The 72089-nt window shown below is 41.3% G+C and overlaps 1 protein-coding gene and 1 pseudogene across 1 annotated transcript; both read left to right on the top strand.

Annotated features, from left to right (window-relative positions):
• Positions 1-15023: 15023 nt before the first annotated feature.
• On the top strand, positions 15024-17807 carry LOC147890952 (pentatricopeptide repeat-containing protein At2g13600-like). Its single transcript, XM_087389887.1, has one exon. It carries the CDS (start codon positions 15488-15490, stop codon positions 17336-17338), a length of 1851 nt encoding a protein of 616 aa, XP_087246013.1. The 5' UTR covers positions 15024-15487; the 3' UTR covers positions 17339-17807.
• A 25110-nt stretch (positions 17808-42917) lies between these two features.
• Positions 42918-44624, top strand: LOC147890951 (uncharacterized; annotated as a pseudogene).
• Positions 44625-72089: the final 27465 nt, after the last annotated feature.

The raw sequence follows: 72089 nt of genomic DNA, 5'->3' as shown, positions 1-72089 counted from the left end.
GATAGCTCAATTGAAGCTAAAGATAAAAGCTTTGAGAGGGATTTCAAAGGCAAATGGAAGCTCTTACTAAGGGCTACTTACACTAAAGAGGAATGGTGAAATTTTGCATTGTGTCACTGTGGAGAGATGCGTATATTCCGACTAGTTTTTTCTCCTTATCCTAGAAAGCATTTGAGCTCAAATTTCATGACCAGCAAGCCCATAGTGTCACCCACCCGTGGCTAAGAGGAATTGGTGAAATATTGCGTCTGCAGGAAAAATTGCTTGAAAGTTTGGCGAGAAAAGAACGAAGTGGCACAGTTGCTCACAATACAATTCCATCAATCCCAACGATGAAGAGGTGTGCCCTAGCATGGAAGCATTTTGAAAGTTAACGGTTGGATATAGAGAAATTGATGCTGCAAGATTCAGGAAGAATTGGGAAAAATGGAAGAGATATGGAAGAAGGTTGAAGAAGATGATGAGGTGGCAACCTAGGAGTCTAAAAGCTCAAGGAGGATCATGGCAATGTTGGAACATGGGGGACAATAGATGCATTGTGGCAAGAGAGTGAGAACACAAAAGATGTAGCAATGGGTGTTCTATTCATTGTGAGAGGGAAGTCCCTCTTTTATAGAAATGGAGAGAGGGTGTCCTAAATCAATGGCACCTCTCCTACATCAAAGGAGGCAACTCCTAAATTGTAGGAACTCCACAATCATAGGCACCACCTCATGTGGGGGGCCTTTGCATTACATCATCACATATGTCATGGTCTATGGCACTAAGTGTGGGGGTTAAAGGTCACTGTGCCTTTACCCCGGTTATGTACAATACTCAAACACATATATAAATGAATGAAAAAGAAGATTAGGGTGGTTCTGCACCCACCAAAACTTGTGTGGCTCTCTGTTTCTCTCTCTCCCTCTTCTATTCTTGCTTCCATTGAGAGCACTCTCAACTGGTATCAGAGCCCGGGTGATCTAGCTGAGCGTGCGTGAATGCTTGAAGCTCAACAGCTCTGTGGGAGAAAGGAGAAGCTTTGTGGGTGACTTTACTTGCATCCAAGTATGCAAAGACCTTGGAGGAACCTTTGGAAAAGTCACTTTGGCTTTGTGAAGTCGTTTTGAGAGCCTGTTAAGTGGTTTCAAAAAAAAAGTCGTTTTTTGAGCTTTTTCCTGTTCCGTTCGATGACAGAGACTCCGTATTGACTTGTAGAGGAAACTATTGCTTGCTTTTGGTGTCCACATTACTTCACGAGCTTGGAAACACCTTCATTCTTGAATCTGGGATCATTTCATTGGATTTATGACTCACTATCTCAGCTTTTGCGTTTTTTGCTCGGGTGTTAAAACTCAAGTATGGAGCAACCATTTGCAGATCTGTCAATTCCGGTGGACTCAAGAGGTCCTAAAACCTCTATGTTGCTCATCATTCGCACTCCGGTGGAGTTTACAAACAGCTCTATTTTCAAAAACGTTTTTCAGTCCATGTGTTGGACCCAGTGATTGAGACCACGGCTTCCAAAACCGTTTGTCCCATTGCATTTCGAATGCCCAAAAACCCCTACTTGTCAGTTCTTGTGCGATTCGGTGAGGATTTTCAGAGTTATAGATCTTTGTGTATTCGATTTCGTCTCTCTGTTATGCATTTTTCATTCTAAGGCTTTGAAACCTTAGATTTATGCCACATGGCAGTGGATAAGTATTGACTCCCATTTCTCACTCATCGGTTGGGATTTTGGAGTTCTAGTAGAAGAGAGATATTTGCAAATTTTCTTGCTGAGTCCGATTATGCAATGGCGCCCATGTTTTGAGGCATCTCAGTTTCTATTTTCAGTAGCGGTCATTACCGTGGGACTATGATTTCTTGAGCATACCTTATGCAGATCACTCTGGTTGCAGTAGTTTGAGCAGTGTGCGCTCATTCATGGTGTGCATTGGGTTGTAGTGGATGATTTATAGGCCATTTGGATGCATTACGGTCCTTATTGGATGCGCTGATAGACCTAAATTTCCTTGTGGGATGCTATTTTTTATGGACGCTGTGACGCCAAAAATTGATATTTTTAATTTGGCATTGATATTGTTTTTCTCTATGTTTGATAAGAGTTTGAGTATCAAGTGATAGCCTAGCGGCTCTCACGTATTTCTATTTTCTATGATATTGTATGGGATTGAGAGGATGAGTGGAATGGATCATTGTAAATACCATAGGTATGAATTATAAATACCTTGGTATGGGGTGAGAGTTATTTGTGTATGGGATATTATGAGTTTTTTAGAAAATAGGAAGAGTGAGTCATATAAAGAGGTGGGCTCATGTCCATGTGTTCCAATAATATAAGAGAGGCCACATGCCAAGCGTGTAGAAGGCATGTGGAGGAGTGTGAAGTCAAGAGGAATCCTTCTAGAACTCCTATGTGGAATAAGGAGGATGTGGACATGTGGAAAAGAGAGGGTCCCTATGGGCTCCATGTGAGGAGACTCTTGACTTTCTCAATATTTTAAGAGTCTTGAGCATCTTTTGATGGGACACATGGCAAGAGTAGCCAAAAAGGACATACGTGCTTATGTGATTGATGGGGAAAGGAATCTACAGGCAGCAATTGTAAATGGGTGAAGGAGGGTAACAAAATCTCTATAAAAGGAGCCCTCCTCTCCCTTGTTCATCAGAGTCTCTTCCACCATTAGGCCTTATGTTGCTGTAGTTCTAGTCTCCCCAAGCCTCTTCCATGAGCCTTCTCTTCCTCTTGTAGATATTCTCTTATGTAGACTCTTGAGTCCTTCTCTCTCTAGTTTATTCTCTCTCTATGAGTAGTCTTGGAGCTTCCGCTCCCTCTTGTATGTATGAAACCTCTTCTTCTCCCTGGTGTTTGTAGTGTTGAGGTGGATTCTCACTCTATTTGTAATGAAGGTCACTTCAGGTTCTCTCTCTCTCGTGAGTGTCTCTTCCCTTTTCTTTCTTTCAAAGCCTTAAAAGTTCTTTCTATTCGGTTGCTCACTGTGCACACATGGTCCATTTGTTTCCCGAGCCACTATGCAAACTTCTTCCCCTCTTCTAGGCAAAATCTATGAGGGGTGGATCGTTGATGAAGGTGGAGTCTTGAGGGAGCATCCTGCTCAGGCGAAATTAGCCTGGGTGGAGGGTAGTTTTTATGACAGTTTGACCCCCTGTTAGTGTTTTGCTCATAACTTTCTGCTCGGTAGTCCGATTGTAATGAAATTTATATCAGTGCGAAGCTCTCTTCAAGGCGCATGTTTTGTGTGATCAGATCTTGAATCAGATACTGCTGCAAAAGTATAAGTCTCTATGTTTGACAGTCTGTTTTCATGATAGTTTTTACCCCCTTCCAGTAAACTGTCCATATCTCTTCAACCGTCTGTCTGTTTTCAATGAAACTTATATCAGCGCGAAGCCCATCTCAAGGCGCATCTCTTTGTGTACTTGAATCTTTGATATCATGTCTCTACTGAAAGTTATAGGCCTCTGTGTCTAATGATAGTTTGTAGAGTGTTTTGAGCTAAGTATAAAGGTGTCTATGAAGGAGGTGCAATGTTTCCTCGGAATCTACCCATCCAACCTAATCAGCCCCTTCAAACTCCTTGATATATATCGGTTCATGTCATGTTGAGCCGCAAGATCTTCTTTCAACAACGTATCGCTCTTCTCTTTGGTGCAGACCGGCTCGCTGAGATTATGGCCTCTACTGATCCTTTCCTTCTCCCTATGCTTAACTACAACATCACTTGGGATGTTACCATCTTCATTCTCATCTAAGGGAGGAAAGTATGGTGTGGTATCTTGGCATAAAAGCTTCTTTCTAATGTCTCATTCTCAATGATAAGTATCTTTGGCAGTCAGTTCGAATGCTACAGGAAGTGAAGAGGTGCGTGAAGTTTATTACCCCCAACTTCATGTCACATCTTTTGGTGGAGACGCCGGGTACGTTTGGTATTGGATTCATCCCACCTTGCTAAACGGTCTCGGGTGTACTTGATTGCATGTTATGCCTAGAAGAGGCATGTGTTTGTATGAGATAAAGAAGATGCCTGGAAGAACTCCGTTAGAAGAGATTGCAACCCGTTTAAGAGAACTTGAAGATTGTGAAGGTGATGCTCAAGCTATTCACACAGTCACCATGATCATATCTTTTATGTTTGCATTGTTGAATATGTTGGTGAATCGACAACGCCGGCAGTAGGCACAATGATAAATTGGGGATTGATCCATGCACTGGCAGCTTGGTGTGAAGAAGAGTTGAGTCTTTGGGTAGTTTTCGACTATAACAGTGGAGTGGTGATTCTTAATGCTTTCGACTTCTTTTGCTATGCAAATGATGAAGATTACAATATCTTGAAGCTTTTATGTGCACTTCCTATTGTGAGAAGGGTGATTCTAGAATGCATGTATACACAATGTTTTCGTGGTGCTGGTTGGTCACTTATTTTTGAAGATTTTGTTGAGGATCACATTGTGGAGGGTTTTCAACAACTGGTTATGCATAATCAGTTGGTCTTGGTATACTAAGGCTCTGTGGGATCTTGTTCGGATCTTGTTTGGGATATTATTTGGATCTTGGTGTTTCCTTTTTGTGTTTCATCATGGTGAAGATTCCAGTGTTTCGAGGGACCCAAGGGGAGGACCCGGAGTCTTATCTTCGGGATTTTGTTCGAGGATGCCGGCTTTCTGGATGGTCCATGAAGGATCAGGCAGAGATTTTGCCTGATTTTCTTGAAGGTGTAGCCTTGAGTTGGCATGAGACCTTGCCGGACTCTACCAAGGAGGACTGGGACCAAGTGGTGGCAGCAATGAAGCAGAGATTTGGGGCAATGGAGTCGCCAAATGCTTTGATGTTGCAGTTGGACCGGTTCTATCAAGGAGAGGGTGAGTTGGTCTCTGCATTGGCAATCCGATATGAAACTTTATGGACAAAGTATGAAAGGGCAGCTTTGCGAGCTGTGGCATCTGCATCATCGGCCCCTCAAAGTCTCTCAGGGATGGAGCACTTAAAGATGAGCAAATTTGTTATGGCTTTGGATCCTCGTCTTCGCTCAAAGGTAATGAGTAAAGATCCAACAACATACGTGGAGGCACTTCGCATTGCAACCAAGAAAGAAGCTTCTCTAAAGATCGAATCCTCTTTTGTGTCTTCAACAGCTTCAACTTCTAAGGTGGAGGTAATGGGCACTCCTCAGGTACCAAAATCCTCTGAGTTAGATCATAATATCTCCCAATTGATGGCAGAGTTTGCTGATTTGAAATTGCATTTGGTTAATGCATGACAACCTAGAGCACCAAAGAGTGAAGATAGGCCTCGAGATAGGAGTGGGGTCACTTGCTATGAATGTAATGAAAAAGGTCACTATCGCCCCGAGTGTCCTAGATTGAGAAAGAAAGAAGAAAAACAAGTATCCTTGTTAGAAGCTTCTTCAGGGGATGAGGAAAGAGAGGTAATGATGGCTAAACGGGGGCGTGGTAAACCAAAAGAAGAAGAAGAAAGCAAGGAAGAAGTAGATGAGGAACATCAGGAAGAGGAACACCGTAGTAAGAAAAAGAAGGCATCTAGAAGGAGAATTAGCCAATCAGACTTTCCTTTAGGACAAGGAATTCAAAGCTATGACTTGTTGTCCGACCTTAAAGAAAAGGAAGCTCATATTACCTTTGGTCAATTACTTGCTTTGTCTCCAAAACTACGGAAGGAATGGGGAAAACTAGCAAGCACAAGAGTGTCAAAGAAGAAAAAGAAGAAAAGTGCCATTCCTGTTGTTCAAAAGGTAGATATAGATGTTGGTAATGATGTACCTGTGGTTGATGTGATTATTGATGGTCAAGTGATTTCTAATGTGTACATTGATGGAGGTGCATCAATTAACATCATGAGTGAGAAGACCATGATAGATGCTGATTTAAAATACTCTAGTACTACCTCTCCTTATCTGCACATCATGCAACTCCTGCTTGAGCTACATTTTCTGGGCTTGCATATTTGTGCTATAAATTTTTGTCAAAGTTCATACCTTGAGCTACCTTGTGCTAAAATCTGAGCAGCAATGGCTGCATATTGAAGGAGAAAACAGAGAAAAACCAGTCGACTTTGTTGAAGAAGGAGAAGGCAACCTGACGCGTTTTTTCGCCTCTTCTTCCCAGAGGATCTACTATGGTATACCAGCTTTCTTTTATCTCAGAAAGCCCCCTTTCTTTTGCTTTGAAGAGTGAGCCATAAGCCCTCCAAGTTCAGCTCTCTAGTTTTGACAGTTTTGACAAGCTTTTGAAAATGATGCTACATAAAATGCTACTCTAGCATTTCTGGTCTTTTGAAGTTTTCAATAACTTCAGTACAAGTGTTGCTTCAGTTTTGTTTTGAATTGCTAGGCCTGGTTTTGATTGGAAAGTATTCATTTCAGCCACTTCTATGAAGCATGTAAGTGAAAGCATCATTGTTTGAAATTTGGTCACAAGACTTTGCTACATTAAATACTTATATTTTGAAGCATTTCAGTTGTTATTCTAAGCCCTGTAAGAGAGAAGACACTACCCAATACTTGGGTTAGAGCCTCTCATGGCTTGCTTATCCAAAATATGTGAAAAGCCAAAACATAAAGCAATGTCTTGTTATGCTACAAAGGATGAAAATGCCAACTTGACTTCCTTGTTGAAGATTGCCAAAACAATGGTTGCCAAAAAGGAAGCAACTACAGAGATCTACCCTCTCATGGCACTTTTATTTGACTCCAAGTACAAGAAAAAGATGAAGGTCAGATACCTAAGATATGCTTCTCTACACAACTATGGAGATGACAAGATAATTTTTCTCTTGAAGGATATGATTTTCAGATCCACTTGTTCTATCATAGTACCATTTTATAAGGCACTAGACACTGCCCATGTGGTAAGACCTTGCCTTGACCTGGATATTTTGCCTCCACAAGATGAGGCATCCTTTGAAGATTATGCATTTTAAACACATCTCTATGTATGCTCCAGATCTCTCTTTTTATGTCAAGGTACTCAGCTTGGATAGTCCTCCAAAATGAATGAAATAAACTATTGTGTTTTCTGTGTTTTGTAAACACCTCTGGTCACCTCATGATGTAGGCCATGTGTATGTTTTGCTCCATGGTACCTCCTGCAGACATTGTGTGCATGTACATGCAGGGGAGATAACCATTGGAAGGTCTTTTTGTATCCCTTTTGTTTACCTTACACCCATGGGAGCCCTTGCTAGCATGAGAACCTAGCCATAGATTTATCCTTGACCACCATGAGATGGCATGAGAAACTATGAGACTAGATGTATCCTTGACATAGCCTGAGGCATTTCCTTGAGGGGGGGTTTGTTGGGATATCTCAAGGTGTATGCCTCAGGCACACCTTATGTTTCTATGTGTGAGTGCTAGAGGCACAGTTAGGTGCCCACAAGCACAATTAGGTGGTGGAGAGCGACATAGGATGATTGAGAGAATCTAGGAGCAGATTGAGGAGATGATTGTGGAGCTATGAAGTCATCAGTGATGTCAGTGAGCATGTATGAGGTGCCTACTTAAGGACCTCACTCTTCTTCATTCTATAAGCAAGTATTCTGAGTTTGTGTCCACTCTACTCTTTCCTTTCAGTGTTCCAACAGCAAGCACCAACAATTGACAAAGAACTCTACACATGCAAAAGAAAAAAGAATCATTGTTCACATGAAGAGCAATTTGTTGAACTATTTTGGACACTCCAAGTTTTCCATGCATTTGATGTAATTCATTAAAATTCTTGTCGAAGGTTAAAAAAATGAATACAATGATGGGTATATTTCTCCAAGAAAATGGAATAAATATAGCAATCAACCACTCATCAACTAAGTTTTTATGTGCACGTTGCTATAAAGATGTCAAAAATCATAAAGTGCTATTATTTTCTTCAAAGAACATGCAAATGATTGGGAGAAAACCATTTACAAGTAATCTTAATGACATTGAAGCACACTTAATCTCCATTAGAATACCATTTGCTCAGATTCAAGAATTAACATACATGAGTGATGTGGTTCGACCAAGTTTCACAATGCTGGTGTTAACTGAGTTATTGGCAACTCCCTTATACAAAGAAAATGACGTCACTGTAAATCCTGTATGGGGAGAACATATAAAACTAATTCAAGTACAAGAGAAAACACATGACGACAATGAAGATGCTTTCCAAGAAACACTCGAAGAAGATCTTGTGAGAGACACTTTAGTTCATGGAATATACATAAGCCAGCAAGTTGTTGACTTCAAAGATCAAACTATTATTGTTGCTCCTTCGGAAGGATTTTCCCCATTGAGTACCTATAAAGACAAATATTGTAAGGAACTGGCATTCCTAAAGCTGTTCTATGGAAACAAGCGCAACTACAACATTCCAGAACATACTTCGTACCAAGACATTCCAGCTTGGGATTTAACCAACATGGATCATCGATTTGCACTTTCTATAGACAATATATTTTTCAAAACAATGAAAATTTTGGTGCGACAAGTCTTGTCTTCATCTTTGGTGGATATGCGCATAACCCAAACAAAAGGATGAACACTACAAGTGAAGGATGCACTATTGGATACAAACATTGAAATTTTTCTTCAATCCAACATAGGCTATCGAGACTTCTCACATCTCCGAACCCCTGATGACTACAAGTACTATCTCAAGAAAAACCTTTTCGGAATGGTCCCCAAACTTTCTTTGTGACACTGTCAGCAGCAGCTGAACGACTTTGGAAACCACTAGTACAATTCTTGGAAAAACAATGCTTGGAAAAACTTAACACATCCACACAAATAGGACACCATTCAAACCCAAATGTGTTGACTCGACAACTAATTCGGTCTGACCCTATTACCACAGCACAATATTACATACATAGATTTCAAGCCCTTAAGAAATTGTTTGAAAAAGAGCACAACATTATAGGAAAGGTTAAGGACTTCTTCTTTGTCACTAAATTCCAAAATAGGGGAAGCCAACACGATCATGGAATCCTATGGATTGAAAATGCCCCTACTGCTGGTGTTTCCACGAATGCAGAGATCGAAGCCTTCATCGATAAATATATTTCAACATACATTTCAATGTTTCCCTTTCAACAAATTGAGATCCAAACACACAAACATCATAAAACTTGTTTCAAAAGAAAAAGGAAATGCAGGTTTGGATTCCCTCGTCCATCTATGCAAAAGACACAAGTGCTATTGCCACTACAACTTGATTCTAGCAAAAAATCCACAAAAAGAACATGAACCTCATTAACACCATATTGTTGGAAGACACGACAATGTTGCTAGACTATACTTCCTTTCTAACTACTCTTAAATTGACAGAATATGAGTACCTTTTAACCCTGTGAGCTTCTATTTCACAACCAACACTATTCTTGAGAAGGCAACCCAAGGATATATACACAAACAACTTCAATCCATCTTTGTCGAGGTTATGGGGTGCCAACACAAACGTTCAATTTATTCTGAATCCCCACAAAGCTGCCACTTATTGCACATGTTACATCACAAAAATCGACAAGGAAACCTTTTTAGCAGTAAAAGAAGCTCTGTCGCAAAGTGTAGCCTCCAATGCACCTCCAAATGAACAGATTTGACGTGTTGGGAATGCAATCTTGAATACTCAACACATAAGCTTGCAACAAGCAGTGTACTTAGCTCCATCTTTGCCATTTTCCACATCCACAGGACAATTTTAATATATTAACACAAGCCCTCCAGAGAAACGCATGCTACTCTTGAAATGGCGAGACCTACTATAGCAACTAGATCCAGAGATCCACTATCTTGTTAATCAATTAGCCCTAAGAGGTTGAATAGCTCTCTTCATGGAATAAGGTGTTGTAATGTCTATTTTTGGGCATGGGAGGAGTTTTTCAACTTGTCAGTAGTAGAAACACTTGCCGTAACAATTGTTGTGTAAGTAAAATATACCGGTCACCGATCAAGAAGTAGTAATTGATAGAAGTATACACCACCCCAGAGGAAACGGAAGAAAGTCGAAGTAAAGCCATCATCCCCAGGGAACTTCTGAGGGGGAAGGGCATCCCAGTACAAACATATTCAACGATGTAATTGTCAAATACTTGAAACGTTCAAACATTCTACACGAAATTTGCTTAGCAGCCTTTGCAAGTGAGTACACGATTACTGCAACAACATTTCAAAAAAGGAGAAACGAAAAAAGTAATCCATTTCAACAACTACAGCCAAATCAATAATCCCAAGAACTACTACAGAGAACTATGTACTTTGTTCCTACCATACCACAATGCTAACTGTTGATCACAATACTTCTACATGGCATGATATGTGCCATAATAACAAACACATCATAGACCCAAACAAAGACAAATATAACAAGCTTATTCCCAAAGTTACAAGAAATTCAAGTACTACGTCTAATTCTTCCACATTCTCAACCAATGAGTCTGCATTCAAAAACAATGATGCTTATGACATTGGAATAGACATGCCGAAACCAACATAAACATACCAACAAACATGCCTTCCTTACTAACATACAAACTTGTACCTAATAATGAGTATTATATTACCTTGAGGAAACTAAACACATATCAATGACTCATACTCGATGACATCATGCTAAAAAAAAGAATTGATTCAAAAAAAGCATTCCACCTTTTCTTCACAGGCAATGCTGGAACACGAAAAACATTCACCCTAATGGCCATAGTTCACCCCTTTTGAGGCATTACTCACATAAGCAAACTAAAAACATTGAATCCCCAAAAGTTCTCTTGCTAGCGTACACTGAAAAAGCGGCATTCAACATTGATGGAACAACAAATCAGCCTTGCATTTGCCGCGCTAATGGCATCCCACTACACGAGCCTTTCAAACGAGAAGCTGCAAGAACTATCACAACTCTACAAAGACCTTCAACTAGTTGTGTTCGACGAGGTCGCGTTGATCGGGCACATCACATTAGTTGCAGCATATATGCGCTTAAGAGAAATCAAACACAACCACCTACAACCATTTGGAGGACTTAATGTTCTCTTATGTGGAGATCTTTGCCAAGCTAGTCCCAACCAAAGATTCATGGCTTTTCATGGGGCGATCAACAAACACATCAATGATGACAAATTTTTGGAGAGACAATGTATTGCTCTATGAACTCAACAAAGCAATGCGTCAATCAAATTACAAATTCATAGAAGTTCTAAATAGAATAAGAATTGGAAAACACACAGTAAGTGACATCTCCTACATAAACAACTACTTCCTAAGAAAACTAGCACAAAAAGAAAAAGCTCCCCACTTGTTCTACACGAACGTCTCCCAAGGACATTCACAACAAGGATGTATTTGACTTGCTCGAAGATGCTCCTCATATTCTTAAAGCAATTGACAAAAGACACAAGACATGCAGCAAATCCATAACAATTCCACCACATCTAAGAAACATAGCAGGCTTGCATAAAACACTATATTTAAAACCTGAAATGATAGTAGCAATTTGTTTCGGTAATTTGGACATTTTAGATGGATTGGTAAATGGCATTGATGGAATATTCAAACACTCCAACACATCCACAGAACCTCATGTTGTTTATGTTGAGTTCAATTGCAAGAACACAGAAAGACAAGCTCGCTTCAATAACTCATCTCTTTACAACAAAGAAATTCCATCCACTTGGACTTCGATATATCCAATCAATAGAGAATTTCAAGTAGACAAGAACAACTTGAACACAATCTCGCGATGTCAGTTTCCCATACAACCCATAACTGCTAGAACAATCCATCGGTCATAAGGATTATCCATGGATTGCCTAGCATTTGACCCCTCTCTCATCAAAGCACACAGCCTAACATACCAGCCCTATCACGTATACGCGACCCAAAAAACCTTTTTCTCATCAATCCACTACAGCCAAAACACATCAATGTAGACCACAATGTTCTAAAAGAAATTGAACACCTTCAATGGGAGCATCAATGGATCTCAACAAAAAATAAGACTTCTCAAAACATCACAACCAACACAACACACTACAATCCCTCAACACAAGAACTATAAATTCACATTTTGTAGACATCCTCAACGACAAAAGTCTCCTAAGTGCTATACTCTGTATTCAAGAATTGCATAAGTGCTATCATTCTTCAAGAATTGCATAACAACACATTAATAAAGCTTTCCTTACCTAAATTTACATGATTGCAAAAGACAAAAGGTATAGGAATTGCAACATGCTACAAAGAATGCAAGAACACGATTACATTCATGTGATAATGGAACATAATGCTGGCTAACCATCTTCTCAACTAAAAGACAAAAGGTGTAGAAATTGCAACATGCTACAAAGAATGCAAGAGCACGATTACATTCACGATAACAGAACATAATGCTTGCAAACCATCTTCTCGACTAATAACTCAAAATAAAATTGCCATCATAAATGTGTACAAATCACCTTTGGCGTCAACTACAACTCTTATCTACTCCCTACAAAACCTGCTCCGTAAAATAAATTCTTCCATGCCAACAACAATAATAGGAGATTTAAACATTAAGTAAATCAATTCAAACAACAACAAAACACAACTTTGTACATTTATGGTACATAATAACTTCACACAACTAACAAGGGTGCATGTATGCACAAAAGCACTTAGCTCTAACTTGTGGGTTTTACGGGTATTTAGACACTGTTGATTGTTTAGTAAGAAATAATAAAAAAGAAAAGCTTTAAGGAATCCAAGATCCATTAGGATTTGCCAAGGTTCTAAACTTATTTGCATGCTCTGACACTAACTGCAAAGCCACTCCTTTTTTTAAAATAATTATAAATTAAAACTAGAAGGTAAATCGGCATTTTTTTTCCTTGAAAGTATTACAAATGATATCTGCAAAGTTTTGATGTCAACTTTCTAGGGTTTTATTGGCTTTAATTTTATAAACATATCCAATAGACGACAATCTCTTCACCGCCAGGCATAAAGCCCGTTAGGTAGGCTTGGCTGGCATGAATCCCTTTCAAACAGAAAAACATATTTTTTTTTACAGGCAAACTTGCTTTTTAGGCAAACGGCTTTCTGGATAGCAAAGGCAATGGTTAACATGCGAACTGGCTTTAGCACCTTGCTCACAAACGAACACGCGATACGTGGATGAGCAATCAAAAAGCTTGAAGTGGCTTGAAGACTTGTAGCTGGAGGAAAGCCAAGGAAATTGTTCTAGGGAGAGCTTAAGCATGGAGGGAGAGTGGAGCCCCCGAATTGATTTATAGCCATGTTGGAGGGGGGTAAAAAGAGGGTAAAAAGCACACACAAGCTAATGAAAAGGAACAGCCACAAACAAGCTAAAAGTTAAAAATCCATCAGTTATCTAAAAGTGGAGGTTAAGAATTAAAACTAAGAATAATCATAAAACTCCCACTCAACTCAATCCTAAAGCGCTGTCTCTAGGAGAGCCAGCGCTAGAAAATCAACCAACAACTATACATGGTTCCACCATTGACCACATATGGACTAACAAAACAAACAGAGATATAATATTGGAACAAACTTAGTTTACTAGTCTGACCACTCTATTATTTACACAACCGTAAATCTCCCCATTGGGTAAGCCTTCTGAAAATTCACCTTGTTACGGCAGGCAGCCTAGGGAGATGTTTAGGTTTTCTCACACCCCCTTGAGCCACTTGTCATGAATCTAAGCCCTTGATATCATTTCATCTTATGCCCTTGATTTTGTTTGATGTAAAAGCTAAGCTTTTGACTGAATCACTAGAAGCATATAGGTGCTTTTCACAATAAAAAGACTATATAAACATTTCAAACCTATTGGCATGTGAAGCTTTGGAGAGCCTCGCAAATGACCTTATGCTCTCCTGTCACAAGTCTAAAAGCTCGACTTACTATAGTGATCAAACTCCCATTTTCTCGAGGTTGGAGAGGCACGTAACACTGGCTAAGTGGAGAGTGAGAATGTTACGTGCTCTACTTCAGACTTCCTCTAGTGATATTTTTTTTTGGTGCTATCTAGAGTCTATTGAACAATCTGAGAATGTTGGAATCATCCCGCTCAAGGAGACACGCAAATCCTCTTAAGGTCACATTGGCAAGTTTTCCGGATATTGCCTCTTGAGGTTCTACTACAATTATGACTATTGACATTCAGGTAATATGCCAGTTTCTTATCCATTTGTAAGACTTATCCTCGGTGCTAATATTCTCGACATTATCTCGACATCCAAGGAAGGGGCCATTCCCTCGGATTATAACTCTTTGGGAAAGGAAGCACGCCGCCTCCCCGCCCATACTACATGATTATATATTATATATTATAATATAAATATTTTCAATTACTGATCCATTAAAAAATTCTTGTTTTTAATCTGAATTCTTACAACATTCCTCTTGTTTAATACATATTATCGATGCGAGGGAGCAAGGAAATCCAAGATGGATGCAAGATTGAAGGATTACTACACCTTTATTCATGTGTGACAATATTATAAAAACTACAACGAGGATAAGTTATTGTATCGCCTTATTCATGTATGTGTTGGACTTCAGCTTCCAAAATTTGAACATCGCAAAATCAATAATAAATCACCACCCCTGACATTTGTAGGATGATCGGGTCCTAATGGACCCTATGTCGCGGCTCATGTCCACTATTTTACTCATTCTCTTTTTTTTCCTTAAACAATTGATAAAATAGAAGGATTCAGCTTCAATTTCAAGTTAGTAGTTACTGCTCCACGATGGAAAGACTGCCTGTCCCAAATCTAGTTTCTTCCTTGGGCAAGCTCATGAAGACTTAAAGAGAAGAATTTGAAAACCTCGATTTGGAATTGGAGTCAAGGATATCAATTGTGGTACATACGGGAAGACAAAGTGGTTCATAAAATTCATAGGTTTAAAGGAAGAAGAAGCATTGCAATGTAACAATCATTATATAAAATCCCTGAAGACAATGCATTACCAGAGCCTCACCTTCAACAAGTTCCGATGTTTCTCCCCCTCTGAATCGTATTTGAATGCTTCATTACCTGATAGGCGTTCTCTTAATTACGGTCAATATTGTGAAAATAAGGAGAGGTGGCACCTGGCATACCGTTACTGATTTGATCTTTAGTTGATCATAATATCTCCCGAGCGCACTCAAAGGGAATTTAAAAGAATATAGATTTTGTGAAAGAGAAGGTTGATTGATGATTCACCGAATTGCGATTCGGCGGAGGCAAAGGTGTGTACAATCCCAAGGACCATTTACTGAGAATGCTGGGCACTTCCTGTTATTCTGAGGTCCTGGATGTTTGTCTGTCGGCTGTTGTTGGCCATAAGGCAAAAATTTATAGGTCGTGTACGAAAACTACCTTCGGCATTAAAGCTTTCACTTGTGTAAAAGTTGTCAATTTTTTGGAATGCAAATTTATGTGACGGAATGACAAAGCTTGGCAAACCATGGGCATACGTCTGAATCTGCTGGAGACTTCTGCCAAATGTCTCAGGAAGACAAGACAACTCAGAAAGTGGGTCCCACGGAACAGCAAGGGAAACCCATTTCAAAGGACGTCATTTATCGTCTTCTTCAAGGGGCCATTAAAAAAAAGAGTCTGACAGCTGGCAGGCACTCCCATTTTCTTATGGTCAGCCGTGGCTTGGATTCAATTACCTTTCTGGGAGATCACCTTATCCGCCTGTTTACTTTGTGCGGCAGCTTGCAGGAAGCAAACCAAGTATTTTCAAGGGTTTCAAACCCAAGTGTATACACATGGAATGCAATCATTTCAGCCCATGTCAAACTAGGAAAAGCTCAGGAGGCTCTTAATTTGTATCATAGAATGCAGGAAAAGGGTGGAATGCCATCTAGAGTGACATTTTTGTATGTATTAAAAGCATGTAGCATTATATGTGCGATAGAGCAAGGAAGGCTGATTCATGATCAGATCGTCAAAGTTGGACTCGATTCAGATGCAATTGTTGGGAATAGCGTAGTTGACATGTATGGCAAATGCAGGAGCCTGAAAGAGGCATATAAAGCGTTCGACAAATTGAAAGATCGAGATATGGTGTCTTGGGGCGCAATCATTGCAGGATTTGCACAAGATGGCCAAGGTGTTGCTGCTCTTGAACTATTTGGGAGAATGCAGCAGGGGGGCTTGAAGCCAAACAATGTTATATATTTGTGCACTTTGAAAGCTTGTGGCAGCATAGGAGCGTTGAGGCAAGGTAGGCTGATCCATGACCAGGCCACTAGAAATGGGCTTGAATCAGATGTGATAGTTGGGAGTACTCTTGTTGACATGTACGGTAAATGTGGGAGTCTAGAGGAGGCACGTCGAATGTTTGATAAGATGCCAAACCGGAATGTGGTGTCGTGGGGTGCAATGATTGCAGGCTATGCTGAGCAAGGGGATGGTTTGCTTGCTCTTGAAGTTTTTGAAATCATGAAACAGGAGGGCATAGAACCAGACAGAGTCATGTTTTCATCTATCTTGAAAGCATGTGGCTCCATTGGAGCAATAGGACAGGGCAGGTTGATACACAACCAGATCATCACATCAGGACTTGAATTGGATCTGGTTCTTGGCAACACCCTCGTGGACATGTATGTGAGGTGTGGCAGCCTAGAGGAGACATGGAAAGCTTTCGATGACTTGCCTAATCGAGACACAGCATCCTGGGGTGCAATGATTGCTGGATTTGCTCGGTATGGGAATTGCATGCGTGCAGGGCAATGTCTTAAGGACATGCTATGTGAAGGTCTGAAGCCAGGTGACACTATTTTTACCAGCATCCTAAATGCATGCAGTAATGCTGGTTTGTTGGACGAAGGGTGGCAATACTTTAAAGATATGAAAGGTTACTATGGTATAACAGCAACTATTGAGCACTATAACTGTATAGTTGAGCTTCTTGGCCGTGAAGGTTATTTGAAGGAGGCTGAACATTTGCTTCAAACGATGCCAATCCCTCCAGATATAATAGGGTGGACATCTTTGCTTACTAGCTGCAGAACATATGGCAATGTGGACATAGGAAGACAATGCTTTCATCAAACTAGCCACTTGGATCCGGATGATGCTTCTGGGTATATGCTCATGTCTAATATCTTTGCAGAGGCTCATATGTGGGAGGCTGCTGAAAAAATCCAGGATTTGAGGAAATGGGTGGGTGCCCCTAAGAAACCTGGGAGGGCCTGGATTGAGATCAACAACAATGCTCATGGGTTAGTGGTTGGAGGACAAGGCCACCCACAAAGTGATGAAATGTCTGAGAAGCTACATAGATTAGGCAAGGAAATGAAGGAGGAATGGTATGTACCACAATTGGACCTGGTGTTGGAGTGATGGCCATAGCTATTAGCACACACAAGGGCATGAATATTTCAGACACACAACCATTGAAAAATTGTTGGCTGCTGTAACAAAATTCTGAAGCCAAGACGTGTATCAGAAAATTTGGAACGTTCCCCACTAGGGAGTATGAAGTGCTCTTTCGGAATTGCCATCATGGCAAATGGTGAGTATCCAAGTCTTGCATGCAACTGCCAAAGCGTGTGGTCCCTTTTGGAACCTGTCCTCATTCTAGCATACAATTCTGAGTGATGCTGAGAGCTTGACAGCTTAGTGGCACTACAATGTTTTGTAGGGTATGGGTTTCCCCATGGCTATAGCCTATGCATAACAGTGGATGTTTCTGAGATACTGAAACATTAGCTGAAAGAAGTAATAAGGAACCCTTGAACTTCAAAGCGGACTATTGATTCATTCCTAATCATGAAATACAAACAATGTAACATTTATAAAATAACAGCAGGCTCAATGATACTGCCATTTTATTTAGATGAAGCACAAAACATGCCCGAGATGTCTTATCAATCTGTTACCATACTTTTTCTAGTACTCATGAGTGTATAATAACAGATACATACCTTCATGGTGGATGTGTGTCAAACAACACAGAAAGCAGAGATATGAAGTTATGTTAGAAATGACCCAACGGAGGGTACGCACAGCGGAAGACTGGTAGAATTGCCCAAGAGCTCACACAGTGTGGTGTGGGGTGTGGAATCACAAACTACTTAATGTGCATAGATGTGCAAGCCAGTAAATAGACAATGCTCAGAGACAAATATAGAAGCAACACTTTATATTTCCGTCCGTCCACAAAGTAGGACAGGATACAATACCAAAAGGTTCTCCTACTAGATGTCAAAGCATTTCTAGATCTCTGAGCCTACGTGCTCCACCTCGCGCATATGTAGACTCTCTGTCTAGAGTGTTCTTCTCAACCTTGCTGCCCTGAATGTCAGCCTAGGTAGGCAGCCCCTGCCAAGCTTTGTCTGCAGCACACAGGTCCTCTTGGTCCTCCTGAATGTAGGCCCCAAGATAGCTGTTCCACTGCTCCAAACTGCTTGTGAATGGCTGCTCAAGAAGATACTGAATGAGGCCAAGGGGCCTCTCCTTTTATAGGGCACAAGGCCCTTTCAAATGAACTGACCAGCCAGCCCTAACTTGGCTGACTGGACCGACCTGGTTGGCTGGCCCAACTGACCTGGTTGGCTCAGCCCAACCAGCCCCATTAGGGCCCTTTGTTGGCCCATTCCAGTGCAGGGTCCAGCCCATAGGTCCTGCCCTTTTCCAGGCCCTGCTGCAGGTCGCAATCCTGCCCACAAGGCATGCTCGTGTCCCTACCTGTAGACACCCGCCATGCTGCCATATAGGGGCCATACCTATCCGTACAGGTCCTTGCCTGTCCCGCCATCTTTCATGCCTCTGCAGGCTCTTGTGCTGCCCCACCACCTGCTGTACACTGCCCTGCAGCAGCCTGTACTGATGCTGATGTCATCTGCCATGTGGCGCCATGTCCAGGTATGTCTTGAGCAGTGCTGCCCACATGACAGCCTTGCTGCTGTCCATGTGGCAGCCATCTCTCTTCTCTTGGCTGTGAGGTGCTGCCCATGTGGCAGCCCCCTCCCCCTCTCTTCTTTGGGCATCTTCTGCCCTAGCTCTCCCTCTTGGCTGTCTTCTAGGGCAGCAAGGTGCTGAGATCATCACTTGGAGCAGCAGTTCAGGGAGCAGAGGAAGCAGCAGATCAGCCACTTGTGGGTCTCTATCCAGAAGGAGACAAGAGAGCTGTAGAGCTGCAGACCTAGCTCAGAGTGCTGCCCACCTAGGCTGGTGCAAAGACAGCAAGGCGGAAGGGATCTGGATAGAAAGTCTACAGAAGCTCGAGGTGGAGCACGCGGGCTCAAGTCTAGAGATAGCCAGCAGATAGGAGAAGGACCTTGTGGTAAGATTAGAGGACCGCATCATTGGTGGGACTCTGGATCTGTCTCTTTTGTATTGTGTCCATAGTTGTGGACGGAAATATATATTTTGGTGGTTTCTCTATCTGGTTGGTTCATGTCTATTGATGAGTCTGCACACCTATTGTATGCACATAAGTAAAGAAGTTTGTGATTCCACACCCACACCACACTGTGTGAGCTCCTGGGCATTACTATAAGTCTTCCGCTGCGTGTACCCTCTGTTCGGTATTTTCTAACACTTACCGCTTGGTATAACAAGGGCAGTGTCTACTCTTGTACTACATAGGAGCTCATGATTGTATGGCAAAATATAGTCAATCAAATACAAGTTCATTTTATACATCATGAAAGATGCTGAAACCATAACTAAGGCATCTTCAATCAAATAAGCAACATAATGGTTGTAGTTGAAATCTTTGTTCCAATCATATCCATTGGAAACCATCGTGATATACTCATTTATCATATAAGACTTTGTCACTATAAACGAGTATAGAATACTTCTCCAAAACACTTTTAAAGTATAATGCCATAGTCATTGGTCAAATTGCATAGAGTTCCAAAACCAATCAAATGCGAGGTAGATACTCAATGCATTTCTGGAAATCAGAGTTCAGGGAACTAAAACACATATATGAGCAAACTTTTGGATGGTCAATTGTAGGAAATAGTCAAACTTTGACCATTACCCCCAAATTTTCCCAAAACTGAGAAATCAGAGATTGCAGGCCGAAATGGAGAGCTATGGTGCATCATTCAGAGGGCTTTCGGGTGGAAAAGGAAGCTCTTGTAGTCGCCCATCAGCAGCAGAAAGCATTCACAAAGATTCGCGCCATTTTGCCCACCATTGCTTTGGCAAAATCGGAATTTGAAACGATCACTATGGCTGATTCTGTGGACCAAAGTCGACCAAAGTCCATGAGCAGGAAGCTCATGCCATCCCCTAACACCTCCTTGAAGACATTTGGAAATAGTTATCCACAGCAGCAAGCATTGCAAAAAGTTCGTCGTGAAGAAGAAGGCGTGGCATGCGAAGTTTGCGACGATTTGGGGAGATCCCTTCGGTCAGTGAGGTCGCCCAGACATGAGAAGCTTCAGCTAGGAGGATGTTTCAATCCATCGGTTGAATGCTTAGAATTCGAGCCTACAAGGTCGAGGTAGCAGAGGAAAGAAAGATGAAGCTCATGTTTGCAATGGGGAAGAAGGTGGACACGTGGCATAGGCTAGGTAGGCGTGGCTAGAGGCTCTGATACCACATGTTGGAACATTGTGGACAATGAGGCAAATGATGAATCACAATAAACAAGTCTTTATTCATGAGTGGTTACATATATAGGCAATTGCCTCCATGTTGGTAGATCCTAGATTCACAATCATCTCCATGATTAGCTCAATCAGAAACCTCCTATGATCACTCCAAATCCACACATCACACCAACCTGACATACCTAACTGCCAAGTCACTAGACTCACCTACTGAAGTGCTCACACGACTCCACACACTGTCCTACATTCAATAATGTCTAGACCATATGCTAAGCCCATAATCAATTTGTTCTAACACATTTTAGTGTCGAAATCTTTCTTGGCTTTTCATCCAGTGGCTCCTGCTCCACCAGGTCTAGTTCCGCTTCCGCACACCATCTTGGTACACAAGTCCATCTTTGGTAGCACCTCCTGGCACCACCTCCTTCAGTCACGTTCTTGCCTTCGAACTCGAGCAATCCAGCTATCACGATCTTCTAGTTGTCCCCCTCATAATGAGTGAACAACCTTGAATCTTCCAAGCACCATGCTCTGAGGGTCTGATTTGACCCGTCCTTCCTTTGGCAAGATCTACAACAAATGAATATCTCCAGATAACCTGGACCATGAACTCTCAGTGAGTTCTCAAGCAGGTACTCTTTTGGCTTCAGTAATCCTTGTCCATCACTTCCAGCAATCTGTGTCCGAGATTTGAAGAAGCACCCACACTTCCCCTTCTATCTTCGAAGAAGGCCAATTCCTTCCAAACTCGCATCACCTGAGACAAATGAAGAGTACAGTCTCTCCACAGCATGCTATAAAGGCTCAAATACAGAACATCAAGTACATACATCAAGTACATACCAGAATGTCGTATTGCCTGTGTGCTTGCTCTGAAAGCAAACTATGCACCTCATCGAGGCACCCACCAACAGCCTGTGTAATCATGTACTGTCTCCCTCTGAAGTACAATATTCATCTAACCATGAGACCCCAGGGTACTCCATGGAATCCACCCTTGTGTCAGTGTCAATAGCCACGCACCTGGAAGATACCAAGCACTCCACGCTGTCCGTCACCTTCACAAAGACATATGACTCCTCATTAACCCACATCTCAATGTCAGCAGACATCCTCACTGTGGTTTCTAGATCAACATATCTGATCTCCGTAACACATGGAGATGTCACCAGGAACAACTCTTCCATTACCACATTTGCTTTGGCCTTTGTATCACCCTCTGAATCTGAGTCGGACTTCTTTCTTTTGTTTTTTCTGATCCGCCTTCTTCTTTCTGCAGTCCTTTGCAAAATGTCTAGTCATGTCACAATAGAAGCACCACTTCTGCTTCTTCCTCTTGGAAGTGTCCTCGTCATTAGAGTCGTCTTTCTTGGACTTGCAACCGTTAGGCTTGCCCTTTCCTTTGCCAGTGTAATCCTTCACCAACAACGCCTTGTCGTCTTTGTCGTCGTTGTAGAGCTTCTCCCTAGCTTCCTCCTGTGGCAATAATGGACCCAACTCCTCCGAAGTCAGAGGTTTGGTCCTCTGTCATGCTGTCACAATCGTTACAAATATTTTGAAACTCAGAGGTAGCCTCCTCAGTACCATCAAGGCCAAATGGCACGAGTCCACCTTCTGACCAACTGATGCTAGTTGATCCCACACCACCTTGACCTTTGTCAAGTGGTCGTGTCCCTCTTTCATATCAAGATTATAGAGCTGATGCTGAAGAAGCAAAATCCGAAAAGTGTTGTCTGTCTCGTACAGATCCTTCAGAGTGACCCACGCCTTTACTGACATCTCGGTCATCTAGATGTGAGGATGCACAGAGTCCACCGTAGTCCCTATGATCAATGTCAGGGCATGGGCATCTCTGTCTTCCCAAGCTTTGAGCTCCTCTCCGTCTACTACCATGAGTATATTCCCCTGTCTGTCCACCATGTCCTCTGGCTTTGCCTCCACTCCCATTGTCAGTTTCCATAGCTTTCGAACCACTAAATGACTCCGGATCTTCACCTTCCAGATCGGGTAGTTTGTCTCATCTAGTTTCCCAGACTCACCAAAGTTAGGGATAGTGAAAGAAAGACAACTGGGGAGCAGGAAGGGAGAGCACGGGCTGAAGAGGCTGTAGAGGTCAACATCTCTGCTGCTAAACCACATAGCAAATTCAACCACACTCAATCTTCAGTAGACCAGCACTTTGAACGCACCTGACTGAACCTGAGTCACCCTCCTTCTCGCAAGGTCACTGTCCTCCAATCGTGGAAGTCGATTCCCAAGAGCTTTTGAATCAAGGTCGTCCTTTAGCAAGGTCACCGCCTTCAGGCTCCCACACCTGTGAGCCTCCTACTTGGGCTCTGATACCATGTTAGAAATGACCCAACAGAGGGTACGCACAGCGGAAGACTGATAGAATTGCCCAGGAGCTCACACAATGTGGTGTGGGGTGTGGAATCACAAACTTCTTAACTTAATGTGCATAGATGTGCAAGCCAATAAATAGACAATGCTGAGAGACAAATATAGAAGTAACACTTCATATTTCCATCCGTCCACAAAGTAGGACAGGATACAATACCAAAAGGTTCTCCTACTAGATGTCAAGCACTTCTAGATCTCTGAGCCCGCGTGCTCCATCTCGTGCGTATGTAGACTCCTTGTCTAGAGTGTTCTTCTCAACCATGCTGCCCTGAATGTCAGCCTAGGTAGGCAGCCCCTGCCAAGCTTTGTCTGCAGCACACAGGTCCTCTTGGTCCTCCTGAATGTAGGCCCCAAAGATAGCTGTTCCACTGCTCCGAACTGCTTGTGAATGGCTGCTCCCGAAGATATTGAATGAGGCCCTCTCCTTTTATAGGATACAAGGCCCTTTCAAATGGATCAACCAGCCAGCCCTAACTGGGCTGACTGGAGCGCTATGTGGTTGGCTCAGCCCAACCAGCCCCATTAGGGCCCTTTGCTGGCCCATTCCAGTGCAGGGTCCAGCAGACAGGTCCCGCCCTTTTCCAGGCCCTGCTGCAGGTCGCAATCCTGCCCACAAGGCACGCCTCTGCTCCTGCTATGCTGCGCCATGTGCCAGCTCTGCTTGCAGGTCGTGTCCCTGCCTGTAGACACCCGCCATGCTGCCATATAGGGGCCGTACCTGTCCGTACAGGTCCTTGCCTATCCCGCCATCTTTCGTGCCTCTGCCAGGCTCTTGTGCTGCCCTGCCACCTGCTGTACACTGCCCTGCAGCAGCCCGTACTGATGCTGATGTCATCCGCCATGTGGCACCATGTCCATGTATGTCTTGAGCAGTGCTGCCCACATGACAGCATTGCTGCTGTCCATGTGGCAGCCATCTCTTCTCTCTTGGCTGTGAGGTGTTGCCCATGTGGCAGCTCCTCCCTCTCTCTTCTCTAGGTCCTGTCCTAGGTCTCCCTCCCCCATGCTCTCCTATATGGGGGCTTACAGATGGGGAGGTGACCTTTCCAACAAGTTATGCTCATGAAGAAGAAGCTTGAGGAAACAAAGCTGTCTTGTGAGAAGGAGCCTGCGTTACTGTATCTGACTGTTGAGATTTCGAGGGGGGTTTGGATGGAGAGTAGTCTACATCTGTGCATCTCCATACCAAAGGCATAATAGGTTCCATGCCAATCTTGATGGCCCACTGCATCATGAAAGACAACTCAATCCCCAGCTTGGCTGCACACTAGTATAAAGACCAATGCGGCGTGACTTGTGAGTAGTGTATCTCTGGTCCTAGACGGATGACATCCATGGCATAACCTGTGCCGGGTCTCTTAGAGGAGAAGCCCAGCTAAAAGGGAGCTGAGTTGCCATGGTTGATCCACATATCTACATCTTGTGGGCCCATCCACTCCTCCATCATGCTATAGATTTGGTCTTGAACATCATTGATTAAACGTTGCACTACCTCAAGAGGGAATCGTGTGCCCGAACACTCAAGGACGGCATCATTGGAGAGGTGGATCTTTACAACTTCTGTCGGGTATATCTCGACTTCCATCCTCACAGTTTTCAGAGGAAGATTCTTATTTATCTCGTTTCGCCTTCGCATTCCCTTCCTCGCTTTTGTTATTTACAGCTTCTGGATAGAAGACAAAACTTTGTAGTAGGAATTATACTGACAGTGAAAATATGGACTTCTATTATGACCGTGAGCTTGTCTACTACATTGTGGACTACTGCATTCGAACGGTAGTTTCGGCAACAACTATTACTGGCTAAAGCAAATGGAAACCTTCGCCAATACCTGAAACTGCTCGTAAATAGCTGAGACTTCCGTATAGTTAACAAACGGTAACTCACCAACACCTAAAACTCATGAATGGGTTGTTAACCCAACTGAAACGGTCGGTATAGCTTACAAAATGTAACTCACTAATACCTGAGTTACTCAGCATCATAAATTTCCCATCATGTTAAAGCAGGCCTCAGCCCCATTTCCAATAGTACCTTACGCTTATCTCTTACAGATCAAAGACTTTGATTCCGCAGTTCTTGCTACGAAAATGCTCTGCCAATCATAATAAAATTTTGTCAAACAAGGGAGCTAATTTTACCTCTGGCATTCTTTGCTTAGTCTGTCAAGGAAAAGAAAGCTAGCACTCCTTTACTAATCCATTTGTCCACAAATTGATGGACTTACAGAGCATCTGAATTGTGCACTACCCTTTACGTCTGTAGGTCTGACCGAAGCTCAGCCAAAAAGACCTTTAGATAAATGGATGCTCTTGTTGTAAACATCCTTGGCAAAATTTTTACGGAAGCTAATAATGCGAGAATATTTAAGCCTTTGTATATCAATTTGAGGAATGAGACACTTTTGCACTACATATTGTTTGCCAGAGTCAAAGGTCATTGTTTTGCCCAGGGATTTTAGACTGCACGTTTTTGCACTAATTTAGATTATACTTCACAAATTATTTGAGAACCTCACAACCTATGTGGAGGTACTACCAAGTTGGTGTGATCTAAGCAAACAGCTCTATAATAGCCTAAGATTATCCAAGAGCCAATTTACGAGTCTTTGAAAGGTGCCTTCAGGATCATTCCAGGTGTCATGGCTCAAAAAATTAGGTCCGATGGTATTCTGGACACCATCACTCTCTCTCACAATGAACATTGTTCCTTTCTCATTTGTGCATCGTAGCCAACGATTGTGCATTGACTCTACTAGTGTATGGGAGGTTAATTCAGTCTAAGAGACCATCCCTTTGTGCTGTTTTGTTACATTATCCAATTGGAGCGATTCAAGAGGGACTATCTGATATGCTTTGCTAGTCAACGGCTAAATGGTGCATAGGTTAAGTAAACAAAGAGGAAGGTCCTAGCCAGCGTATATCATGTACAAAAGTATCATTACTATCTATTGACCAATCCCATTCACTTTCTGTGTGGATCACCAAGCCTTGACGTACTTAGTGAATCGATCTTGCACTATCTACTCTTGCAAGCATTTGAATTGAAGATAGCAGTTAGGAAAAAGAAAATAAACCTATAGAGAGAGGCTGATGCTCCACTAGATTTAAGTGGATTTTGAATGATTCGGTGGGATCTATACCAATGATAAAGTTTTTCAACTCCCACCGAATAAAGGTAATACATCATGTCATGCATGAAAAAACACCTCAAAAACCAAATAACCAAGGTTGAGGCTGAAATGCTATCTCAACCTTGTGGATGACTCAGAGAAGAAGGAGAGTCCCTCCATTCCTCGAGAAAAGCAGCCCTCCTAATAGAAGCTGCTCAAGAGGATCCCTGCATACCTGTCCAAATGGCCATCAATGTGTGAATAGTGTCTGTCCATATACTTGCCATGTTCTGAGAGAGGGGTGAACCTGGGATCCGTCCAATACCTTTGTGCACATGGCTCTCCATATATGCCTGTTAGAGTTCATCTCCTATCTCCTCGAGTGAGGGCCTTGGTTGTGGGTCTGCCTGCCCATGTGAGGGACTGTCAGGGCCATTGTTGTGGGTCTTCCTGCCCAGGAGAGGTCGAGGGGAGTCCCGTGTGTGCTGTCCTGATGAATGGGGGGGTCCGGAGAGGTGTTGTCATGTCATGCACCTTCCCCCATGCCCGGTTTCTGGCCTGTACTCTGTGCTGGTCTGTCATGGGGGGGTACGGGCCTGGTCTGCCTACCCCCGGGCCCTTTTATGGCCCTGATTAGGGCTGCCACCAGGCTGCCTACATGGTGCCTAGGTGGCACCTCAGTTAGGGGGCCAGTTGGGCCCCCAACCCCCTACATTTCCACCGACCAGCCAGTCGGCCTGGCCCTCCATGAGTTGGCCTATCTGGTCGGCCATTTTAGGGCAGCCCCCCCCCCCTCCCCCCCTCCCCCTATATATAGTGCTCCTCTCCCCCCCATTTAATTATCTCAGTGCACACTTGGGCAGTCACCAGTGGAGTGTTTCTCTCCAGCAGTAGAGGAGGTTTTTCCCGAGACTCTGTGCCAGTCGCTCTTGTTCTCTGGTTTTCTCTTGTGAGTGTTTGCTGTTTTCTCTCCGTTGTTGCTCCGCACCGCTGCACTGCTCACATGGTATCAGAGTGTAAGGCTGGCTAAAAGGCCTGAGCTGTGGAAAGGAGATTCAGCAAGCTTGGGAAGCTATTTGTAGTGGAAATTGAGAAGGCACGGGCTGCTGTTGATATACAAAGAAGCTATTCGTAGTGGAAATTGAGAAAGCACGGGCTGCTGTTGATAAACAAAGAAGGATAGCTACTTTGAAGGGTGTTTTCAGATCGAGGGGGTAGTTTGTGTGAAGGCCGGTTGCTCGGAGGTTGAAGGCCCTGGCTCTTCCAAAGGCCCAGGTTCTTCCTCTGCTGCTATCACTCCCGCTTTCGTGCATATTGAAATGATTAATTCTCTAGCATCCTCAGTTGGAGAGGGGGTTCTACCTCTCCAGGCCAGCAACGTCCGGCACTGGATCATTGATGGCGGGGCATCCCAGAATATGAGTCCTTTAGCTGGGTTGAAGGATTTTGGTGATGTTCGATGTTGATGTCTACATTGGTGATAGTTCAACCATCAAAGTCCGTGGTGAAGGCAACCTCGACATCATTCCCAATGGAAAAGGAGGGATGCACTCCTCTCGAGTTCTGTTCGTTCCCTCTCTCGGATTCAATTTGTTGTCTGTCTATGAGACTTGCCGACTTGGAACCACAGTATTATTTGATGAAAACTTTGTGGAAGTTCGAGATAAGGCTACTGGTCAGGTTGTACAGACTGGTACAGCTAGTCATGGCATTTACACCTTGTCAGCATTTTCCACGATCACGTTGTCTCTTCAAGGAGATCTCTGGCATTTTCAATTTGGTCACTTGAATGTTGAGCTCTCTGGCGTGCTGCTTGAGAACGAATGGTCCTTGGACTACCGGATGTGGGCAACAAGCACGGATAGTGCCGGTCATGTTGTTCAAGGACAGAAACACCGAGATGTGTTCCCGAAGCAAGCTTAACAATGGGCTTCTTTTCCATTAGAATTGGTCCATGTTGATCTCTGTGGACCCATGTCTGTTGCCAGTCTTGGTGGGGCTCTCTACTTCATGCTACTGGTAGATGACTTCAGTAGGTTTATGTGGATATACTTCTTGGCTCTAAAATCTCTGGCGTATTCTCGCTTCCGAGAATGGTGTGCCTTAGTTGAGAATGAATCTGACTTTCATGTAAGGATCTTCGATCCGACAAAAGAGGTGAATTCTGTTCTCATCCATTTGAGGAGTTTTGTGTGACGAAAGGCATTCGACGGGAGTTTGTCAACACCAGCATTGCCTCTGAAGCAGGAGCTGTTGAGCGCAAGAATGGTACTGTGGTAGAGATGTCTCGGTCCATGCGCACTCACCAGGAAGTTCCTCGGTTCCTTTGGGCTGAAGCCACCACAACGGCAATTCATATCCTGAATCGCTCTTCGACATTTGTTGTCCCCAATGCCACTCCCTTTGAAGCCTATTTCGGCAAGAAGCCTAGTGTTTCCTATTTTCGCATATTTCGTTGTGATGCCTTTGTCCACATTCCTAAGAAAGAGAGGGGGAAGTTAGATGGGAAGTCTACTCAGATGATCTTTGTCGGGTGCAATTCCTAGTCTACAGGTTATCGACTGTATGACCCTTCTAGGAAGGAGATTATCCTCAGTAGGGATGTTATTTTTGATGAACAGCTTCCATCTTCTGCCATTGATCATACCCCACCCCTTCTTCCAGCACTCGAGGATGATGATAGTAGTGATGATTCTGTACCCTCAGTACCTCGCCCTCCGGCAGTTCCTGAGTCTCTTCTGAGAGTGACCGTGAGACAGTGATCCTAATGATTCCCCACCTCTCCAAGTTGTCGGGGATAGTTTCGAGTGAGGTTCTCAAAAGGTACCTCATTTGTTGATTGAGACTCTTTGTGATTCAGGTGTCACTGATATTCCTCCCTCATGACTTCGGGAGGAGGATGGACCCCGGCGATCCCATCGCAATAAGGAAAAGGTTCTAGAGGTAGTTTCACTTCAGGTTAACTATTCCTTCGTGTCCCGTATCCTCAAAGGCACATAGCCTTCCAATGTCCGGGAAGCCCTCTCTCAACCCCAGTGGAAGCAAGCCATGGAACTGGAGTTGGATTCCATTGAGCGGAATGGCACCTGGGAGTTAGTACCCCGCTCACAACCGCCTTCCGTTATTGGTGTCAAATGGGTTTACCAAACCAAGTAGTCCTCTAATGGCACTGTGGATAAGCACAAAGCCAGACTTGTGGCCAAGGATACTCTCAGCGCCCTGGGATTGATTATGATGACAAGTTTGCTCCTACTGCAAGGATGGCCACTCTTTGTACAATTCTAGTAGTTGTAGGTCATGAGCAAGTTGCAATCGCCTGGGTTTTCCGAGTCTGAGGGCATGGTTTACAGGCTACTGAAAGCTCTGTATGGACTTAAGCAGACTCCTCGAGCTTGGAATCATAAGATTGATGAGTTCTTTGTTCGCAAGCACTTCCACCGATCCCGGGCAACCTGTACATTTACTGTCAAGGAAGACTTCTTTCCCTCATCATCTTGTATGTCGATGATCTGTTCATTACAGGAAGTCATACCGACCATGTTCCCGTCGAGACCAAGGTAGCTCTTTCTTAGGCCTTTGAGATGACAGATCTCGCTCTTCTACACTTCTTCCTAGGTCTGGAGTTTCACAGGGACCGAAGCGTTACTTTGTGTCACATAAACGTTATACTCAGGAGCTTCTGGAGGCTTTTCATATGTCTGACTGTCGTGCCATTTCCTCACCCATGGACCCCAGTACCAAATTGACCAAGTATGATCCCCGTGATCCAGTGGATGCAAGCATGTACTGTCAATTGATTAGATCTCTGATTCATTGGGACACTGGTCTACGAATACTTCGTTATCTTCAGGGGTCTCGCAATCGAGGGTTGTTCTATCAGTCCAGACAACATTCCAGGATCTAGCTTTTAGGTTGGAGTGACTCCGAGTGGGGAGTGTGGTGAATGGTTTCTTCTATGGAATACCCCATCTGAAAGCTGCATTTTTCTTAGTAAGGTTGTGAAGTGGAGTGTCTATGTCCGCAAAATGCCTAATAAATCTTCTATAGTAAGAACACATGCCTAGGAAACTATGGACTTCATGCATAGTTTCCAGCTCTGGCCATTTCTGAATGGCTTGGATCTTTGCGGGGTCCATCTGTCTCCCGTCTTTGGATATTATATGCCCCAAGTAATGGATTTCTTCCATAAAGAATTCACTCTTCTTGTTGTTTGCATAGAGTTGGTGATTTCGCAGCTCTTGGAAAACTATAGCCAGATGTTCCTTGTGCTCTTCTTTGGACTTAGAGAAGACAATAATGTCATTGAAGAAGGTTCTTGTGAACTGTCTATAGGGTCGGAAGATATGATCCATCATTCTATTGAAAGTAGTCAGGGCATTTGTCAATCCAAAAGACATCATAAGATACTCATACACATGGCTGCCCTCATTCGACGTATGGAACGTCCTGTACTGTACCGTTCGATCTGTGCGTTATGTTTTTTTTTTTTGGGCGCTCGTTTGTTTTGGATGGTTCGTTTTGTTATTGGTGGTGGTTCTGCCAAACTGATTTTGGGCCTCCCAAATGGCAAGGTTCCATATAAACCCCCTCTCTCCTCACTATGATCTCACACTAAGCATCTATCTATCGACTATGAGTCTCGACTCTCCCCTCTCCATCTCCAACAAGTGACAAGGCTGAAGCTGCATCAAGCATCTCCATCTCTTTCCCTCTTTATCTCCATCAAGCACCTATATAACATGTTTGTACAAGTTTTAAAGCTTGTACAAGTACTTACTCCAAAACTCTAAAATCTCTGACTTTTTTGGGGTATCAAACGACAAACGTACCATCAGACGTATGCCTAAGATTTTTTAGTTCGTTTAGTACCACATGGCACACTAATATCGAACGGTACGCATCGAACGTGATCGTACATGTCATACAACCCAAAAGTAGTGCAAAATGCTATCTTGTGCACATCTTGAGGTTGCTTCTTCACTTGATGATAAGCACTCTTTAAGTCTATCTTTAAGTCTATCCTGTTGAAAACTGAAGCCCCATTTAACAGGTCCAGCACATCATCGATGCACGGAATTGGGAACCTGTTCTTGATGGTCATTTTGTTCAGTGCGCGAGATCAATGCTTATACGAAATGAACCATCTTTCTTCTGTACAAGCAGTACAGTGGAGCAAATTGGGCCGAATCGGCCCGTTGGACAGAAGTCCTGCACCTAGGCCATAATTTCTTCTTGTTAGAGTTGCAATGACTTTGTATGGGGGCCTATTAGGTGGCTCACTACCAAGAATGAGTTCTATACCATGATCTTGGTGTCTCTCAGGGGGTAACTCCCCTGGCAAAGTGTTAGAAAAACAATCTTAAATTTATCCTTATTTGCTTCACTCATTTCAGCATGCATTTCAACATCTCTTTATTTTATAAAAACCATCTACGTTGAAACTGCAGACTTTATTGCTTTTCCAACCAAAACATTTGATACAATGGGAATAGCCTCCCCTGTATTCCTGGCAGCCACACATTATGTTCTACCCCTATGTACAAATTCAACCACTCTCTCAGGAAGAGTTAACTGAATCATTGCCTTGCGATGGAACCAAGGCATACCCAAAACCGCATCGTGATGTTTTAGTGGGGAAATGAAGAAGTCTTCCTAGTCAACATAATTTTGTACATGAAGACGGAGCTTCGCTATCAAGCGGGTAAGTGGGACAGGGTTCCCACAGAACATCTAGTCAGCATCTAGAGCCTTGCCTAACTCCTCTGTCTTTATCCCCAACCTCAGGGCTAAATCCTCTGATATAAAGTTATATGTAGCCTTGGGATCAAACAAAATAAGTGCCTGCTAGTCTGTGATCTTACCCCAAGATAGCAGCAACTCTCTTTCCTTTGGGTTTGTCGGTCCAAAATGTCAAGAATTCCTTCTGCGACCATCGGCTTTTGTTGTCCTGATGGCGTTCTCTGCTCCCTAGAACCCAAAGGTTTCTCGGGGCATTGGGAAGCCGCATGCCCTTCCTTTCCACACCTAAAACATTTCCCCTCCTTGCGAAAAATGCCTCTCTGCTCAGGAGAAAATTGTGGCTACCTTAAAGGCTTTTGGTACTTGGTTTCCCCTTGGCTTTTGAGGTTGAAATTCTCTCTTTTGAGCCTTGGAAAACTCATTTTTCTCTGCTTGAGGTGTGGCTGTCTTTTTCTTGTCTGATGTCTCAGCATAAAGAGAAGGCACCGAGGTGCGATCATGCATATACATTAAGCTCACTACGGTGGTTGCGTGCATGATATCCTGTTTGCCCTTATGTTGCTGCTGGGTATTAACCATAGTCTGAATTTTTGGCATGAAACTAGACCTGTACTTTCTTACCTGGGTCTTCTTTGAGACCTGCTTGAAGGGAGTGATTTGCAAAAATGCATCCCAAAATTTCTGGTTGTAGGGCTCTGCTGTATCTCTAGCATCCATATGCAAGTTGTCCTAGGCAACAAGGACATGGTCTTTGAACTGCTTGGGAAAACTATTTGTAGAAAGCTTTCTTGAAGCCCTTCCACTTCCTTGGAGCAGTGCTAGCTGTAGTATGTGTGCTCCACCATGCACTAGCCATTCGCTGTCAGGTGTAAACTAACCATGCGCAGCTTCGACGACTTTGAAAATATCTCCTTACCAAAATTTGCATCAAATCATCTAATGAACTGCATGTCTTTTTGTGTCTAGCCATACTAGCCATTAAAGGTTGCAAACTTGACAGATTTCCCACCTTATTCGAACTCCTTGGTCTTTGATCTTTTGCATGATTTCTTCTTCTTCTTCTTATGCTTTGGCTTTGATGATCCAGAAGAAGAAGACAATGATGAGGATGAAGAGGTAGAGCTAGAAGAAGAAGAGGAACTTGAAGAGCTATGATGATGCTTAGCCTTTTTCTTCTTGGAAGGCGTACTCCCTTCAATGACTACCTACTTTCCTGTTTTTGCTATCCTCCTTTCAAGGTTTCTTACTCTTCTTGGAAACATCATCTATAGTAAGAACAAGAGCTCTGTCTAGGGATCTCTTTTTGGCTACGAAACAATGGATCCCTTTTGGCTTCAATGAGTTGTGCCAGTAAATGTGTGTAACTTGGCTTAGTCTTTTGACTCTGCTCTTGCATAGCTTGATCATTCTTGGCACTCTCCTCATGGGAGGGTATGGCATCCTGCTGTGAAGCCATTCTCTATAACTTTCTCTAAGACTTGCAAACTCTGACACAACTTGCCTAGAGGAGTAGTTGGGGGTAGAGGAGGGGGAAGGGGCTGCAGTGGTAGAGGGGGGAGCCGGAGGGGGTGGGGCGGGGGAGAGGGAGGGGCGAGTGGTGACGAATGCTATAGCGGCAGGTGGGGGAAGAGGGGACGGAGGACTCTTAGGGATAGAGGGTGGGTGGAGGAGGGAGAACCGAAGGAGGAGGATAGCTCACCAAAGAAGAGGTTGTCACTAAACCTACTACAGTTCCAGTGCACCTCTGTTGCACCGACCGCTGCTGCCGAGGTCCTCGAGGCTCTACCTGTGGCAACGGGGGCCTCGTAGGTGGGGCAGCTGGCACTGGAACCCTGGCAAGGGGGGTGGGGGTATGCCCCTGAGTTGGATACCCTTGATGATTGTTGCAAGAATTGAGGGGTTGTAGAGGGACAACTGTATTAGGTATGCTTTCAACTCCTTCATAAACCGTTCCAAGAAAAACATCCATCAGCTATGAACTTTGCCTACATATTCCACTTCTACGTGTCAATTACATGAGTATATGCAATTTGATGTCCATGTTACATGTTAGAAATTCCTTTTCAATCATACATACGGCTTCAATGTGGCACAAAGTCTCATTTTCAAAATGGATGATTTCTTGATCTCTCTTGATAATATCCACCTACATTTATATGTCGATAAGCAATGGAACTAAATTTTGCAATAAAAAGAGAAATTAGAAATGCATTTGTAGACCCTCTGATCTGCTTTGCAAATACACTAAGTCTATTGATGGACTTGGATGCATCTTTAGTACCAACATCCTTGCAAAGCAATTGCAAATACATACTACAGAAACAAGGATGTATGAATAAAATTGAAACAAGAGGTAAAAAAGAGCTTGCTCCTTCATATAATATCATACTTGCTTCACGTTGCAAGCTCTTCCCTTCAAGCCTCATGTTATCCTCCCTCATCATTTTGACATCCTCATCTCTTTCATTTTGGAGTGAAGGAGCACCAAAGAAAGTTCTTATCGTGTCATGCTATTTCATCATCATTTAGTGCATCTTCCTCTCGAATGCTTCTATTTTGTTTCTCTTCTTGCACTCAATCTTCCCTTACAACATTTTTTAATCCTTAGGTTAACATTGACTCAAGAGGATGAATATACAATGTGTGTGCTCTCAAATTTCTTGGAAGACTCTCATCTCCCTTCATGAAAATAATTTAGTGAATCGTCTCAAAAAAGTCACATACACAAATACATTTTGAGCCAAAATGGAACTTGTACCTCATCGTTCAACTGAACCTTAGGTAAAGGTTGGAGGTGACAATATCTCTTTATGTGATCGATTGATATGGTGCGTAGTCTCCTTATTTGTCCTTTGCATGATGCACAATCACACAAGTCTTGTTGATAAAAAAATTCTATTCTAGTCTCTTTTTTGGATTCTATGAGCTTGAAGACATCTATAAAGGTAACAATTGCATGATAAATCCATTGAAAGAGCGTCGAAAATTACATTACAAGACCATTTCTTGTTTCCTTGTTTCCTTGCTTGGATGATCCAAAAAATATTAACCCACCTCAATAACCTAATGGGGGGGAGATACAATGTACCCACAAACTTTGATGTTGAACGGATACCATTTGCAAGACATTTGTAGACCACCGAGGCATGTTTTCCCTCGCTCATGCATGATGCACGGTGAAAAACAAGCAAATATGGTTGCTTCACCATGCAAATGGTACCCTATGTCCATGATACTTTTCATGGGCCTTAAAATAAGTACATTTGAGTCCCGTGCAAAGTATTATGGCCACTGGATGCCATTTGCATGCCTAGAAGACAATTGAGGCTTGTTTTCCCTCCGTCATGCATGATGCATGGTGAAAAACAAGAAAATATGGTTGCTTCACTATGCAAATAGTACTTGATGGACATGATACTTTTCTTCACTATGCAAAATGTTACTTGATGGACATGATACTTTGCATGGGTCTCAAAGTTTCATGCTAAATGGATACCATTTGCAAGACATTTGCAGACCACCGAGGCATGTTTTCCCCGCTCACATGTCATGCATGATGAAAAACAAGGAAATATGGTTGCTTCACCATGAACTAATGGTACCCTATGTCCATGATAGTTTTCATGGGCCTTGAAATATGTAAATTTGAGTCACATGAAAAGTACATGGGTATATGAAATGCCATTTGCATGGCTAGAAGCCACTGATGCATGCTTTCTCTTCCTTACACATGATGCACGGTAAAAAACAAGGAAATGTGGTTGTTCACCATGCAAATGGTACCCAATGTCTATGCTACTTTTCATGGTCTTGAAATAAGTGAGATAGAGGCACTTGCATTGTTTTTCCTCATTCACATGTGATGCATGGTGGAAAACAAGAAAATATGTTGCTTCACCATGACAATGGTACTCTCTATCCATGATAATTTTTATGGTACTTAAATTAAGTGAGTTAGGGTCTTGCAAAAATTATCATGCCCATCAAATGCCGTTTGCATGGCTAGAAAACCACAAAGGCACCCTCACCACACTCACGCATGATGCATGGTGGAAAATAACAAAATATGGTTGCGTACCATGAAAACGGCATTGATGGCCACGATACTTTGCATGGGCCCTTAAATAAGTGATTTTAAGTTTCATGCAAAGTATCATGGCCATTAAATGTCGTTTGCAGTGCTAGAAGACCATAGTGGCATGTTTTCTCTCGAAGCATGATGCATGGTGGAAAACAAGGAAAATATGGTTGCTTCACCATGCAAATGGTACCCAATGGACATGATACTTTTTAGGGTCCTTAAATAAATAAGCTAGAGGCTCATGAAAATTGTCATGGCTATCAAATGCCATTTGCATGGCTAGAAGACCATTGAGGGATGTTGTCCCTTGCTCACGTGTGATGCAAGGTGAAAAACACAAAAATATGGTCACTTCACCATAGAAATGGTACCCGATGGCCAAGAGATGGCCATGATACTTTTGTGGGCCTTAAAATGAGTGATTTGGAGGCCTGTGCAAAGTATCATGGCCATCCAATTCTGTTTGCATGGCTAGAAGACCATAGAGGCATATTTTCCCATGCTTACACATGATGGAAAACAAGGAAATATCGTTGCTTCTCCATAAAAGTGGTACTCTCTAGCCATGATACTTTGTATGGGCATTAAATTAAGTAATTTAGAGGATCGTGAAAAGTATCATGGCCATTGGATGCCGTTAGCATGGCTATAAGACCATGGAGGCATGTTTTCTCTCACTCACGTGTGATACATGGTGAAAAACAATGAAGTGGGGTTGCTTCACCATGCAAATGGTGACCGATGGCCATGATACTTTGCATGGGACTTATAACAAGTAATTTTAAGGCTATTTCATAGTATCATGGCCATCAAATACCATTTCCATGGCTAGAAGACCACAATACCAGGATGGTTAAATTTTTTCATTGAGTTTAAGCCCCATGAAAAGTATCATGGCAATCTCACACCATTTGCATCACTAGAAGCCTTAGCCTATCATAAAAACGTGTGATAAAAGAACAAGATACAAAAGCTAAAACAAGGCATTGTGCTACTCTAAATGCAATAATACATAGCAAGAATTTTTAAAATATAATGAATTAGAGACCTGCCAATTTTGGTCTTGTTTCACCCATGGATGCCTAACATGCCCATGGATTCTTTGATGTAGTGGACCATAGTGTCTTGTTGGCCTCAAAGGGTGAGGCTTATAGCCATTTGAATGGTTTAAAATGGCCATCATACTTTTCACAGGCCTTAAAATCACTTCTTTTAAGGCCCATGCAAAGTATCATGCCCACAAGTACAATTTGCATGGAATCCTTACCTTTTCAAAAATTCACTGATACAAGGTGTAGTAAAAGAAGGAAAATGGACCCTGATTGAATAAAGATGTTATGTGGATTTAATAGCATATTTGGAATAGGTATACATCCAACAGCACAAGATTATGGGAGGGTCTATTGGCATTGGCACACTCCTTGGGGCATATCTTGTCCCTAGCATCCAAGATGGCACTCACATGGATATATTAGATCAAAATAAGTCTCATCGAGAGATTTTAAACGATTCTATTGAGATCATGAAAGTGACAATAAGGCAAGAAGTACACATGCCTTGGGAAATGCAAGCGTTTATGAAACAAGAAGAGGACACAAGAAGGGAAAAGACAAACTTAGATTCAAAATTGGGAAAGGATAGCATCTTGATTTCTCTCTATTTTGGCTACATCTTGAAGTCCTTTTTTCTTTGCATTTTGTAAATATAATTTATGATTCACCACAACCATTGGAATCATTTTTTATGTTTTTTCAATGAAAAATACATTGGAAATTATTTTCTAACTCTAGAAAGCATTGTAGTTAACTGTCGATGTTAGCGTGGATAGGAAAGCATCAACATTTTTGTCCCTATTCCCGTTGATAATTCTATTGATTTATTATTTTTTGATTAAAATATAAACAATAATATTGATGGTATGTTGCTGTTGTACATGATTTTCCCCCATTGTCTTCAATGCTTATTTTGATGCTAATATCGACACTGATAACAATTATTGACAAAAATATAGACACTAATATCGACGCTGGCAAGACATCCCAAAGTTGTTTTGATGAATATATGAATGCTTCTCTATTTTTTGTAAAATTTTCAAGGGCAAGTTAGGGCTTGGTGAAGCCCTAATGTGTCCCTTTATATAAACATATGTATTACATTGTCGTGGCCATTTTATATTGTTTTCATTGTGGTTACAAAATCTTTTGGGAATGAAGATTTTAGGGAATCAAGGTAAGAAAATAACCATAAAATTTGTTCATTTTTTAGAAACTTGTTTCTTGTCTCACATAGATACATGTGTATATGTGTGTGCGTGTGTGTATTGATGCGTCATTCAGACATATGCATATGTTTATGATTATCCATGCATGTACATCAATGACAATATCATAATGTATATCCATGAAAATATTTCCATCAATGTTTTTGTGCAAATAAATGTCTATTATTTATCAAAACCATCAAGAAAGCAAACTAGATACATCTCTTAGGATGTTACAATCCTAAACCCTAAGAGGAAATATATCCTCTTTCACATGCTCTCAAATAGATTTAATTCTTCTATTTCTTTGGGCTCTTTTTGCCCCTATTGCTTGTCTTTGCATCAAGATACATCATAAGAAGTCTTATACATGGATGTCTTTATAGAAGTAATACATAATGTTAATATAAAACACTAGTAAATGTTTATCCAACTAGTCATTTTAGTTTCATGATATTGACAAAACGTAGTATGATCTATGTTTTCTTTCAAAATTTAAAAGAAAAGTTCTAAATCTTGGCCAAAATTTTAAATCTTTAGCATAAAAGTTTCACTATCTCGCCAAATGAGCTTCAATTTTGTATTTTTATTGGGGCGTACAAACTTTTGAGATGAATGTAAAAGCTTCACTTTACTACCAAAACTAATGTGAAAAAAGCCTATAGCTTGTTAGCAAGGGCCAAAAGTATAGTTGTGATGATAAACCTATATAAAAAGAGGAGGGAAATCCATAGTACAGTGGAAGATGTAGTGAAGAAATCATTTAGTTTGTTGAGTTTACTTCTAGGTTCTGGGGAGTTGGGATCATGCCAATAGGTTAGTAGTGCTATGTTGAGAATTTTTGAATTTCTAAATGACCAAAATAGGTTGAGTTGAATAAACTTCTCAAAATAAAACCTTAGTAAAGTTCTTTACTGTCCATAAAATAAGTTGGTAAAAAATGATTAGAAACGTAGGATCACATCATATATTAAGCCAATAAGAGTCTGCATGCTTCACAAATCCTTGCAAAGAGTTAGCTCATGAGGATCTAAATAAATTGAGAAAGCAAAATGAAAATATAATGTTGTAGTCTACCATATGCTATTGAGACATATTACTAGATTTAGTGGAAATTTAAGTTAAAGCTAAAGTTTTTCAATCATTCTCAGCTATACTATTCAAATAACATGTAGCCCAATTAAAGAATCTCATCCCTAAACCAAGGAGGTCTCATTCATGATATTGGTGGGACATATTTAGTTGCCATAGGAAATAGCTTATAGCAAGTTTATTATTATAATGCGAAATAAGTGTCTGTGAGTGAATGCACATGCATATTTTTAAAATAATGCCTCAAAACTTGTAGAAGCAAATAAAATGGGGGGAAAATATATCTCAATCATGCAAAGGGAATATATGCAAGACGTCCATGTACAATGTTGGGGGAAAATATTGATGAATCTATTATTAGTCTCAAAAAGATCTCAAACAAATGTTCTTTTTTTCTTCTCAGATCCTTGAGGAATGAGTATAGTTCATGTAGTCTTAAGATAACTAGGGCATTCTAAGTTTTCAAATTGTAGATAAAACATGACACGTGCCATTTCCCCCCTTTTTTAGGATGGAAATTCCCTTCGTCAACAGAAATATCAATCCGTCACAGAATTTTGGATTAAATAATCCAAGTAGTTCACATCACAATTCCCTAGATTGAAATAAAGCAAATTGATAAACTTCAAAACTTAGTACTTTCTAAAACATCATTGCCTATTAGATCAAAAGTAAGCCATTTTATCGAAATAATGTAAGATCATAAATATCTTTAATTAATATATAAATCTAAAGACATCTTTACTCCATATGACTACCTATGTTCATATATAAATATGCTTAAATTCAAGCATTGGATTTAAAAAATTGTATGAGAAAAACGATTTTTTAAAGATAGTGCATTCTTATAGGTTTATGGTGGATAGCATATAATGTACAACACATAGCTTGGAAACATGTATTGGTACTGTGACACCAAGAATTGATATTTTTTAATTTGGCATTGGTATTGTTTTCTTCTATGTTTGATAAGAGTTTGAGTATCAAGTGATAGCCTAGTAGCTCTCACTTATTTCTATTTTCTAAGATATTGTATGGGATTGAGAAAATGAGTGGAATGGATCATTGTAAATACCATAGGTATGAATTATAAATACCTTGGTATGGGGTGAGAGTTATTTGTGTATGGGATATTATGGGGTTTTTAGAAAATAGGAAGAGTGAGTCATATAAAGAGGTGGGCTCATGTCCATGTGTTCCAATAATATAAGAGAGGCCACATGCCAAGCGTGTGGAAGGCATGCAGAGGAGTGTGGAGTCAAGAGGAATCCTTCTAGAATTCTCATGTGGAATAAGGAGGATGTGGACATATGGAAAAGAGAGGGTCCCTATGGGCTCCATGTGGAGAGACTCTTGACTTTCTCAATATTTTAACAGCCTTGAGCATCTTTTGATGGGACACATGGCAAGAGTAGCCAAAAAGGACATGAATGGTGACATACAGGCTTATGTGATTGATGGGAAAAAGAATCTATAGGCAGCAATTGTAAAAATGGATGAAGGAGGGTGACAAAATCTCTATAAAAGGAGCCCTCCTCTCCCTTGTTCATCATCTCTTCCACCATTGGGCCTCATGTTGCTGTAGCTATAGTCTCCTCAAGACTCTTCCATGAGCCTTCTCTCCCTCTTGTAGATATTCTCTTATGTAGACTCTTGAGTCCATCTCTCTCTAGTTTATTCTCTCTTTATGAGTAGTCTTGGAGCTTCCGCTCCCTCTGTATTATGAAACCTCTTCTTCTCCCTTGTATTTGTAGTATTTTGAGTGTATTTAAGTGGAGTCTTACTCTCATGGCAATGAAAGTCACTTTTTATCATTTTCCTTGAGTCTCCATTCCTATGTTCTTTTCTCTCTCTATTCAAGTCTCTAAAGTAGTTCTTGTTTGGCCGCTCACTGTGTACACATGGTCCATCCATTTCTCGAGCCACCATGCAATCTTCTTCCTCTCTTTTAGGCTAATTCTAGGGGTATTGGATCGTTGATAATTGTGGAGCCTTGAGGGAGTAGTTTGCTTAGGCGAAATCTGCATGGGCAGATGGCAGTTAATATAGCAGTTAGGCCCTCTGTCAGTATTTGGCCTATAACTTTCTCCTCGATGGTCCGTTTTTGATGAAACTCATATCAGCACGAAGCTCTCATTAAGGGCTCCTTGTCATTAATTGTTTTTTTACATTGGATCCAAGACAAGAAGTTATGAGTCTCTATGTATAACTGTTTATTTCTATGGCAATTTTTACCCCCTTTCAGTAAATTGTCCATAGCTCTTCAACCGATTATCTGTTTTCAACGAAACTTATATCACTACGAAGCTCCTTCAAGACACATCCTTGTATGTACTTTAATTTCTAATATCAAATTTTTGGTGAAAGTTATAGATGTATGTGTTTTCTAGTAGTTTGTAGAATGATTTTGGGCCATTTCTAGAGGCTTATGTGAAGAAGGTGCCATGTTTCCCTCGAATTTACCCATCCAACCAAATCAGCCCCTTCAAGCCCCTAGATATAGATAAGTCCATGTCATGTTGAGCCAAAAGATCTTCTTCCAACAATGCATCGCTCTTCTCTTTGGCGCCGATTGGCTTGGTGAGATAATGGCCTCTGTGGATCCTTTTCTTCTCCGGATGCTGGACTACAATGTCACTTGGGATGTTACCATATTCATTCTCCTCTAAGGGAAGCAAGGAGAAAGATATGTTGTGGTTTTCTTTGCATGAAAATATTTTCTTCATCTCTCTTTGCAAGTGATAAGGGCCTCTATTATTAAGATTGGGAAGAGCAAGAAGCTAAAATGTGCATGAAGTTTCATTACCCCCCCAACTTCATGTCACATCTTTTGGTGGAGACACCGGGTACTTTTGGTATTGGATTTTTCAAGAAGTGGCATAGAACATGTTACGGTCAAAGCAAGGACACAAGTTTAGTGACTCTACAAAAATCATATATGAAGTTATTAAGTTATGGGGTGGTCCAAGACTACATGAGTTCTTGAGTATAAACCTTGGAGGTCCATCTTTGTCTACCACCAGAAGGCAAGGAAGAAAAGAAATTGAATTTATTTGTGGTGAGCACGAATACATATTCGATGCTGTTGGGAAGATCTATATGGATGCAAAAAAAAGATATGGAGTCATTTCTACAGTTCCAGTTATCATAGTGGAAGATGAGACAACCATTAAGCGTCGAATAAGGTAATTTTAGCTCTCTATGCATTCTACTTTTATCTATATCATCAAGATATTTATAATTGCTATGTTTGGAAATCTCTCAAAAAGATGAGGAAGTTATTAAACTCTATAATCGTGTTGTGTAGATGGAATGCAAAAGATGACACTCTTATTGGGTTTTGTGGAAAGAAAGGAGAATATCATCAATGCTCATCAAATGACTCCATTGTTGTTGGTGAAGGCTCACAAGGATACTCGAATATTATAGATGCTTTTCAAAATCATATCATAGGTCATTATGCTAGACTTTTGATTGTTAATTCTCTTCATGGTCTTCTTCCATGTTTGGCTTTGATTGTGCATTGCACATGCAATCGTTTTGATAGTGATTTTGTAAGGAACTAATGGAATCTTTTGGAGACCATGTGGAATGCAAACCTGAAAGATAAAGTTGGACCCATAATTGGACATGCTTCAGATGGAGATAGTAGAAGACGAAAGTTGATGCTTGAAGACTATTTGGAGAAAAGCGAACAACCTTTTGCTATCAATTGGTGTGGATGGAATATGAGAGCAAAAATTGTAGGAGGAAATGTGTATGGCCTTCATGATCAAGACTTTGTACACTGTGGAAAGAAACTTACAAGCCCACTTGATAGTCCTACTCAAAAACTAGCAATTGGATGTGTTTGGATCACACTAAATCATGTATCTATTGTTTACAATTCTTTTTCAATTGAGGAGCACAAGCTACGAGATGGAGATATTCAAAGGAATGATCGACAAAATTGGGGAGCAACTCAAAGGATTGCAAGTAGACAAGTACAGAAATGTTTGAGAAAACTTCAAAAAAAAGAAAGAAGTATGAAGGGGATTGAGGCCTATTTGATCATTGTTGCTGATTATATTGATATTTTCTTGTCACCATATTTGATCTTGAAGGAGCGTGTGGTGCTTGCAGCCAAGGTAGTCTTTTTTTTCAAAATTTGGCGACTATGGATTCATCACCATCCAACCTACACCTTGAAGAAAAATTTCATCAGTAAGGAGGCTTATACGGACTGCATACTTTCTTATCATTTTGTTGTATTGCTCATAAAGATGTTTTGAGATTTTTATCCTAATCTGAAGTGCCCACTACATCTTATCGGTTCTGATGCTGCTGAAATCTATTTTAGTAAAGTTGGAGGCATGATTGTGCAAGAAAGAGAATTTGATCTAGGAGATCTTCTACATAGCATTGGTAGCTTGAATAAAATTGCCATGCATGAGTGTGCTCAAAATGGTCTAACTTTCTCTAGGGCTCATAAAAAGCAAGAGCATATATGGAAACATTTGAATAAACAAGAAGGGATGATTGAAGAAAATCTAGGTGACTATGAGAGTGTTTCTTCTGATGAAAAGATGATTGATGCATTGAAGGAGGGCTTACAACAAGCTCACATACTATGCGAGTCTTTGGATTTGAAACCTAGCAAGGCTGAAGACTTGAAATGGTGGTTTCAACCTTGGCTGGATGCAGGGTCTACATGGTGAAAGCTAGATGCTGAAATGGGAGAAGCTGATGAGAATGATGACTTTGTGGAGCCATGTGGTGAAGAAGAATCTATGGACGAGAATAGAAATTAAAGTGAAGAGGTTATTGCACTTAGTGAGATTAGACATGAAATTGATGACATTTTGAAGGAAACAAGAAACATGCCCCCTAAGAAAAACATTAGCCCCATTGTAGAGGTGGAGAGAAAGTTTATTTTCAAGTCAACATTGGTGAGCCAACTCAATGGATGTCCAACCTTGTCAAAAGATAGACTCACAAGGGTAAAGCAAGGTGTTTACTTCAACCATGAAGCAAAAGCACAATCATCAAATGGAAATTTATTTGGCATAGGTTGTGACTGTGCTGTATACTTTCATGATGACACAAAAGGACAAGGAAATCAACACATGAAAAGAAATGGCAAAGCTACAAACACGAGGAAGATGGATGCAACTCATGGTACATGGTACTTAGGAAGAGTTCAAAAGATGAGGAAGAAAGTCGGAGGGAGGTACGTGGATTATAAGCATGGCTTTGATTTAGTAGATAGGCCCCAAGGTTTGGAAGTTCAGCTTGGAAGGCCTGAGGTGGGGATGAAGAATGAGGGCCAAGGAGGCTACTTTTATAGGCCCACCTTGGGCCCTAAAATAAGTTGCTACATGCTGATTGACTAGCCTCCTCCTATCCCGCCAACCTGTTGCTACTTCTAAATTGCCTGCTGACATGGCAATCGATTGACCATGGTATGTGTTGGCATAAACACTGCCACATGGCAGATCTTGTGCTACCTACATGTACTCTTGCACTACCTACATCACAGTCATCATGTATGTACTCCTATAATGCCTGCATGGCAACCAGCATGGTCACGAGTTGTGGATGCTCGTAACATCCCCTTGTGCAGAAACTGGAACTAGGGTAGAGAGAAATCCACCTTGTATACTACAAGGAGGTCTAGATAGTCTATGAAGAAATCTTCCTCCACCCATGGTGATTTGTGGGAGCCCCTGTGCTTGAACTTGATTGCATACAAACATTGTCAATTTCCTATGCTTCTTTTAAATCAATGACGTAAAATCCATGGTGGCTCCACGATCTCGGCCTCATCAACAACTTTAGGTTGCTCCACATCTGGTACTATGGTTAGTGCCAGACTCACATATGGTTTGAGCCAAGACACATAAAACACTGTGTGCATGGTCCATGTTGAAGGTAACCACAACTTCATGGCCATGTCATTCACCACCTAGATTATTGGTTGGAAAGGGTCCGAAACTTTGATGAGAAAGCTTTGGGCACTTCCTTCCATCTGTTGAAGACATTTCTTAGATATCCACAGATAAACCCATTTCCCTTGTAACTTTTGTCACGCCTGTGCTTGTGAGCTTGTGTTTGGTAGGTCTGTAGGGCTTTAACAATGCGATGCTTTACTGACTCAATGATCTGCTCATAGGTCTCTGCGATCGGATTTTTATACCTTCTTAGATGTCCTCACGATGAGAAGGGACTTGAAGTTCTTTCCAAAAGCTACTTCATAGGGAGTCCAACCCACACTAGAAGAATGAGTGTCATTCAAGATCCTTGACTAGGGGTAAGTATTGCTCCCATTAGGACTGAACATTCGAGAATATCAAATGATAGCTTGTTGTAGAATTATGACTTGCCATCTGACTACAGAGATGAAAACGAATGGAGAAACTAAGCTTTGTACCAAAGTTGTCAAACAATGATGACTGGTAAACTTGGAATCCCTTAAAAAATGACTGGTAAACTTGGAATCCCTGTAAGACACAATGATACACGGCATGCTACACATCGGATACCACCACCATTTGAGAAATAAACAAGATGTGTGCTTAGCATCGGTGATGGCACCTTTGCATGAAACTAGCATGAAAAATTTGCTAAATATATCCATGATGGTGGTCAGACACATGGTGTTCATAGTACCAATAGCTGGTGGAAGTTCTATAACAAAATCCATGCTAATTTTCTCAAAGGGTTGGTGCAGAATCTCGAGGAGATGGAGTAATCCTCAAAGCTTCCCATGAGATACCTTCACTTGTTGGCACACCTAGCAATGAGACACATATTGATGAACATCACTATGTAAATGAGGCCAAAAAAACTTGCTCTCTATCTTCTTGAGAGTGTTTGCAATGCCTCTATGTTCGTCTATTAGAGAATTGAACATTTTATGGAGTATGGTAGTATGGTATGAGAGCAACACATAAAGTCGTCCTTTGAAGAATAACCACCCATCATGTAAAGCATAGTCGCCTGAGCATTCGTCAAGCATAACTTTATACTAAGGTGTCTATAAATCTACATCCATATGGTACTAGTTGCACATCTCCTCGATAGAAGACTTCTAGACTATGGAAATAGAGGTGACCATTCCTCCACTTCTACTAAGAGCTTTTGCCACAACATTCTTTGATCTGGGATGATAATCATTATACCATACTGCTGAAAAGTATGGTTACATCTGGTTTGTTAATCGGACCACTGAGCAGCGGGCATGGTTTGAAGCCACCGCAAGGCCCAATGATCTATGCAAACTGTGAAATACTAACCATAGAGAAAATGTTTCCATGTCTTGAGGTCATGGAGGAATGCAAAAAACTCATTGTCCTAAAATGAGTAGTTGGTCTTGGTTGGAAGCAACTTGCATCCCTTGAATGCAATAGGGTGGCCGTTTTGCTCTAGAATTGCTCCAATGATATAGTCACTAGCATCGGTCCATACATCAAAGGGTTATCAATCCCATTGTGCCAATCCTAGGCATGGTGTTGTAGTAACTACCTCCTTCAATTGGTGAAGGATGAAAGAGCTGATGGAGTAGAGGTAAGAGGATGTTTCCTAACTTTTACTCCCTGTAAAAGATCGGTGATGGGAACTGCAATTTTTGCCAAGTCCTTAATATGCTTCCGATAGGTCTAGCAAATGCCAATAAACATCCAAAAATCCTATGCTGTGGTAGGCACCTCCCACTCCACAATATCCTTCACCTTGGTTGGGTCCAAGCAAACACCTATCAGAGTGATGATTAACCCCAAGTAATGTACCTCCTCTAAGAAATAACTACTTTTCTTGGCATTGATGTATGACTAGTTGTCCAAAAGTTGAGAACATGCTGAACGTGCTTCACATGCTGTGCTGGATCCTTCAAGAAAAATCAAAATTCCGTAGAGAAACACAAAGACACTCTTATTGATCAACAGTTTGAAGATCCGAAGCATCATACAGTTGAAGGATGCAAGTGCCCCTGTGAGACCGAAGGGCATCATCACAAACTCATGTTGGGATTTCTCTGTGTGGAATGCCATCTTCTGAATATTTGGCTCATGAATCTGGATCTGATGGTACCCACTATTCAGATTAATTTTTTTAGAACATCTTGGCTCCAATAAGGTGCTCCTAGATGTAGTGGATCCTTGGCATGGGGAACCTACTCTTGATGGTTAGCTTGTTTAGTGCACTGTAATCCACACACATGCAAGCTGAATTATCCTTCTTGTGATGACAAAGAGGATCGGAGCTACGTACGGTGAGTTACTAGGGCAGATGAAGCCATAGTGTAACAACTCCTCTAACTGTGGCTCAAGCTTGTCCTCCTCCATCGTCTTGTTGAGATGTATGGATTCTTATTGGAAGGTGATGATCCAAGAAAAAGCTCTTTACGATGCTCTTGTGGCCAACTGGGTGGTAAGGCTAGAGGCAAGCTTGATGTGAAGAAAATATCCTGGTACCCCGCTGAAGCAAAGTTGCGTACTCGGGGGTCCTGGCTAGAACTTCTATATTGGGTATGTTGACATAGACAATGTATGCCTCTCCTCCCTTGCAAATCTTGTGAGCCATTTGTGTTGCAGAAATCAAAGTGCAAGGCAAAGTGTCTTTGAGACAAGCGATGAACTTACTACCGTGGTCGAGAATTTTGAGGTCCAAACCTTGGTTTTGATAGTTTAGGCGAACTTCAAATTGATTCCATCATTGCACTCCCAAGATGATGTATATTGCTTGAGTTGGTGTGACCCTGAAGGTTGTCCTATGAGATATATCAGACAGGTGAGAGTCAACCTCGCTTGCTGAGCAGCTTTGGTAGAAATGATGTCCTCACAACTCCCTAAATTTGCAAGGATGAGGACTATCTAGCTACAAATTTGCTCATCGAATTGGAACATGGTGGCAAACTAGTGAGAGTCCCCCTTCTACTAATCTTCTTTGATCTCCTCTATAACCACTGAGATTCTCTTGGCCAGTGTCAAAATTGTAGAAGAACCACTTGACGTGGATCTGGTTGCTTGCTCCTTCTTGAAATGTGGGCAATCCTACTTTTTGTGCCCCTGCTTGTGGAAAAAGAAGCAACGGTTCTCTTTGGCATAGATGACTTGAGTGGCTGCATCCAAGTACCCTCCATAGCCATTGTTATCTTTTGTTGGCCAATTCTTCTTTTGTTGCCCCCCGTGTTGGCCTTATTTCCTCCATCTATAGCAGTGGAAGCTAGGGGCTTCTTACAGTTGACCTGCTTGGGTCCTTGACCCTTGTGTATGAGCTCAAAGTTTTGAGAAAGCTCATATGCACACTCATAGTCTCGTAGCCGAAAACTACAAATGTACCACTAGATGTATGATCGTAGCTCATGAAGGAATTTTCTCACATTTTGATTTTCATCTAGCTACAACTATATGAACACCTACGTGAATTTATTGGCACAATGATTCACTGACTCGGTGTCCACCTGGCATAGCTTGTAGAATTGACTCTGGTGCCTATCCAGGCATTACGGTGGCAAGAACCATGATTGAAGATCTTTCACAAATTTTGTCTAGTTGTAGAAAGGTGTCTCCTCATCTGCATCATAGTGATCCTTATGCCACTTGAGCCACTAGGTGGTGGTTGCCTCGACTGTGAGGTGCATGGATGCTAGGATGCACCACTCGTTGTCCTTCACAGGCATTATTAAAAAATAGCTTTCAAACTGATTGAGCCATGAAGTCAATGCTAAGGGTTCATGCCTACCATCATACCACACGAAGTTGAGCTTCCTCGAGAAGGAGGACTTAAACGGAGGTGGAAGTCACTCAATTTCTCTCCTTGCTAGTCAGAGTAGAGAGACGAGAAGCTTCTAGTCTTGTTCTTGCTTCTCTTCTCGAGCGGTACGTACTCGGAGCTCCTTGGCCTCTTGATCCTTGTAGTCCAAGAGTTCCTTGGCTTCTCGAGCCTCATGATCGTGTTCTTCTTTTGCCTCTTGAGCTAGCCTTTTATGCTCTCTGGTGGCCTACTCATGATCTTCCCGCATCTCTTGAAGTTGGGTCATGCAGGTGAAGAGAGCCTCAAGCTGTTGTTGCTACATCTGCATCATAGCTTGCAACATGGTAGACATGGAAGTGTCGACAAAATTATGTGGTGGGGGTGATGGTGGTGGTTGAGGCATTGAACCCTCCCATTTGTGCTGGACTGCTCTCACTGGTGCTCATGGTGTCCATACTGGATCTTATTTGGACCATAAACAATGGGGGCTATCCTTGACAAACTTGAGCCTCCTAACCCCTGAAAAAGAATTTTCCCCTCTTTAATGTATGCCACAAGGTTTAAAGACCTACAGGTGATGACAAGAGCCGGCCCGATGCACGATGGAGTAAGGGAGGGATGGCTACTAGAGTATGGTACTACCACTAGTCCTAGGTAGGGACAAATTACAAAACTACAAAACCCTCTGTTTTAGGAAAGAATCTAAAGCTTTGATACCACTATAGTGGGAAATAGACTATCCTCACTCTCTCTCTTGCTCACTAACTGCAAGCTGCAAGATGATGCACTCAATATGCAAAGTGATGATGTGAAGATGAGCGAGAGAATTTGAGGGAGAGAATATAAATAAAATGTATGAATTCCCAAAGAGCTGAATACAATTGTATGGAGGGGTTGAAACCCTCAACTACAAACTAGAAAGAAACTAGACTATCTCACTAGATCCCTATACAGGCTGAGGTGCCCTACTGGGGGGACAAGCATTTTTTGAGCGAAATCTTCTGAGTGCCTGAGCGAAGGAAAAAAAATCCTTCAAACTATTTAAAAATATGGCAAAAATAGGTCGAAACAAAACATAGTTTCACTTAGAAATATGCAAAGTATCATAGCAATGCCTATTTTATACACAAATCTTTGCATAAATCTTTGGGAATGGTGAGTAACATAATGGGATGTCTTTTGAAGAAACCCACATGTAGAGTAGAATTTTCTATAAAAATTCCCTTATGATCCTTCTTACAACTTTTACTTAATAGGGGGTGACATTGAAAACCCTCTCTCAACTTAGACTCATGAAAGGGTTTATCCAAAAAAACCTCATTGAAGTAATCCATCAAGGTAGTTTTGCCCAGCAAGACCCCTTTGAAGTAGGTCTTCCAAGGTAGTGTCACTAGTCAAACTACCATGGACAACACTTTTAAAAGTGGCATAACTTTCACATTCAATGTCCAAATATAGTCATCAGCCACTCAAATTGATCAAAAAACCCCATTTGAGCACATCCATGGGATTAGATTTTGGAAAATCTTGCATATATATTATTAAATATTACATATATTTTATGAGAGAGACTCTTTAAGCCCAAGTTAATACTTCAATTTATAGAAGGGCAAACTTGTTTAGAAACATATCCATAAATCTCTTGTTATTTATGCTATTAAAATACTAGAAAGCTCGTGTCATATTGATATAAATGTGTTTAATAAGTAATTATATATGTATAATATTATTACATTACGCGTGGTTATGAGGGATGTTTCTTAAATAAATTATTTTTTAACACTTTTTAAATTTATGTTATGTAAAATTGAATGAGTGACAATTCTATATGTTTTTATGATAAAGGGACCTAGTTCTAGTGAAAATAAAAGTATAAAAACCATGTTCCTAAAAAAATAAAATTTTTAAATCTCTTGAAAAACACACTCGGATAAACCTGCTCATAGGTTTTTTGCTCGTAAAATTGATGCATCCCCCTGCTGGTCTGCTGCAGGAAGCCTATCTATTGCTACACAAAAGGCTTGGAAGGCTTGAGGTGGGATGAAGAATGAGGGCTGAATGGGCTACTTTTATAGGCCCCCCTTGGGCCCTAAAATATCGACCAAGCTATTAGACGTTGACTGACCAACCTCATCCTAACCTGCTGCTGCTCTTGAATTGCCTACTAATGTGGCAGTCAATCGACCATGGCAAGTGTTGACATCAACACTACCATGTGGCAGCACCGACACTGCTTGTGTGTGCTCCTATGCTATCTACCTAAGGCAATCAACATGGCCACAGGCTATGGATGCCTGTGACAACCCTCAGTCTGCTAAGGATATCCCCTTGCTCCTTTGTTTTTAAATTTGTGGCTGAAGCTAGGAGTATCTATATTAGATCTCAAGCATATATTTTTGGGTTGAGGCTACCCTTGAGACGGAAGTTGAGCTTTTGGATAGCAAGATGGTAGATGACACTATTTTTTTAGATACCATGCTGCTTTCAGGACAGCATTGGATTTATTCTACACTATTGTGGGGGTGCAAATTAATTGGCATAAATCCAATGACCTTTGGATCAATGAAAAGGGCACTCTGGTTTGGGGAAGTGACATTGGTTCTACTTGGATTGAGAGGAGTGTTTTTTATAGATACTTAGGGTGCTAGGTTAGCTTGGGCATCTCTCCAACATGACAATTTGCTCTGGTGTTGGAGAGTATAAAACATTGTCAATGTACAAATTCATTTTTACAGATACTTTTGGACTAGTTTTTTGATAAAATTTAAGAAAAAACCCACTCTTCAAAGCACAGATGAAAACATAAAAACAAGCAATTTTTAGCGAATTTTTAAAGGAGATGAAATCAAAATTATAAAATTTAATGTGACACAGATAAGTTACACTTCAACAGTTGTAAACTCTCGTAATGTTTATAATGGTGTTAACAAACACCTTCAAAAGTTACAATATTAAGCAAACTCTCACAATATTTATAATGGTGTTAACAAACACCAAAAGTTACAATAAGCCTCTCACTAGAAGGCATTAATATTTTCCATTTCTATCGTAGATTCAACCCATTCCTCTGCTAATACCATCTCATCACGATCAATGTAGTTAAAAATACAATAGAGAAGTAAGGAATTATACATTTTCTCCTATATAGCACTTTCTTGATTTCGTATGGCTTGCACTTCATGGGGTGGTAATCTCCCATAACGAGTGCTGCACTAAGTAACCTCACTTAGAAAGTCTGTTAGCTCTCTCATATATGAAACTAATCTATTTATTTCACTAGTAGACCTACTTATTTTTATCTCTCCTCCTTCTCTAGGTGCTTCTGAAGAGCTTCTGAAGAGCAAACTCCTCCTTTTCGTCCTAGATTAATGGATCTCGTTGTCTCTTTCTTTGCTCTCTATTTGCCTTGTTCTTGGTGATCCAATCTTTGTTGGTGCTAATGTCTTTCTCCATGAAATTGATGACTTCGAAAAGATCCATGAAGATTTAAGCTACGAGAATATGGAATGACGAACAAGAGAAAGTGAGGGAGTAAGGAAAGATGGAAGAGAGTTCAAGAGTAAGGTTGTGAGATGAAAGAAGAGTGCAAGAATGGTAATGGGAGTAGACTTCAAGGCGAGATGCAATAAGAGTTTGAGAGTAAGGCTACAAGATGAGTGCAGGAATGGTAATGGGGGTAGACTCGAGTTCTAGAGTAAGATGGAAGGAGTAAGCTTGAGGAGAGGATGAAGGTAATGAGAGCAAAGTGGAAGAAGTGTATGAGAGTAAAGTTGCAGGTGATATGTAGAAGACGAATGAGTAGAGAGGGATTTATAGAACTGCAAATTGATAGTGTGAGATGAAAGATTTAGAATAAATAATTGGGAGAGATTGAGATGTCGCTAAGATGATGGTTAGAGAATGCTAGACTACTAGATTGTGTGAAGTAACAGAGGCAATACCATAATGCAAGGCATGTGAGACGATAGATTTTGAGTACATTGAAATCTATAAAATAAAGTGATGGAACACAAGAATGATATAATTATTAGATGCTCATCATGAGATATTTATTGTATATAATAAGTTAGACTTCAAATAAAGTGAAACTGATTCAATAAATTTAGAGACATGAGTTGTCAATTGAGTGAAGTAAAAGATGCAAGACTGTAATGTGAGACATATGAGAGGATAGATTTTGAATACATTTAAATCTATGAAATCAAGTGATTTAAGACAAGAATAATATAGTTATCACATTCCTATCATGAGATATTTATTATATATAATAAGTTAGACTATGAAGACAAGAATGATATAATTACTAGATTCCTATCATGGGATGTTTATTATGTATAATAAGTTATACTTTAAATAAAGTGAAACTGATTAAATAAATTGAGAGAGTAGGAGTTGTTGATGACGAGAACACTACTCTACTAGATAGTGTGAGGTAACAAGTGCAAGACTGTAATGTGAGACGATAGATTTCGAATAAAGTGAGATCTTACAAATAATTATTATATTCTTATCATGAGTTTACTATATATAATAGATTGGAATGAAAGATTATTTTTTTCATCATCACACATTTAATATGTATCCACGATAAATGTCCCTTATGTATCCATGAGTAAATGCCCCTTATGTATTCACATATTTAATAAAATCAACCAAAATAACATTATGAGCCAAGGAAAACAAGTCACACATTTACTATGTATCCATGATGAATGCCCATCATGTATTCACACATTTAATAAAATCAACCAAAATAACATTGAGCAACAAAATCACAAATTCAAAGTTTTGTGACTTTGCACTTGTACGTGCATCACTTGCCAACAATAAAGCTTTTCTTACTTCAAAATAAACTCATGTACATGCTAAAACCCATCATAAAGCATTACAAAATGAAGTGGATTCTGATGCTTGCTGTGGACTCCGCTATGATGCTTTGGAAGTAAACTCTCTCTATCAAGGCTTTGATGCTTTAGGAGTGTATGGACTCTTCCTTTGGGCATAGAATTTGTCTACTTCCAAGTGTCGGCTGTGATGGTTTAGGCATAGAATCCATTGGAGGTTGTGATTCTTTGGGCATATATTAAATCTTTGCTTTTAAGTGTGGGTAGATTGTGCATAGACTCCTTGGGAGGCTATGATGCTTGCAGCATAGAATGAGTCTCTACTTCCACTCGTGGACTTTGTTGGGATGCCTTAGGTGTAGACTCCCCAAAATAGTGTGATGCTTTGGCCATATATTGAGTCTCTACTTTCGCGGAGTAGACTCCCTTCTAATGTTTTGGGTTTATACTCCTTGGGCGTATGTTGAATCTCTACTTTTGCAGTGACGGCTGGACTCGATTGTGATGCTTTGGGAGTAGACTCATTTAAAGTCTATGATGGATTGGGAGTATATTGAGTCTTTACTTCCTTGAGAGCCTTTGATGCAGACTTGGGTGTCTCATTTAGTTCAATTGGAGATTGAGCAATTACGTATCGAACGGTATGAGCCATAAATGTATATAGTTTTGCATCAAAATATGTAGACATTGAGGATTATGAGCCCTTCACATCAAATATTTCATCGAGGAGCAACTTGCAATTGTAGCATACTCTCCACCCATACCTCTGTGCATCATTTTGCTCTACAACCTTGCATCTTTGTAAGTCCATTGCTTCTTGCAAGTCACCATCATACTTTGTGACTTGTTCGATTGCACTTATTAACCTTGATGTAGACCTATCCATCATAACATACAAGGAAATGAATAAATGCATCACAAAAGATACATACCACGAAAGTTACAATGCATTAAAAGTACACTTACGCTAACACATTACCATGATATCTTGCCATTGAATTGGAAAAATAGCATTTCTTGGCTTGTAGGTCCAAAGCCACCAAACTCTAATGTAAACTGCATGGCCAATTAAGAATCTTTATTATTTGACTACATCTTACTTCTGACAATGGTAAATAGGAGGTTAGGGTGTCACTTAATATGGAAAAGTGATAACTCATATGTTGTCCATATTGACAGATTACAGCCAGGTGCAGATATCTTCTATTGATTTTTTATTATTATTGAGCCATGTACAAAGCACGGAATCTATGACGTACACACTTTCCAAAATTTGGATGAAACCAAGATATAATTATACTGCATTAAAAAATAAACAAACGTTATCTCATTATATTTAATCAATATATAAATACTAAGCCAAGATAAAGTTTGTATCAAACCTGAGTCATTAAGCTCTTTCCCTTGATATCTGAGGATTTGAATCTCTTCTTCACCAAATGATAGATATTGAGGTTGTTGTTTAATGAGAACTTGAACATCAAAGTTTCTTTCCATTTCTTGTAGCTCAGACAAATCTTTAGAATTCTTCAGCATGAGCTGTGCCATCATCATATGCTTTAAGCTCCCATATAAGCGAAGTAGTTGACTCTCTATGTTAAAAAAATCTTTTGATGATCCTTTTATTGTCTCAAATATTTCATTTCTAGCAATCGTCATATAGATTAAACTTGAAGGAAATATTGTGGCCTTCCTGACTTCAGATTCCACGTGAAGTCATTTCTTCTTCCTTCCCCTCTACCATCTATAAAAATATAAAAGCTTGTGAGATTGATAGGTTATAGTTAAATATAATGCTTGTAAAAGAAAAGTAAAAGGTCATACCAGGATATATATCTATAATTTATTTGTGTAATCCTGTGAGCCATGAAGATCATCCATGTCATCATTTGCAATCATTTGTGCATCACCTTTTTCTTTATCTTGGGAGCCATCAAGATCATCCATGTCATCATCTCCAATCCTCTTATGTTCCACCTCTTTCTCGTAGCCGATAGTTGGATTAGCTTGCAAAAGAAAGTGTGCCATGCAAGCCTTTCTTTCAATAATATTAGTGGAATATCCTTTTCTGAGCAGATCTTCAAAAAGATATCCCATCCATAATAAGGAGACCTCCCAATTAGGTGGTTGTAAGTATTCCAGCATAGTACTCAAAAGACTTCCACTTTATGGTGGACATTTGTAGATTTTGGAGTGCACTTGTTGATGAGAGAACTTGTGGATTTCTTTCTTCTCTAGCATGAGATGCAAACTCTTGGAAGTCCCCCTTATGTTATGTTGTAGGGAGTGGTTAGGATATGGACTCTGCATGCATAAGAGGAGTTATTCAAGGCATTGGATCTTTAATCCACATTCTCTCTTGCTTTTCTTGGTTGCATACACACCATTGTAGATCTTGAAATCACAGGCATAAAATTTCTCCAAACTGTTATGCATCTCTTCCTTGTTTTGACAAAAATGATAATATTGCAAATTCTAGCTCTACTAATGGTGGTATATAGTATTCTATTGACGAATTGGTGAATATCACTGGACATCAATAAAGAATACTTGGGGCTTAACCCAACTTGTTTCATCAAGTAAAAAATATCCTCATCTGAAACGGCCATGTATGCTACAATCTTTCCAGATTATGAAGTGATGTTCACATTGGTGCAGTACTAAGTTGGGACATCACCTGGCTTACGAGTTCTCTCGGCAGGATCCAGTTTTCTTCATCACGCAGGCCACCTGGGCATACATGGAAAGCTTCCCTTGGCATCTGACAAAGATAGATGCAGGAGCGATGACTCGGCACCCAGTTTGGGAGATCATTGGGAGTATTGTAGGCTAGCATATCTGGACCTCCAGATGCGCGCAAAATCCCTTGATATTCTCAGTTTATGCTCATTCACAAGCTTCTCAACATATGAAATCACCTATGGTGGGCTCTCATGAATGAGGTGACTACTTCGGGCCCATCTTCTTGATTCTTCATCCACTTATGTGCCCATGCCTTTTCCTTAGTTGTGGATAAAGCGGCTATATGCTTCACAATATTAGGGTCAACATTGCATTAACCAATAGGGATATCTTTTTCTATGAGCAAATATCTAATCACACTATCCACTGCATCACATTTCACCTATATGTTGATGTACTCATCCATGCAATGATATTTCTCCTTCCTACCAAAAAACCATTCTTTCTTGAGGATTTTCTCTGTTGCCATTGTTACATAGCTATCTGGTAAATAGTTTGTAAAGAGAGTGGGAGAGAAGGAAGGAGTCTCACTTGCAACTTTCTCACATACACAATGGGGGGAACTCTAAGTATAAAAGAATAGATGAATCCTATATGTGGGTCTCAAACCAAACTCAACTAACTAAGGTGGCATACTAACTGAGCCACTAACATAAAGATAGCTGTCATCTAGCTATTATTCATGTGCGGTGTACCAACCGCATCTGCACCTAACAAGTCGGTGACATATATGCACAACGATCACCCTGGCATATCAGAAGTGGAGCTCGATATCTCAACACTCCCCCTTGAGCTCAGTTCCAATTCCTGCACACCAAGCAGGTCTCTGAATTTGTGCAGCTTCTTTGTACCCAATGCCTTCGTCAATATGTCAGCTACCTGATCCTCTGTGTTGACATAAACTAGATCAATAAAACCTACTAGAACCTTCTCCCGCACATAGTGATAACGCACCTCAATGTGCTTTGTTCTAGCATGATAGACTGGGTTATTTGCCAAGTGTATATTGCTCATGTTGTCATAATAAATGACAACTGGCCCATCTGTAGACTGATGCATATCATAAAGTAGCTTATGCAACCAAGCTACCTCACATACAGCCATTGCTGCACCCCTATACTCAGCCTCTATGCTTGACAAGGCAACTATAGGCTGTTTCTTGCTGCTCCAAGTCACTGTAGAACTCCCAAAAGAGAACATATATCCACTTGTAGATCGTCTATCAGAAATACTACCAGCCCAATCAGCATCAGTGTATTCATGCAACTATATCTAAACCCCAGTCTCATAAAATAGTCCATACTGCAATGTGGACTTCACATACCTCAGTATGCATCTAGCCTCATCCAAATGCAGTTTCCTTGGAGCCTGCATAAACTGACTTACCAACCCAATAGCATAGCTCAAATTTGGCCTGGTAATAGTCATGTAAATCAAACTTCCTACTATGTGTCTATACATAGTAGGGTCTTCTAGAAGCTCACTTGCATCTGCGCTCAACTTCACATTCTGCTCCAATGGAACTGAAATAGGCTTACAGCCTGTGATCCTATATTTGGACGGCATGTCCAATCCATACTGCCTCTACAAGAGCCATATCCCACTTGTGGATCTAATCACCTCAATGCCCAAGAAGTAACGCAGCTCTCCCAAATCCTTCATCTCAAACTTCTGCTTCAATAGTATTTTTACATGAAGGATATCTTCATCACTATCACTTGTGATGATCAAATCATCAATATAAATGACAAGCAGCATAATGCCTTTCTCTATTTTTCTCACATAAAGTGAGAAATCTGCATTGGAAATCTGAAAGCCAATAGTGACAAGATACTGTCCTATCTTGTTAGACCATGCTCTGTCTTCAAGCCATACAAGGATTTTTTCAACCTACAAACAAACTCAGGATGAACAGTATGAACATGACCTGGTGGCTCCTCCATATAGACCTCTTCTTGCAAATCACCATGTAAGAAGGCATTATTTACATCCATCTGATGTAAAGACCATCCCTTTGATGTAGCCATAGCAATGATTGCTCTTACGGTTTCCATCCTTGCAACCAGACTGAATGTTTCTTCATAATCAATGCCATATGTCTGTGCATATCCCTTGACAACTAATCTTGCCTTGTATCTGTTCACAAGACCATCTGCATTGTGCTTCACCTTATAAACCCACTTGTAGCCAATTGCATTCTTGTCTTTAGGCAAAGGCATCCATGTAGCATTTGCTTCCAAGGCATCCACTTCTTCATCCATGGCTTTCTCCAAATTTTCTTTTCCCATGGCTTGCTCAAAAGAAGTGGGTTCTGGTTCATGTATCACTTTGACCATTTAGGCATAGTGAATGGCTGTAAATCCATCATATTTCAGCCTATCCATAGGATACCTAGCTCTGGTGGACCTGCGCAAAATAGGCTCACTACTAGGTGCTCTCAAAACATCCCTTATCTTCCTTACTCTAGGTGTAACAATAGATACCCAACTCATCATCAAGGCTCTGTTTTGAGCCACTGGATTCACCATCCACATAAGAGTGACCTGCATTCACATCAACCATGGGCTGATCTACTTTCTCTTTTCCTTTTCGTGATACTTGCATACCACTATCTGCATTGCTTTGAGGAGATCCTCTTGATCTCAATCTGCCTGTCCATGGCAAAGTATGTGAACCACTGCTAGAGGACACTATAGGTCCACTTATATTTTGTGATTGCTGCTGTGAATTCTATGCAACATTACCATTTTGTTCATCTACATCATCAATCACATTTACTGGTTTATACCAGCTACTCATCTCACCAAAAACATCTCTGCTCACTATAAACTTATGAGTAGAAGGGTTATAGCATCTATACCCTTTCTGCTATAGAGAATAACCAATAAAGATGCACGTCTCAACTTTTGGATCCAACTTGGATCTCAAATCATCTGGCACATGAAACACATCATTGCTTTCTTCTGCACTTGTCACAGAATTGGTCATGTGCTGCACCATAAACAGATGCTCATTTCTATCATCACCCTGTCAACTAGAGGATGCATAATTGCCTTGCTGTAATTTTCCAGTCATGATGTCATTCTGCTTTTTATAGCAGTCTTTAACCATATGACTCATTTTACCACAGTAGTAGCATTCAACATTATTGTTTGCATTTTGGCCTCTCTGCCATCCACCATGACCTCTTTGGCTCCCCCTGCCTCTAAAGTTACCACGTCCTCCTCCATAGGATTGGTTTTCTTGAATTTGCTACATATTCTTATTTTTGCCACGGCCTCCAAATTGGCCTACTCTACCTCTGCCTCTACTTCTTCTAGCGTTTGACTAGAAGATAGCTTCTTTTGAAGTTCCTTGTGAAGAAGATGCACCACCATTTCTTTGCTCTTCAGAAATTAGAAGAGCAATCAACTCCTCAAAATCAGGAAACTTCTCATGGACGACAATTGATGTCCGAAATTGTGCATAATAGTTTCCTAGACCATTCAAGGTCATAGAAACTAAATCATCATCTTCCATTGGCAACCCAATAGAAGCAAGTGCATCTGCAATCTTCTTCACCTTCATGTGGTAGTCATTGATGCTTATATTTTCTCTCTGCACATTATGCAACTCATGCTTGAGCTGCATTTTCCTGGCTTGCATATTTGTGCTATACATTTTTGTCAAAGTATCCCATGCCTCCTTCGGTGTGCTTGCATCTTAAATATGCACAATCATAGAATCTGAAATACTGATAGACAGCCAGTACATAAATTTTCTGGCTCTCTCATGCCAGACTTTAAATGCCTGAAAATCCTATTGATTGGGAACATTAGTCTTGTTTAACTCTAATAATGAACTCCCAATAGCCTTTTCCCTTAAGGAAATTCATCGTTCTAAACTTCCATTCTTGGAAGTTGTTCTTGTCAAGCTTTTCAGTGACAATTTGTGAAAGAGCATCAGACGCCATTACAGAACACTGCAAAATATTCTATCACTGCAAAAAAACACAACTCCCGCCTCACAAGGGCAAATCTACAAAACTGATGAGAGTGGTATGTCACTCCCAATATCTCTACGGACAGCATATAATGTAATTTTTGTGATAACTTTTCACCGACCTATAGAACAGTGGTCGCACAACAAAAACAGGGCACTTTCCTGAGTGCCTGCGGAAAACTTTCACCACCAAAATGGGCCTCGAAATGGACTCGCATACTCCCCACACTGTGAAGGGCATCCCAATCTAAGACAGTGCACTCTTGCACTTTTCGGCTGTGCTACCTGCAGAGATTTGCTCCCAAACTTGAAAAAAAAGCAGAGCAACACTGATCCTCTTACTAGGACACCGCGAACGTGGTTTGCTTTCTTGAGCTCCTTACCATGAACCGAGCTCTAATACCATGTAAAGAGAGTGGGAGAGAAGGAAGGAGTCTCAGTTGGAGCTTTCTCACATACACAATGGGGGAATATACACAAAGGTGGAGGCTGAAAACAGTTTTCCTCTTCTTAGTTGACCTGTCGGAATTATGTTAGTCTTTTTTGACTATTGTAAATACTGTTGACTCCTTTTTGAAATAAACCCGCATTAAATTATTATTTTTTATTTTAAAAAACAATACAATTTAATAAAAAATAAAATTATAAACTTATAGAAAATAGTGATGTTATAAATATAAATTATAAATTATAAACCCCTCCTGCTCCCCTTTACCCTTACCCCTCCCTCTTTCCCCTCTTCTTAACCTACAGATTCCCCCTCCCCTTACCTCGCTGATTCCCCCTTACCCCACTGATTCCCCCTTCCCTTACCCTACTGATTCCCCCTTATGCCACTGATTCCCCCTCCCCTTACCCCTTGATGATCGTGGTTGCTAGGGGGTAAGGGGAGGGGTCTCCCCCCTTTCCCTTACTCCCTAGTGAATGTGGTCACTGAGGGGTAAGGGAAAGGGAGCCCCCCCTTCCCCTTATCCCTTAGTGGCTATGGCCGTTAGGGGGTAAGGGGAGGGGGGTCTCCCCCCTTTCCCTTACCCCTTGGCGGCTACGGCTGCCGAGGAGTAAGGGGAGGTTGTATCCCCCCCTTCCCCTTACCCCTTTGCGACCACAGCCACCAAGGAGTAAGGGAAGGGGGCTACCCTTTCCCTTACCCCTCGCCGGATGGCAAGGCAGGAGATTATGGTGCAGGAGGAGATTATGGGGTGATGGCTTGCGAGAGAAAGGGGAGGGGATTTATGGGACGTAAGGAAGGAGATTATGGAGCGACTGGCGGGAGTAGGGGGAGGGGATTTAGGGGGTAGCTGGCGGGAGTAAGGGGAGGGGATTAGGGGGATAAGGAGAAGGGTTATGGGGAGGAAGAGCCGATCAAGAGGGGAGGAGGAGGGAGGAAAATATCTACCTCTTAGGGTCAACGATCAAGAGGGACATCGATTAGGGGAGGAGGAGACGTCGATCAAGAGGGACATAGATTAGGGGAGAAACGTCGATTAGGAGTAGAACAGGGGAGGTCAATTAGGGAGTTAGAAGAGAGTGGGAAGCTTACCAAAAGAGAATGGAAATGAGAGAGAAGTGAAACAAAGTGAGAATCAAAATGATCTAATTTCTAAAGAGTTTTGGAGAAACTTTGCCTGGGATATTCAAATTTGAACTTACAAAATAGAAGTGTAGGGCGATTCAAATTTGGAGTGCAAACAAAAAGTACGGGAAACATTCTTCCATCCTATTTTCTTTCATACGTTCCTCACACTGAACACACACGACATTCTCTTTCCTAAGATCTCTCTTTTCAACAATAGTACACTGGTAAGATCTCTCTTTCCAACACTCTTTCTTGTATTTTGTAGTAGCATGACACTCTTTCCCCTTCTACCTCGCTCACCAATCCCACCCACCATCTTCTCTGCCTCCTCCTTTGCCATCGAGTGCCCGTTGTCCTTTTGTCGTCGAGCATCCACTGTGCTTTCATCTGTCTGCCCACCAACTACTTCCATTTCTTGTGTCGTGCACTTGCCCATCCACCACAATCCATGCCCTACAACCCACCGCTTGATGGAGTTTGTCCTTTGCCATAGTCTGCTCATCCACAGCCCGCCTCCTGCCACAATCCACCCACCCACCCATAGCCACTCGCCCACCCATAGTCCACCCAACGGTCGAATGCATTCTGCCCGCTCGCTCGATGCATTTTGCCCTCTACCCACCACAACCCATAGACCACATCCTAGAGTCTACCGCTCGCCTCTGCAGTTTGCCGTGCACCATCGCATTATGCCTGCCCGATCGTAGTTCGCCATGCACGGCCCGCATTCCACCTGCCCGTAGTTTGCCATGTGCTACCACCATTCCACTCATCTACAATTTGCCGTCTGCTGCTTGCATTCTGCCTGCCATTAAGGAAAGGGGTAATCCCCCTCCCCTTATTCCCTCACGGCCGTGGCCACCATGGAATAAGGGAAGGGGAGGTAATCCCCCCTTATGTCATCCTCTCCCCTTCCCCCTTCTGTTTCCCTCTCTCCTTTCATCACTCCCTTCCCCCTTCCATTGCCCTCTCCCCCTTCCCCTTTCGTTGTCCTTCTCCCCTTCATCGGCCTCTCCCCTTCTCCCTTCCTCTCCCCTTCCTCCCCTCCTCTCTTCCATTGTCTCTCTTCTCCTTTCCTCCCATCCTTGCTTCTTTCGTCGGCCATGGCCTCCCTCTCCTTCCCAAAATTTTTATTTTCCCTTCTCTCTTCTTTCTCAATTTATCTTTGTTGAATATTTAAGAAAAGAAAACATAGATATAAATTCTTCATACTTGGCTAAGCTGGCTAAAGGTTTTGTAGATAGGATGTAGACTCTCCTTAATTCTTCCTCTTGCTCCTTCTTGCTTTTTGCTCCAATTGATTGAGATAAGAATGAATGAAGGGAAGAAGACCTTTTTATACCTTTTTAGGGAAATTTAATATTTTCCTTTTGTACCCTTCTTTTTCCTTTTCCTTTTCTTTCTTTTCACTAGTCTTTTTTCTTTTCCTTTCCTTTCACCCTTCTCTTTCTTTTTTATTAATAAATATCCTACTAAGCACAATTATTTTCATAATAATTATACTCAATTGTTTTCAGAATAATTATACTCAATTTTTTTCATAATAATGATACTCAATTGTTTTCATAATAAACACTCTTTTTTTGAATTTCTAACCTCCCAAATAGTTTTCTAATGTCACCCTTCTCTTTCTTTTGATTAATAAATATCCTACTAAGTGCAATTGTTTACATAATAATTAGACTCAATTGTTTTCATAATAAAAAGGAATTTTTTGAAACTAATAACATCACAAATAATTTTCTAATGTCAATTGTTACTCAAAATCGGCTATCCATTAAATCACACCTTTTTGAAAACTACTAACTTCACAAACTCCTAGGTGTGTTATCTGTTATCGGATGGGCATGCCACATTGCATGAAAATCAATACCACATAGTTTGAGGCGCATGCACAGTATCGTGCCCATCGGATAGGCTTTGCATTGTTGATCAAGAATTAAACACTGTTTCTGCCTCAGTGTGATGCACATATGTCAAAAAACATGCTCCTAGGTGTGTTATCTGAACAAGTACTTATCGGATGGGAATGCCACATTGCATGCAAATTAATACCACCTAGGTTAAGGTGCGTACAAAGTATTGTGCCCATCGGATATGCTTTGTATGGTCGATCAAGAATTAAACACTGTTTTTGCCTGTGTCATGTACAACCATCAAAAAACACGGTCCTAGGTGAGTTATTCAAACAAGTACTTATCGGATGGGGGTGCAACTTTGCACACAAGTCAATACCACCTAGGTTGAGGCACATGAAAAGTGTTGTACCCATTGGATGTTGAGATATCGAGCTCCACTCACGATATGCCAGGGTGACTGTTGTGCATTTATGTCACCGACTTGTTAGCTGGAGATGCAGTTGGTACACCGCCCACGAATAATAGCTAGATGACAGCTATCCTTATCTACACTAGTTCGTGGCTCAGTTAGTATGCCACCTTAGTTAGTTGAGTTTGGTTTGATACCCACATATAGGGTTCTTCTATTTCTTTGTACTTGAGTTCTTTTGGCTTTTACAACTAAGAAGAGGAAAACTGTTTTCAGCCTCCACCTTTGTGTGTACTCCCCCATTGTGCTTGTGAGAAAGCCTCAAGTGAGACTCCTTCCCTCTCTCCCACAATCTTCACATGGTATCAGAGCCTTGTTCATGGTAAGGAGCTCAAGAAAGCAAACCAAGTTCGCAGTGTCCTGGTAAGAGGACAAGTGTTGCTTTCCTTTCTCGAGTTTGGAAGCAAATCTCTACAGGTAGCACAGCCGAAGTGCAAGAGTGCACTGTCTCAGATTGAGACGCCCTTTGCGGTGTGGCGAGAGGGCATTATATGCTGATTCGAGGTCATTTCAGGGCCCGTTTTGGAGGCGGAGGTTCTCCACAGGCGCTCAGAAAAAGGCCCTGTTTTTGCTGTGCGACTGCTGTTTTGCGGGTCGGTGAAAAGTTGCCGCAGAAATTGCATCGTATGCCTGTGCGCAGAGACATTGGGAGTTGCAGATTCATGCTTGTTGCCTGTTGATGCAAAATCGTCACTAGAAAGTGACTGTGTGGTGAAATACCACTTTCGTCAGTTTTGCAGATCTGCCCGTGTGAGGCAAAAGCTGTGTTTTTTGCAGTGACACAATATTTTGCAGTGTTCTGTAATGGCATCTGATTCTCTTTCACAGATTGTCATTGAAAAGCTTGACAAGAACAACTTCCAGGCATGGAAGTTTAGAATGACGAATTTCTTGATGGGAAAAGGCTATTGGGAGTTCATTATAGGAAATGAAGAAGAACCTATTCTTCCTAATGTTCCCAGTCAACAAGAAATGCAAGCATTTAAAGGATGGCATGAGAGAGCCAGGAAAGTTATGTATCTTGATAGCAAAAGGAAAGAAGAAGGACAGGATGTTTACGTTGGATGCGGACATGCCTGAATTGAGTGCATCAATGTTTGCACATGGGACCGGTGTAGTTGCAGATATTGATATCTGGCACAAACGCATTGGTCATGTTAATATACAGTGACTTAAATCAATGCAAGCCCAAAATATTATTGCAGGATTGCCTAAATTCAAGGTTGCAGAAATGCACAAGGTTTGTGAAGCCTATTAGTTTGGGAAACAGGCAAGGAAACCTTTTCCTACGCATGTTCAAGAGAGTAAAAATCCATTGGAATTAATCCACTCTGATGTGTGGACTACAAAAGCTGCATCTATTGGAGGCTGTCACTATTTTGTCACATTTATTGATGACTTCAGCAGAAAACTATGGGTGTATTTTATGAAAAAGAAAAGTGAAGTGTTTGGGCACTTCAAAGCTTTCAAAGCTATGGTTGAAAAAGAAACAGGCCTGCAAATAAAATGCCTAAGGTCAGATGGAGGGGGAGAGTACCTCTCAAATGAGTTTGCAAGGTTCTTGCAGGAGCATGGTATAAAGCAGCAATATTCATGCAGTCATACCCCACAGCAAAATGGAATTGCAGAAAGAAAAAACAGGCATATTGGAGAGGTATCTCGGGCTATGCTAAATGAAAAAGATCTACCAGATTATTATTGGGCTGAAGCAGTTGCTATAGCAGTCTATATAATGAACAGGACTCCCACTGCAGCAATACATGGCATGACGCCAGAGGAGATGTATACTGGTAGGAAACCAGATATTTCTCATTTGAAGATTTTTGGTTGCATTGCCTATGTCCATGTGCCAGATGAGTTGAGATCCAAGTTGGATCCAAAAGCTGAGAAGTGCGTCTTTATTGGTTATTCTCTGCAGCAGAAAGGGTATATATGCTATAACCCTTCCACACGTAAGTTCACAGTGAGCAGAGATGTTGTTTTTGATGAGATGAGCAGCTGGTATAAACAAGTAAATGTGATGATTGATGTAGATGCACAAAATGGTAATGCTGCACAGAATGCACAGCAGCAATCACAAAATTTCAGTGGACCTGGAGTGTCCTCTACCAGTGGTCCACATACTTCGCCATGGATAGGTAGATTGAGATCAGGAGAATCCCCTCAAAGCAATGCAGAGAGTGGTACGCAGGTATCACGAAAAGGAAAAGAGAAGGTAGATCAGCCCATGTTTGATGTGAATGCAGGTCACTCTTGTGTGGATGGTGAATCCAGTGGCTCAGAACAGAGCATTGATGATGAGTTGGGTATTCCTTCTGTTGTTACACCTGGAGTAAGGAAGACGAGGGATGTTTTGAGAGCACCCGGAAGTGAGCCTATTTTTCGCAGGTCTACCAGGGTTAGGTATCCTTTGGATAGGCTGAAATATGATGGATTTACAGCCATTCACTATGCCTATATGGTCAAAGTGATACAGGAACCAGAACCCACTTCTTTTGAGCAAGCCATGGGAAATGAAAAATGGGAGAAAGCCATGGATGAAGAAATGGATGCCTTGAATGCTAATGCTACATGGGAATTGGTGCCTTTGCCTAAAGACAAGAATGCAATTGGTTGTAAGTGGGTTTATAAGATCAAGCACAATGCAGATGGTTCTGTGAATAGATACAAGGCAAGATTAGTTGTCAAGGGGTATGCACAGACATATGGCATTGATTATGAAGAAGCTTTCAGCCCGGTTGTAAGGATGGCAACCGTAAGAGCAGCCATTGCTATGGCTGCATCAAAGGGATGGTCTTTACATCAGATGGATGTAAAGAATGCCTTCTTGCATGGTGATTTGCAAGAAGAGGTCTTTATGGAGCAGCCAGCAAGTTATGTTCATGCTACTCATCCTGAGTTTGTTTGCAGGTTGAAGAGAGCCTTGTATGGCTTGAAGCAAGCACCTAGAGCATGGTCTGACAAGATAGGATAGTATCTTGTCACTATTGGCTTTCAGATTTCCAAGGTAGATTTCTCACTCTATGTGAGAAAAACAGAGAAAGGGATTATGCTGCTAGTCATTTATGTTGATGATTTGATCATCACAGGTGATAGTGATGAAGATATCCTTCATGTGAAAATGCTATTGAGGCAGAAGTTTGAGATGAAGGATTTGGGAGAGCTGCGTTATTTCTTGGGCATTGAGGTGATTAGATCACCAAGTGGGATACAGCTCTTACAGAGGCAGTATGGACTGGAAATGCTGTCCAAATATGGGATGACAGGCTGTAAGCCTATTTCAGTTCCTTTGGAGCAGAATGTGAAGCTGAGCGCAGATGCAGGTGAGCTTCTGGAAGACCCTACTATGCATAGACGCATAGTAGGAAGTTTGATTTACATGACTATTACCAGGCCAAATTTGAGCTATGCTATTGGGTTGGTGAGTCAGTTTATGCAGGCTCCAAGGAAACCGCATTTGGATGCGGCTAGACGCATACTCAGGTATGTGAAGTCCACATTGCAGTATGGACTATTTTATGAGGCTGGGGTTCAGATACAGTTGCATGGATACACTGATGCTGATTGGGCTGGTAGTATTTCTGATAGACGATCTACCAGTGGATATGTGTTCTCTTTTGGGAGTGCTACAGTCACTTGGAGCAGCAAGAAACAGCCTACAATTGCCTTGTCGAGCACAGAGGCTGAGTACAGGGGTGCAGCAATGGCTGCATGTGAGGTAGCTTGGTTGCATAAGCTACTCTATGATATGCATCAGTCTACAGATGGGCCAGTTGTCATTTATTGTGACAACATGAGCAGTATACACTTGGCAAAGGACCCAGTCTTTCATGCTAGAACAAAGCACATTGAGGTGCATTATCACTATGTGCGGGAGAAAGTGTTACTAGGTCTTATTGATCTAGTTTATGTCAGCACAGAGGATCAGGTAGCTGACATCTTCACAAAAGCATTGGGCACAGAGAAGCTGCGCAGGTTTAGAGACCTGCTTAGTGTGTAGGAATTGGGATTGAGCTCGAGGGGGAGTGTTGACATATCGAGCTCCACTCACGATATGCCAGGGTGACTGTTGTGCATTTATTTCACCGACTTGTTAGCTGGAGATGCGGTTGGTACACCGCCCACGAATAATAGCTGGATGACAGCTATCCAACTAGAGTCCGCGACCTCTTGCAATCTGATAGAAGTCCAACCATTGTTCTCCTATTTCTAATCCGTTATTCATAATCCGACTTGATAGCATGTTTCTACATTGTATCGGCTTTTGGGATATGTTTTCAGATTCTAAAATGGAAAAGATTTGCTTCTTGAATTGAGGTTCGAGTTGTGTTCCGTTGTCAAGACACAGTTCGACATAGTTCCGAATGTCAAATTCTAAAGTTCGGTTTAAAGCATAAATCCAAAATTTGAACAAACAGAAGAATGTATTCGAGGTACATTTATCTCAATATTCTACACTAGTTCGTGGCTCAGTTAGTATGCCACCTTAGTTAGTTGAGTTTGGTTTGATACCCACATATAGGGTTCTTCTATTTCTTTGTACTTGAGTTCTTTTGGCTTTTACAACTAAGAAGAGGAAAACTATTTTCAGCCTCCACCTTTGTGTGTACTCCCCCATTATGCTTGTGAGAAAGCCTCAAGTGAGACTCCTTCCCTCTCTCCCACAATCTTCACATGGATACGATTTGCATGGTCAATAATGCATTATACATCGTTTTTCCCCTAGTGTTATGCACCACCGTCAAAAAACACGCTCCGAGGTGTGTGATCCAAACAAGTACTTATGAGATAAGTGCACCACTTTGCATACAAGTAAATACCACCTAGTTTAAGGTGTGTGCAAAGTATTGTGCCCATCGGATAGGCTTTGTATTGTCGATCAAGAATTAAACTCTGTTTTTGCCTTACTATGATGCACATCTGTCAAAAAACACGCTCCTAGTTGTGTTATCCAAAGAAGTACTTATCGGATGGGTGTGCCATATTTTATGCAACTCAATACCACCTAGGTTGAGGTGCATTCAAAGTATTGTGCCCATTGAATATGCTTTGTATGGTCGATCAATAATTAAACATTGTTTTTGCCTTAGTGTCATGCACAGCCATAAAAAAACATGATACTAGGTGTATTATTCAATACCACCTGGGTTGAGGCCTGTGCAAAGTATTGTGCCCATCGGATATGATTTTCATTGTCAACCAACCATTAAAAACCGTTTTTTCCTTAGTGTCATCCACAAGCATGAAAAAACACGATCCTAGGTGTGTTATTCGAACAAGTACTTATCGGATTGGCATGCCACATTGCATGCAACTCAAGACCACCTATGTTGAGGTGAATGCAAAGTATTGTGGCCATCGTATATGATTTGCATGGTCGATCTCGCATTATACACCCTTTTCCCCCTAGTGTTATGCACAATTATCAAAAAACGCACTCCCAGGTGTGTTATCCAAACAAGTACTTATGGGATGGATGTGCCACTTTGAATGCAAATCAATACCACCTAGGTTGAGGCAAGTGAAAAGTATTGTGCCCATTAGATAGTATTTACATTGTCTCCATCAGATAGTATTTACATTGTCGACCAAGTGTTAAACATCGTTTTTGCCTCAGTGTGATGCACATCTGTAAAAAACGTGCTCTTATGTGTGTTATCCAAACAAGTACTTATCGAATGGGCACACCACATTGCATGCAACTCAATACCACCTAGGTTGAGGTGCATTCAAATTATTGTGCCCATCAGATATTCTTTGTATGGTCGATGAAGAATTAAACACCGTTTTTGCCTTAGTATCGTGCACAACTATAAAAAAACATGGTCCTAGGTGTGTTATTCGAAAAAGGACTTATCGGATGGGGGTTCCATTTTGTACGCAATTCAATACCACCTAGGTTGAGATGTATGCAAAGTATTGTGCTCATTGGATGGTCTTTGTATTATTGATCAAGCATTAAACACCGTTTTTGCCTCCGTGTGATGCACATCTGTCAAAAACCACGCTCCTAGGTGTGTTATCCTCTGAACAAGTGCTTATGGGATGGGCACGCTACTTTGCATGCAGGTAAATACCACATGGGTTGAGGCACTTGTAAAGTATTGTGCCCATCTAATTTGCTTTGAATTGTCAACCAAGCATTAAACACCGTTTTTGCCTTAGTGTCATGCACAAGCATCAAAAAACACGATCCTAGGTGTGTTATTCGAACAAGTACTTATTGGATTGGTGTGCCACATTTCTTAAAACTAAATACCTCCTAGGTTAAGGTTTGTGATAAGCATTGTGCCCATTGGATATGCTTTGCATGGTCGATCATGCATTATGAGTGCATTATATACCATTTCCCCCCTAGTGTTATTTACAACCATCAAAAAACGCGCTCCCAGGTGTGTTATCTGAACAAGTACTTATGGGATGGATGTGCCACTTTGCATGCAACTTAATACCACCTAGGTTGAGGCATGTGAAAAGTATTGTGCCCATCGGATAGGCTTTGCATTGCCGATCAAGCATTAAACACCATTTTTGCCTCACTGTGATGCACATCCATCTAAAAACATGCTCTTATGTGTGTTATCCGAAGAAGTACTTATCGAATGGGCACACGACATTGCATCCAACTCAATAACACCTAGTTTGAGGTGCATGGAAAGTATTGTGCCCATTGGATATGATTTGTATTGTTGATCAAGAATTAAGCACCATTTTTGCCTTAGTGTCATGTACAACCATCAAAAAACACGGTCCTAGGTGTGTTATTCGACCAAGTATCAATCAGATGGGAGAGCCACTCTGTACACAAGTCAATACCACCTAGGTTGAGACACATGCAGATTATGGTGCCCATCGGATATGATTTTCATGGTCGATCACGCATTATACACCATTTCCCCCCTAGTGTTTTGCACCACCGCCAGAAAACGTGCTTGCAGGTGTGTTATCCGAACAAGTACTTATGGTATGGGTGTTTCACTTTGCATGCAAGTCAATACTGCCTAGCTTGAGGAATGTATAAATTATTGTGTCCATTAGATATGCTTTGCATTGTCGACCAAGCATTAAATACCATTTTTGCTTTAGTGTCATGCTCAAGCATCAAAAAACACGGTCCTAGGTGTGTTATCCGAACAAGTACTTATTGGATTGGGGTGCCACTTTGCATGCAAGTTATTACTACCTAGGTTGAGGCTCCTACATAGTATTGTGACCATTGGATATGCTTTTCATGGTTGATCACGCATTTTACACCGTTTTCTCCCTAGTGCTATGCACAACCATTAAAAAACGTGCTCCAAGGTGTGTTATGTGAACAAGTACTTATGGGATTGGTGTGCCACTTTTCATGCAACTCAATACCACCTAGTTTGAGGCATGTGCAAAGTATTGTGCCCATCTGATATGCTTTCCATGGTCAATCAAGCATTAAACATCGTTTTTGCCTCAATGTGATGCACATCCATCAAAAAACATGCTCCTAGGTGTGGTATCCAAACAAGTACTTATCGGATGGACATGCCACATTTCATGCAACTCAATACTAAATTATTTATACTATTATTATTAATTCTAAAACGTATAATCACAAATTTAAATTAGAGATTCTATTAGCTAAATGCTAAACATGAATC

The sequence above is a fragment of the Dipteris shenzhenensis genome, chromosome 18 (assembly GCF_047967505.1).
Source record: "Dipteris shenzhenensis isolate YYH24624 ecotype China chromosome 18, Dip_SZ_1.0, whole genome shotgun sequence".
Taxonomy (NCBI): Eukaryota; Viridiplantae; Streptophyta; class Polypodiopsida; order Gleicheniales; family Dipteridaceae; genus Dipteris; species Dipteris shenzhenensis.
Note: the sequence above shows the minus strand (reverse complement) of the source record. Positions and strands in the feature narration are given on the sequence as shown.

Bases quoted from the DNA above. Each gene is read 5' to 3' on its own strand.
- LOC147890952 (XM_087389887.1), top strand. From the start codon at position 15,488: ATGTCTCAGGAAGACAAGACAACTCAGAAAGTGGGTCCCACGGAACAG.